The sequence below is a fragment of the Phascolarctos cinereus genome, unplaced genomic scaffold, assembly GCF_003287225.1.
Source record: "Phascolarctos cinereus isolate Bilbo 61053 unplaced genomic scaffold, phaCin_HiC Scaffold_1;HRSCAF=81, whole genome shotgun sequence".
Taxonomy (NCBI): Eukaryota; Metazoa; Chordata; class Mammalia; order Diprotodontia; family Phascolarctidae; genus Phascolarctos; species Phascolarctos cinereus.
In genome coordinates, this window is record NW_027555514.1 from 109,471,360 (window position 1) to 109,543,448 (window position 72,089).

The window sequence follows — 72,089 nt, forward strand, 5'->3', positions numbered from 1 at the left end:
AGCAAAGAATTTGGTATTGAATTATTATTACAAGCCTTGCAATGAATTCAGAATCCAAATGCCCCTTAAAATTAAAAATTGTAACCTGTAAGATAAGAGTAAAGAAAGCTATGCCCCCACAAAACGTAGAGGAGTGACTTACTTGGAAAGAGAAAGCCATGCCCTTTAAGGGTAGAGAGATGTTTACACTCTCGTTTTCTTTCTGTTAAACATTATAGTGGCTTAATGGGGATGTGTCAGCTATACATCTTTGACTATGGGGGGAGAATCGATTAATGCTAACTAAATTCGTAAACGACTCAAGGGAATAGTGTGAGGAGGTTGAGGAGGGTGTCCTAACCAAGGTAGCAGCAGGGTGGAGATGTGCAGTCCAGAAGGGTTGGTATCCAAGGCTAGGGAGAAATTACCTTAATAATTTAATTAAATACAACAAACATTTGTTAATCATTATTAGTTTTTATTTAGCTGGGGATTAAAACTAAAATCAGATCAAAGTTTCTCTGACATATCCGTGAATGGAAGCCATGGTATAACAGGCAGTGACAAGCTGAGATCTGAGGTACAATCCCAAGTCATTCCAGGGAGTACAGACTTGGCAAAGAGGCCACGATAACTTGGGAAGAGGTCTCTAGTGGAATAGCCCAGTGATCCAAAATCCCTGGCCATTAAATAGTATGTGCACTATTTAATACATATTTTTAAAATTTATGATTTAGATGCACGGATAGATGACATACTTCTCATATGCAGATGACATGTACCTGGGAAAGAAAGCAAACATGATGCAATCAAGATCCAAAAAGATCTTGAAAACTAGAGCAATGAGGACAAATCTAATACGATGTAATATGATGGGAAGTATAAAGTCTTATACTTAGGTTAAAAAAAAATAAAAATAAAGGAAGTATGGTTTGACTTGAAGCAATACATTTGAAAAAAAAGGTCTGTGGGGTTTTAGGGGGCTTCAAACTCCAAATGATCCAACAATGTGACAGGACAATCAATGAAAGCATATGTGATTATATGCTGAGTTAAGAGAGATATATTATCCAAGACTAGGGGTGGGGAGGAGGAAGGATGGGGCTCTGGGTTCCATTGTGCTCTGTGTGATTAGACCACATTTAGAGTATTATATTCAGTTCTGAATGCTGCATTTTAAAAAGGAGATAAGGGAGAAGGTGGCCAGAGAAAGGTAACAAAGTTGACAAAGGGCTGAAAGATAACACTAAATCAAATCAGCTGAGGGAAACAGGTATGTTGAGTTTAGAGAAGAAAAAACTTTTTTTTTAAAAAGCATGGACCAGAAGGGACATTGAACTTGTTCAGCATGTTCCCGGAAGGCAGAACTCAGTGCAGTGGGAGGAAGATATAAAGAGATAAATTTGGGCTCGATTTAACAATTAAAAGTACCCAAAAAACGGCATGGGCTTCCTTAGGAGATAGTGGGTTCCCATTTCAGTTGGAGGTCCTTAAGCAAAGACCAAACAACCATGCTGGGGTATGAATTGTGGCTGGGGTTGGCCACATTGGCCTTTGAGGTCTCTTCAACCCTGAAATTCTGCATTTCTGGCACATGTCAAAGCTGAGGTCAACTAGGAAGGTAGCAGGGGTAGTGTAGAGGGAGACAGGGCTGGATAGGCCCAGTCTAGAGGATTTTTACTCTGGTTAATTTTAATTATTAATTAATAATCAATTATTAATTTTTATTAATTAATGATTACACTGATTAATTCAGCAGCTCCTATGAGAACTATCTTTTTTTCTTAAGGGAAAATTTAATTTATGATGGGGAATATGGCCTGAGAATTGATATTGGTGGTCTGTACATAATACCCCTTTTCTGCTGGGTAGGTTAACTCAAAATGAAGCAATGGTAGCTCATTGAGCAGTTAACAAGAGGTTTACTTAGCCATACCACAGAAAAGGTATTCCACAAGGATACTCCAGCACTTATCTTAGGTAGACTGGGGACTCCCCTCATCTCTATACGGACATGCATCTGTCACCACAGCAGGGTGTGATGACTCATAAAGTCTTGGGACATCCACTATGTTTGAAGGGACATAACTTCTCATGGATGGGTCTTTTATGCCCTTATGGGACAGGGGAGCCAAGCCAATATGAGTAGAGGCTACCAGAAAGTTTCAACAACTTGAGCCTTGGACCATGGGCTAATCAAATTAGCTTTATTACCTTTCAGAAAAACACAAAACAAAACAAAAGACAACAACCTAACTTCATCCATGTTATGAGAGGAAACCCTGTTATATAGTGGTCTTATCACACTTGTCCATGTTTTTCCATAGGGGCCCCACATATAAGTTACCTAATATACTGGAGAACTTCCTCTGCTTATCTTAATATTATATGGATACCAGTGCAGCTCTTGGCTATTTACCTGTTTTCCACAATCTCCCTACATGATCAATCCACCTCCCTTTTTGACCATGCACTTTTTTTTTTTAAGGCTACTTCTGATATACAAGTCATCATTGGTCATTTCTCAGTTTCCTTACTCCCACACTGAATCTGTTCATTGACCCTTGGGTCATCTTCAATATCCCTTAACAAAACCCAACTCCATTTCTTTTGCAAGCACATAATAAGAGCAGTTTCCCCATCTATAATTTTATTTCCTAGCAGCTATTGTCTCCTAGGTTGCTCTTTTACAATACATGGTATGTAACTTTGTATTTAATCAAATCTATCCAGTTGTCTGAGTTGTCTTAGTCAATTGGTGGATGGCAATGGAAAAACACTGAACAATTTTTGCTCCCTGGTTTCTCTTTCGATATTCATTTTTAGTTACTAGAAACCTTTGCCATTAATATACTAACTCTATCTGAGAGGCAGTGTGGGGTGGTGGATAGCTTTCTATCCTCCTTATATAAGACCTTGGAGCCTGGAAGCCTTGGATTCAAGCCCTGTTCCACCCTGGGCAAGTCATTGTTGTATTTCAACCAAGAAAACCAAGCCAAAAAAACCCTGAAATGATGTATTGGACTTTGATGGACTTAACTTTGGAAGGAAAAAAATAGGTGGACAACATGTTTTTCAAGGGAAACCAAGAAAACTTACACCAGTTTGACAGTGGTCAATTCACACGTCCCTAAGGTTCCAATGTGTTCTAGGTGACTGTCAAAGGCAATGATAACTTGTAAAGAAAGTGTTGATCTGGATGATAGAAGGAATCTCCTCAATGGTAGTGCCTCATACAGGCCTGGTCCCTATCCCTGGATGACAGAAAAATCTAATTTCCTTGTATTTTTCACTGATTAAATGATTCCTCCTCCAGTCCTACTCTAAAGCCTTACCATGGCATGGAGATTCTCAAAGGCTCGAAAGACTTTTTGCATCTGGGTCTAACAACAGACTCCAGGTGGATCTGTCCTCTGAGAACCAGCCAAGCTAAGTGTCTGTCCTGAGGTCATTCACCTGGGTGGCCACCCAGTAAAGAGCTAACCACAGCTCATGAAAGTGAGCCCCGAAGTCACAAGGGGTGGAGTATTCACCTCTCACAGAACTCAGCTCCATGTAGCTGCAAGGTAACCTGGCAACCTGAGATGTTGTTGATACCCCCTTAATTTAGTGCCTGAAATTTGGATTGTGTATTTACTTATCCTCCGTACATAAGACCACATCTTTCCTGTATGTGACTGAGGCCTGAAATCCAAGTTGAAGTACAAACATATAGGTAAACTAACTATACACAAAGAAGTCCTTCTGCTCAGCAGTTCTGAGGCTGTTTTTCCTTTTTTTTTTTTTTTTGCCACAGGCCTTGTTTTCTATTTCAGACTCAGATGCTGGTGGCTCAGTAGTTAGCATGCTGGAATTGGAATCAAGAAGACTTAGCTTTGAATCCTGCCTCAGACAATTAGCTGTGTGACCCTGGGCAAATCACCTTAACTTCTCTGTTCCTCAGTTTCTTCATCTGTAAAATGGGGATAATACTAATACCTACCCCTTAGGGTTGTTGTGAGGACCTTAAAGTGCTACATAAATGCCAGCTATCATAATTAGTCATAATATCCATTATTTGGGGTAAATGAGCATAAATGTACCTAGAGGCAACACATATGATTAAGAAATCAGTAAGCCAAACATCCAGAGAATCGCTGCTACTTTTCAGAGTATTTTTCTCATAAAGTGGAAAATCACTAGAATGCAGCTTGGGGAGGGACACTTCCTGGAAGGTTAGTGGCAGAACAAGTGCCTGATTTTTCATAATTAGGGGACTGAGTAGAAGGTAACAGAGAAGATAGAGTTGGGGGTGGGGGTGGGGAGGAGGTCACTGAAAAGATTTGCAGGGTTTTCTTTTTCTTTTTTTTTTAATTTATTTTGATTTATCAACAATCACTTCCATAAGCTTTTGAGTTTTAAATTTTTCTCCCTCCCCCAAGATGGCGCACAATCTGATATAGGCTATACGTATACATTCCTATTAAACGTATTTTCACATTAGTCATGTTGTAAGGAAGAATTAAAACCAATAGGGGTATCATCAACCACCAGAAAGAGGAAACAAAACCCAACAGAAGGAAAAAAAGGGCAAACAGTATGCTACGATCTGCATTCAAACTCCATAGTTCTTTCTCTGGATGTAGACAGCATTTTCCATCATGAGGCCTTTGGAGATGTCTTAGATCCTTCTATTGCTGAGAAGGGTTAGGTTTACCAATATTAGTCATAGAACAACACGGCTGTAACTGTGCACAACATTCTCCTGGTCCAGGTTTTTCTGAAGTCTGCCTGTTCATCATTTCTTACAGCACAATAGTATTCCATTACATTCATATGCCACAATTTATTCAGTCATTCCCCAACTGATGGGCATCCTCTCAATTTCCAATTCTTTGCCACCACAAAAAGAGCTGCTACAAATATTTCTGTACATGTGGTTCCTTTTCCCATTTGTATGATCTCTTTGGGATACAGCCCTAGAAGTGCTATTGCTGGGTCACAGTTTCATAGCCCTTTGGGCATAGCTCCAAATTGCTCTCCAAAATAGTGTGATCATTTCACAACTCTACTAACAACGCATTAGTGTTCCAATTTTCCCACATCTTCTCCAACATTTATCATTTTCCTGTTTTGTCATGTTGGCCAGTCTGATAGGTGTGATATGGTACCTCAGAGCTGTTTTGATTTGCATTTCTCTAATCAATGGTGATTTAAAGCATTTTTTTCATATGACTACAGATGGATTTAATTTCTTCATCTGTTACAAAACACTTTTCACATAAATAAAGTCAGATCTAAATAATTGGAAAAACATCAATTGCCCATGGGTAGGCCGAGCTAATATAATAAAGATGACTATTCTACCTAAGCTAATTTATTTATTTGATGCCATACCAAATTACCAAAAAAATTATTTTACAGAGTTAGGAAAAAATAGCAAGATTCATTTGGAATAACAAAAAGGTCCAGAATATCAAGGGAACTAATGAAAAGAAATGCAGGGGAAGGTGGCCTAGCCATTCCAGATCTTAAATTGTATTGTAAAGCAGCAATCATCAAAACTGCTTGGTACTGGCTAAGAAACAGAGTGGTGGATCAGTGCAATAGGTCAGGTATGCAAGACACAGTAAGTAGTCAATGAGTATAATAATCTATTATTTGATAAACCCCAAAACCCCAGCTTCTGGGATAATGACTCACTATTTGTCAAAAACTGCTGGGAAAACTGGAAAAGAGTATGGCAGAAACTAGGCACAGACCAAAATCTCACACTATATACCAAAATAGAGTCAAAATGGGTTCATGATTTAGATATAAAGGCTGATCATGTAAGCAAACTGGGAGAGCAAGGAATAGTTTACCTTTCAGATTAATGGAGAACAGAAGAATTCATGACCAAACAGGGGATAGCAAACATTATGAAATGCAAAATGGATAATTTTGATTACATTAAATTGAAAAGTTTTTGCACAAACAAAGCCAATGCAACCAAGATTAGAAGGAAAGTAGAAAACTGGGAAAGAATTTTTACAACCAGTGTCTCTGATGAGGGCCTCATTTTTAAAATACATAGAGAATTGAGTCAAATTTATAAGAATACAAGTCATTCCCCAATTGAGAAATGGTCAAAGGATATGAACAGGTTTTTCTTAAAAGTTCACTGCTAATACTGACTTGCTTTGGGCTCCTGGGATAAGAATTTATCCTCCCTGTGTTAAACCTTCCCTATCCACCAATTAGGACTAATAATGTTTTCACTTATCTGCCTCCTGGGAACCTGTTGGAAAACTCACATTATAATCTGGCACACTGTGAAGTTGAGCAAGTCACTTCAGTTTTCTGGATGCTCAGTTACTTCATTTGTAAAATTAAAGGACAAGTTGGAATAGACCTACATTTTTGAAGGCCTCTTTTAATTAGAAATGAGAAAGGAAGGGAAGGAAAGAGGGAAGAAAGGAAGCAAAAGAAAGAGGGAGGAAAAGAAGTAAAGAGAGAAGGAAGGAAAGAGGGAGGAATGGAAGGAAAAAGGAGGGAGGGAAGGAAGGAGGCAGAAAAGGAAGGAAGAGGGAGGGGGGAAGGAAGGAGAGAAAGTTAAGAGAGAATAAGTAAAACGGAGAGAGGGAAGGAAAAAGGAAGGGAAGGAAAGGAAGGGAGGAAAGAGGAAGGGGAAGGAAGAAAGAGGAAAGGAAGGAAAGAGGAGGGATGGAAGGAATGAAAGGGAAAAAGGAAGAGGGTTGGGCATTTTTTTTTCCTCTTAGAGCTGAGAAAAAACTGGTGTTTAATGCCTCAAAACAGTAAAGGTCCTTTCTTGGTCCGATATATTACAATAGTTCCCGTGCTAGAAATCTCCTGATGCCGTGATAAATGAGGGCATCCTAAAATCTGTGCTGGAAGGTATATCGGAGGCCATATATACTCCATCTGCGCTTAAACAGAAATCTCTACAAAGTCCTTGGAAAATCATCAATCAGTACCTGTGTGCTGACGCAAGGGCATACGCGTTAGCGGTGTGACTGTGGCCAAGTCACGGCCCCTGGGTATCAGTTTCCTAATCTGTAAAATGGAGACAATGCTATGTGCCCACCCTACAGGGCTAAGTAAGAACTAAATGATGAGGCAATAGAAACTTTTAAAGCCTCATTTTGCAGATGAAGAGCCTGAGGCCCAGGGACTTCTGCCCAAAGTTACGCAGAGAGTTGTGTGAGTCAGGGTCTTAACTCCCTTCCTCTAATCTCGATGAATTTGATAAGGAGGCAGAGTCCAATTACAGTTTATCCCTTATTTAGCGCCCCCTACTAATTTAAAAACAAATACGTGCAGCTATGGGAGGCCCCCAGGGCTTGCACGAGTTACCTCCAGGAGAACTCGGGAGCCCAGAAACCAAAGCCGAGCCAAGGCGAAAGGCAGCAACCACCTCAGCTGCACGCAGATGAATTCTCCGTCTCGACCAATCAGAAGCCGGCTCATCCCCTTCCCTGCAGCAGCCAACCAATCGGCAGCGACCCCCGCTCGCTCCGCTCATCCCATTTAAGTAGCGCCTGGGGGCTCACGGTCGTAGTGTGAGGTTGTGGTGGCCAGTAAGTGAGTTTGTTTTCGAGCCGGTGTTCTGCAAGGCCGGATCATCATGGCTACCTTCCTCGTGCTCAGGAACCAAGCGAAGATGCCCATCGTGGGCCTGGGCACCTGGAAGGTAAATGCATGCTTACGCTGGCAGGACCTGCCCCTTCGGCCGGCTTGGAGGCCGTTGGGTGGGTCCGCCGCCGGCCACGCTCGCCCCCAGCCGCTCGGGCCCTGCGCTCTTGCGGGGGGGGGGAATTCGGGGGATGGGGGGGTCACCTCGCCTCCTCCAGGGGGCCTATTACGTGCTTGCTTTCCAACCCGCGGGCGAAACTGGTTGCTACTGGGGCTTGCACTGGGCCTTTGTAAGTTTTGCATAATTATTCCTGATTCTAGGGAAAACCTGGGAAGCCTGGAGTGGGGGGCCGAGGGGAAGGGGGAGAGGAATAAGCGTTTGATTTATTAAACACCCACTGTGTGCCCCGCACGGTGTTGCAAATCGCTTTGCAAAAAATATCCTATTCGATCTTTGTAACAACCCTTGAGAGGTTGGTGCTGCTTTGAGCCCTGTTGTATAGATGAGGAAACTTGAGGCAGGCACGGGGTTGCAGCAGCTGCAGATGTGACCTCAGGTGTTTAGAACCAATAGCACAGGGTACAGAGGGCCCCCCCCAAAAAAAACCCACCTAGTCGAAAAAAGCGCGCTAGAGCTATTCTCTTCACCCCCGCCGGCTGGGTTTCTGACCTCACTGCGGCCCTTAAATACGGAGCGAAATGTATTGATTTTGTTACTTTCCGCCGGGCTATCCGCCTTCAAGTCTCTAGGACTCTGCCCCCTTTAAACTGCTCATTACGGAGAGAATCTTGAGCTGCCACGAAATGGAAAAGTCCTGGATTGAAATTTAAAGGGAGGGGGGCGTTCCTGTGCTGTTCGGCCTCTCCATCACCCCTGCTCTTCCCGGGTTTGGGAGAGCCTTGGGCTGAGCTGCGGAGTCCGCAGGGAAGGTCCCCTTCCAGTGATTGACGTTTGACCAGAAGTCTGCCTTCTTCCCCAGGATTGCATTCTGGCCCAACCACGAGATGCGAGTCTTCCTCCTGTCCCCCCACTCCTGTTGGATTGCTAGCAAATCAGAGTCGAAGTTTTGGCTGCCTACTGTTTCCCTCCACCGAGTCCTATCTTCAAAAGTTGCCTCATTGGCCTTGACAGATTTCATATTGCCAAGGGCGGTAGTCTGCATATCCCCTAGATGTTTTTTTTATTATCTCTTCTTCTTTTGGGGGGAATAAATAGTATTTTATTTTTTCCAGTTACATGTAAAGATAGTTTTCAACATTCGTTTTTATAAGATTTTGAGTTCCAAATTTTTCTCCCCAGGATGGGCAAGCAGTACGATAGAAGTTATAAATATCTTTTATGCAGAGGCATAAAAGCCCTTTGCCTTCAACTAGGTGTATTGGGGGGAGGGTATGAATAGCATTTATAAAGCAGTTTAAGGTTTGCAAAGTGCTGTACAAGTAAATTCTCTCATTTCATCCTCACAGAAACTCTGAGGTAGATGTATAATTATCAGATATACAGACCTGGTATTACAGATGAGGTAATAAGAGGTAAGATTTGAACTCGGATCTTGCTGACTCCCAAGTCCAGTTCTTAATGCCACACTTTGTTATCAAGTGGTGGCCGACTCTTCATGACCCCGTTTAGGATTTTCTTGGCAAAGACAGATACTGGAGTAGTTTGCTGTTTCTATCTATAGCTCATTTTACAGATGAAGAAAGCAAAGCAAACAGGGATGAAGTGATTCACCCAGGATCGAACAGCTAGCAAAGAAAGTGTCAGAGGTGGTAGTTGAACTCTGGAACCTGAGTCTTCCTGATTCCAAGCCCAGCGCTCTGTGCACTGCACCACCTAATTGCCTCCATTATTTGATTATTACTTAACATTGCTTGTAGTTAGAATAGAACTTTTTTCTCCCCCTGGAAAACTTGTCAGCTAAGTTAATGAAAGGGCTGCTATATCCTTATGAAGTCGTTAAGGAGAGGAACCCTATTTTTATAAACCAGTAGAGGGGATTCGAAACATGATTAGCAAGTAAACAAATCAGTTTGTAAGCCAGGTTAAAACCCTTTTAAAATTATTCTCGGTGTGCTAGATGTGATAGGTTACATTCCCTCATTAATGTTCCCTGTCCTTAAGGGACTTATGGTCTGCTAGACTGGATGTGGCAGGCAAACAGATAAGGATACACAAGATAAGTTGAGGAGGGGGGTGAGAAAGTATTGACTAGTTAGCGGTGGAATTAAGAAATGCCCCCTCTTATAGATGGCACATTAGCTGGGCCTTGAACAAGGAAGAGACTGAGGTCCAGGAGGAAGTGCATTGAAATCATCTGATAGGGACAGCCTCTTCCTCTTGGCTCTCTGACCATTCCTGTCTGCTGGGAGCTATAAGAGAAGACCTTATTTCTATGAACGTTAGGTACCCATTGTATACAGAATACTGCTAGATGTGGGAGTTAGGTTATGGCTTCAGGGGTATTGCTAATAACTACTGGATAATTGATGGTAAGTACATAAGAGAGTTGGAAACAAAGTGTTACATAAATTGGGGTTGAGTGAGGTAGGAGAGGCCTAGAGAGCCGACCTCAAGAGCTGGGAAAACCCAGGTTCAGATCCTCACCTTAGACACGTATTGGCTGTGGGTCCCTGGGCAAGGGGCCTCGAGGTGCTGTGGGCACCTCTTCCAACTATAAATTGCAAAGAGGGTCATTAACCTGCCTTGAGAGTGAGTATTCTTCATGGAGGATTTCCATGACTGGTCCAGTTGCTATTCCTCTTAACTTGATGCATCATTGTATGGAACAGTCTAGTTCTGAGGCCTGCGCACAGCCTTGCATAATGCCATGTGCTCCTGGCTCACTATTGATTTTTGGCCCATAAATGCTTCTAGTTAAGGTATAGTTTTTCTCTACGAGAGCTCATCTTCTGTCTTTGTAACCAAATGATTCAGGTCTGCTAGATTAATTGGGTTAGAATTGAGCTCCCTTTGAGTGTAAGAATTCTGGAAGGGTTATTTTATTTTATTTCATTTTATTTGTTTGCTGAACTGGGTTGGTTAAAAACACCCAGACCTGAAGGTCATATATGGCCTTAGGATATACATAAACTGATTTAAAATGTAAGGACATTTCTTCTCATTTAGTTAAGCCCTGCCCGGATTCTTGTCCTGGAGACTATCAGTTCCCCTTAGGGGATACGTCAGAGCTGGGACATTGGTGGTGGAAGTCAATGAGAATCTTACCTCTCACAGTCCCCTAGTGCTGTGCGTTATTCTAGTCTGACCTCCTTAGGAAAAAATCAGCAATTTGGGACAAAGGAACTTTTTGAAGTTTGATTTTTTTAATTGGGTCTTTTTTTTTTAATATTAGGCAGTTGGGGTTAAGTGACTTGCCCAGGGTCACACAGCTAGTAGTAAGTGTCAAGTGTTTGGTCTGAGGCCGGATTTGAACTGAGGTCCTCCTGACTTCAGGCCCGGTGTTCTATCCGCTGCGCCACCTAGCTGCCACCGTTTGATTTCTCTTTAATGAAGGTGGATAAGATAAAACCCTGCAGTCCTGGTGCAGTTAGCAGATAACAAATCAGACCACTGTGGATTTGATTACTACCCTGAAGAGAAAGTGACCACTCAGAGGCAGAGGGGAGGGTGATGGAAAGAGAGTTCAGGAGGACCTGAGTTCAAATCCGGCCTCAGACCAAACACTTGACACTTACTAGCTGTGTGACCCTGGGCAAGTCATCTAATCCCAATTGCCTAAAATTTAAAAAATAAAAAAAAAATTAGGAGGGGTTTGAGTACTAGTCTGTAGAGCTTTCAAGTGGTGTCAACCTCTGTGAGCTTCGAGGTTTCCTCATTTGAAAAATAGAGATAATAGTAGCTGTAGTTCTCATGTCACAGGGTTGTTGTGAAGCCCAAATGAAACTGTGGAAAAGTGCTTTGCAAACCTCAAAGCGTTACATGTAAGTGCCTATTGTTATAGCAAAGAAACCTGGGCAATATTGAGCATGCCCCAAGTGCAGATGCTACAGAAGACATTTCCCTCACAAGTTCTACAGGGTGACTGGCATAGGCCAATGGGTATATTTCATATCTTCCATGATGCCTTTATAGAGTATCCTAGACTTGGTAGGAATACACATACCCCCCCCATGTATACACATATATTCATATATATATTCATTAGATTCATATATATATTCATTACTACCCCAAGTCTAGGATGCTGTATAAAGGTATCTATCAGTCTGTCTATATACATGCACACACATGTATTTTTTACTATTCTCTTTTGTTAAATACTTTTTACACCAGTAAACACTGGTAAAGTCTCATGAGTAATGATTTTGAATGAATTCAGTCCACAGAGTACCTCTAACATGGGGCTGATTTTGGAGGTCTCAACATTTGGAAAATTACTAATATGTGTATATGCAAGATTCTGTTTATTCAGTCCACAGAAGGTATTGTATTGGCTAATTTAGTATGTTCAGTTGTTTCAGTCATGTCCAACTCTTTCTGAACTCCATTTGGGGTTTTCTTGGCCAAGAAAAGTGGATTTCTAGTGGGTTAAGGGAAACAGGTTATGACCAAGGGTCATACAGCTAGTGAGTATCAAGAGTTAGATTTGAACTCAGGTCTTCCTGAATCCAGGCCTGGTGCTCTAGCCAGTGTACCACCTAGCCATCCTTCATGCTGAGTTAACTAACGAGATGGACTCCTTGTAATAACTTTTCATAAACTTTCCCCCCAGGGCTTCTGAGACCACCTAGACTAGATCATCTCTAAAATCCTTTTCAGCTCAAAAATTCTGTAATTTGTAAAATAGCAGTAACGATGCCTGTACAGCTTTCTCCACAGAGTTTGAGGAGAGCACTTTGTGAACCATAATTTGCAGTATAAAGCTAGAGTTATTACTATATCATCGTGTAATTAAAATACTTCCCTATCACATTGGGAAACTGACAAACTAAAATAAAGCCCATCAAATTCTCTTGAAGAATTGTCACTTATCGTGAGAACCCAGCCCTTCGTTTTAGGGTATTTTCATGAAAACTGTAATTCTGTGAACATTCTGAGTTCAGCACTCTTTAGACTTGGCCTCTTGTCATTGGTAACATATCTCGTGATAAAGGTGGTTGATTTCTGGGGGAGTTGCTAGGATTAGTCATTGTGACCTCGGGCAGGTCCCTTAAAACTTCCTTGGGCTTTGGTTTCCTTATTTGTAAAATGAGGCGGTTGGATTTGATGACTTCTAGGATCTCTTTAACTTTAATCATGGTTTGGATTCTTTTAAATTACTACTCATGGAAGGGGGAGAAGAGAATAAGCATTTATATAAGCTCCTACTATGTGCCAGGCACTTTGCTAATCACTTTTTACAAATATTATGTCATTTGTAGGTGCTGCAAAGTAAGTGCTATTACTATCATCCCTATCTTATAGATTAGGAAACTGAGGCTCAGAGTTTGTGATTTGCCCATGTTCGTATACCCTAGTAAGTGGGATTTGAACTTGTGTCTTCCTGACTCTGGGCAGCTAGGTGGCACAATGGATGGAGCACTGGGCTTGGAATCAGGAAGACTTGGGTTCCCAAGTTCAAATCCCACTTCAGACACTTGCTGTGTGACCCTGGGCAAATCACTTAACCCTGTCTGCCTCAGTTTCCTCATCTGTAAAATGAGCTGGAGAAGGAAATGGCAAACCACTCTCGTATCTTTACCAAGAAAACCCCAAATTGGGGTTACAAAGAGTCAGACGGGCCTGAAACTGCTGAACCAGTAACAACTTCTGCCTCTAGTCTCAGATCCCTAAACGCTGGACCACCAGCTGACTCCACGGAGACTGACTCTTACTGACCCTTACTGACCCGTTTTCCTTCCCTATCCTGCATATTTCTTCCTTTTCCTGACACTTCATCTTCATCATCTCTTAAAGTTTTTTGGGTCCTTGACTCTCCATACAGTAAGTGCTTTCTAATAACCACTGATTTCACTCTGGCATAGGCCTTGAAACTCGTTTGAAAGGACGATACTTTTTTTTCCCAGCCAAAGACAAGGTTTATTTTAATAAACCATATTATTATCCACCATATTAGCCAGACTTTTAAGGAATCTGAGCACCTGTGAGCTCTTGGCTAGATTGTAAGAATTTGAGCAGTGGCTAGATTTTAAGAATCTGAGCCAAGGACAATAGTTTTACTTAACTTACTATAGGAGTAAAAAAATATATATATACACTTTTGTGTTTAAGACATTGTAGAAAACGGCCTTTCATTTTTCTAGATAAAGTGTTCAAGGCTAAGTAGCCAGTGAATGGGAGTTAAAGGGTAAATTCTAATCTGGGCTGAGTTGCTCGTTTGCACAGCAAATATTATGTGTGCTGCTCCCCCCACATTTCTTCTCTTCCCTCCCACCCCCGATAAGCTAAAGGAGAACTCCCAGCTCTTTAGGCAGCCTGTTGAGTTATTTAATGATAACAGAGATGCTCTGATTGAATTTGAAAAACATTTATCATGCATCTGCAGTGAGCAGAACACTTTGCTAGGCACTGGGGTTGGAGAGAAAGTTTATTGGATTCGAAAAGGACACGAAGCTAGGAAGCGTAAGTAATTTGGTTGGATGACAGGCTCCAAAAAAGCTGGAATATTAGGCTAGATATAAAAAGATGAAATTTAATTAATTTATTTTAAACTTAAATACAAAAATATAAATACACCATAAGAAAAGAAAAAGAAGCATTATAAACTTAAATACAAAATAAGAAAAGGAAATAAAGCATTGCCATGTGCACAGCAGAACATAAGAGAATTCAGCAATAAATTGCCATTTCTAGAAAGCCTATATAATAAATACTGAGCATTGTGTTGAAAACTGCCCATCTTTTCTTTGCTTCCTTGTAAGTTTTCTTTTGTTTTCTGCTGTGTACTTTCTACTTTGTTCTTTTCTCCCTCTTCCCTCCCCAAGAAGGTACAATTAAGTGTGGGTATAAATATTTATATAGATATGTATATGCATGTGTATGTATATATGTATACATGTATACATATCTATGTACACATACAAATATACATATGTACACACAAAAATATGTATGCATATATACATACTTAGATATCTATAATCATATACTTATATGTAGACATATACATTCATATGCATCTGTGTGAGACTCTGCTATACTTCTTTGTCCTCTGTCTCTCTGAGGGTAGATAATCTCTTTGTTATTAAGTAAAAAGATGAAATTTAATAAGAAAGTCAGGTTTTAAACTTGGACCCCAAAAATCAACTTCACGAGTGTGAGAAGGTGAAAGGGAAACCAGACAAGCCATTCTTCTGAAAAAGGTCTGGGGATTTTAGTGGACTACAGGTTCAGTATTGGTCACCCATTTGATTAGCAGCCCAAGAGAGACATAGCATCCAGGACATATTGTCCAGGTTAAAGGATTTGTAGATATTTTTATCCTCAAAAAGAGAAGATTTGAGGAAATGAAAGCTATCTTCAAGCATTTGAAAGTTTCTCATGTGATTGGCCCTGGATTGCAAACCTCTAGTGAGAGGAAGTTAAAATGAGGGTAGAATTAACCTGATAGAAGGAAAAATTTCCAATACCCTTCCCTGTGGGGCTTCAGTCAAAGGTGGGGTGACATCCAAGTCAGTAGAATGGATTCCCGTTTGGGTCAGTTTTGTTGGACTAAATGGCTTCTGACATTCTCTGATTACGTAGCCCTTATTCTCCTGAGGTGGTTATTCTCAAGGAGGGGGACCATGGAAAGCTTGCAGAAATTGCATTTGGGTTTTCAAGGGGAGGAATTTCGTTAGTAGATTCTGTTATAGTCACAAAAGTTCCAATACCGGTGCTTGGATAGGTATGTGTCACATGCTGTTGGCTCTAGCCCCTGGTCTTGAGTAAATTGATGGGCCACTGCCAATCCGTTCAATTAAATCCCATAGATATTATGTACCCAGCAAAGCATGGTATTGGATTTGGAGTTAGAGGACCTGGTTGTGAACCCCAGCTCTGCTATGACTGTATGACTTCAGACAAGTCATTAAACCTTTAGTCCTCAGTTCCACACCTATATATCAAATCTTAGATAACCAAGAATGGATTGTATGGCATAGGCAAAATTGACATTGGAGATCAGAGGATAGGAGCATTTAGAAAAGTGCTCATAGAAGAGGCGGAACTAGGATGTAAGCACGTACAGTCATAGTTTTGGGTTTTTTATCTTTTATTTATTTTGGGGGGAGGGAGTCAGGATTAAGTCATTTGCCCAGGGTCACACAACTGGATTTGAATTCATGTCCTCCTGACTCCAGGGTGGGTTCTCTATCCTCTGCATCACCTAGCTGTCCCTACAAGATCATAGTTTTAGAGTTAGGGGCATCTGTTTTCCACCTCTTCTCTTTTACAAATGAAGAAATTGAGACCTGGGAAGGATTGAGTGACTTATCTAAGGCCATATAAGTAGTGACAGCCCAGATTCCAACTTTGGTGGATAGGCTCTTAAAATCTAGCCCTCCCTCTGCGGCACCAAGTGACCTCCTAATGTTTCTGGCCCATTGTGAAGTTTTTCTTTAGATGTGGTCTCTGGATAGAAATAATTGTCATTCCTTAGGATAGGTTTTTAGCTCATATTTTATATTACTTTCCCTTTCAGTCCCCTGCAGGCAAAGTGGCTGAGGCAGTGAAGGCTGCAATCAATATTGGATACCGCCATATCGACTGTGCCCACGTCTACCAGAATGAGAATGAAGTGGGTGAGGCCATCCAAGACAAGATCAAGGAGAATGTTGTGAAACGGGAAGACCTCTTCATTGTCAGCAAGGTATGTAGTTTGACTTCTGGTCAGGCTGAGGGGGTTTGAATTCATGCCCTGTTCTGTAGAGTTTTTTTTTTTACTCCAATTAAATCAAAATTCTTAGCTTGATAGTAGCATTAATTTTAGACAGTAGTTAGTGGGAGGACTTGTCCAGTGTGTAATCAAGGGTAGTGTGCCATATTTGATATGTTAAACATCTGCAGTGGGCAAGGCACTGTGCTGAGTGCTGGAGATACAGAGGCCTAGATGGAAGGGGACATGTGTTGTTTTTTTTTTTCATCAAGAAAGGACTGTTTTGCTTGGGAATGGGGGGTTGAGATGAGTGTGTGTGTGTGTGTGTGTGTGTGTGTGTGTTTGTGTAAAATAATATGAAGAACTGAGCCTTGGAGGAAGCTAGAAATGCTAAGAAGTAGAGATGAAGATGGAATAAGTACATTCTAGACCTACAGGGGACAGCCTGTGTTAAAGAATGACTTGTTCCCACTCATTCGGAGGTGTTCAGGGAGGACTAGCTCCTCTGGTGTGAGGGTTTGCTGAGCCCTTTTCAGGTTTGCTCAGCCACCTTCCGTGTCTGCCTGGTACTCAAGTTTCACCTTTGGCTCCAAGAAGCTTTACCATGTATAGTAGCCACACCCTGTTAAAATTGTCTTAGCGGACAGGCTAAACCAGGTTGAGGGTAACTGATAGGCCTCCAACGCATTGGTGAGTTGGGGGTTGTCTACCACAAGCATTTGAAGACATTTTGGCAGAATGGGCAAACGAGAATGATTTATTTCAACAGCCATGAAGGTTGCTGAAGCAAGTGCTGTGGAGTGCTTAGACCAAGCCTGTACAACATACAGCCTGCTGGCCGCTTGTGCTTTACCAAAGCAGCCTGTGGCCTGGATGTTGTGCAGGCCTGTTTCACGTAATGGATGTTTTTTGAGGGCCACCAAAATCCTTTGGCAGGCAGCAAGTGGGCTTCAGGCCATAATGGGCCCGAGGGAGGTATGTTGTGCAGGCCTGTTTACATCCTCTGTATCTTTCATGGGCTGTAAGAGGTGCATGCAGTGTTGTACAAGCCTGGCTTAGACCTTGGTCAGACGTGGAAGATGCCAAGGTCATCCACTGTATTTTGAGCCATTGCTAGTCATCTTGACTTTTGTCCTGTCACTGGTCTTTGATGACTGTAGAAGACATCGTGAGGCTGATGACTTTGTGCAGCTCTGCCTCACTTAAATCTAATCCACAAGCAGTCAGGACGTCACCCCGTGATGTCAATGGTCCTCTTCGAGGATGGACAACAGGAAACTCGTTTAAGGTATCAGATCTATAGTCTTAAAAACAAATTCAGTGATAGATGTCAGGGGAGGGAGTCCATTTTAGATTATTTAAGAGGTCAACAGTTTCTTTGTCTTGGGACAAGAGAGGCCTTTACCTCGGTAAGTAATTAACCAGTAATGGTTAATTTTTTAGCAGCGCTATTACTCTACTTCCTCACCTTTTCTTCACCTTTACTCAAGCTCTCTCCTAGTCCTGGAATGTCCCTTCCTCCCATCTGTTTGAACTCTCCTGTCCTTTAAAGGTCTAACTCAAACCTTGCGTCTTCCCTGAAGGCTTATCTTGTGCATCTGACAAGAACTTTCTTGTCAGCAGTGACAGCATTCCGTGCCTTGTTGTTTTCTCCTGTGTAGCTGTGGTGCACGTACCATGAGAAAAAGTTGGTTAAGTCAGCCTGCCAAAAAACTCTGAATGACTTGAAGCTGGATTACCTGGATCTCTACCTTATTCATTGGCCTACAGGATTTAAGGTACGGCTGTTCTCTCCAGAAGCCCCTATTTCTAGAGCTGCTTGAAATATACAATGCAATTTCCAAAGGGGAAATAGAGCGAGACCTTCATGAGAATCTGGTGTAGGGCAAGTTGTTTTTAATCTTCGTTTCAAATATTTATTTATTTTAAATTTTCAGCATTCACTTTTATGAGATGTTAAGTTTTAAATTCCCCCCCCCTTCCCCTTCCCCTTCCCCTTCCCCAAGACAGCATGCAATCTGATAAAGGATATACATGTACAATCATATTTAATCTTCATTTAGAGCTAGAAGAATTTGGGGTTTTAAGATTTGGTGACTTGTCCGTGACCACCCAAGGAGAAATTGTCAAAGCTCTTTGAGTTTGGAGGCTTTCTTCATGTGTACTTCCTGGTCCTTTGGAGACCTCTAATTCCTTTGTTTAGTACATGGATCTCTTAATACAGAACATGTATGTGGGTTTTTTGGTCAGCAATGATTAGAAATGAGCTTTCTGAGAAGAATCCACCTCTGAATATTGGGCTTCACTAAATCGAATTGGCTTGTTGGGGCCACTGATTATCTATATATATGGATTTGTTCCCAAACTACCTTAAAAAAGGAGATGTTTTTGGTATGTTCCTTTCAGAAAAAGGAAAGCCTTCTAAGGAAATTTCATTTGTGTCATTGTATCTTGTCTATGAATTTCAATTTATGTTTCTGTGTCTTGTCTATGACAGTCTGGGGACGATCTTTTCCCGTTGGATGACAAGGGCAATATGATTCCCAGTAACACGAGCTTTTTGGATACGTGGACGGTAAGACAATCACTGTCTTAGTTGGACTCTTTGGGGTGTGACTAGGGAATCATTTGAGGTCTTTACTAGAGTCCTATTGTCTCATCGAATCTTTCAGCCATGTGTTTGTGCTTCCATATGAACTCCTATTCGATTTTTTTGGTGGGTTTCCTGTTTTCTTAGCAGAATCTGGCTTGGCTTTTATTCATTCCTTCAATAAACATTAAGCCCCCAAATGCAGAGCATTGTGCTAAGTGACAGGGGAGATACGTTTTTTTAGATGACATGGTCTGTGTCTTCTTGTAGTTTCAAATTTTACAGGGGAGATAAGACAAAACACAGATAAACTGTAGTATTCAACATTGTATAAGTCATGACTTCAAAAGTCAGAAATAAAAGTGCAAGGTCCAAAGGAGAAAGTTCTTGCCAGATGGACAGACAAGGCTTCAGGGAAGAGGTGGCATTTGAGTTGGATTTTAAAGGATAGGAGAGTTCAAATAGATGGGAAGAAGGGACAATCGTAAGACTAGGAAACGGCTTGAGTGAAGAAAAGGTGAGGAAATAGAGTAGTAGAGCTGCTAAGGAATTTTGAACAGAAAAGCAGTATGGTCAGAAGAATGGTTAAGTATGATTCTGGCTGTGGAAGAGGTAGTAGTACCTATTCTAAATATGTATACTATACTAATATAATATACTAATAGGCAGTAGAAAATATATGTGGGCAGATCTGTTAGGAAACTCATACACTTGTGCCAGTAGATAGTAAGGAGGACATGTACTGGGATGGTGAAATGAAGCGGTCAGTCAGTAAATATTACCAGACACCTGCTATGTGCTAGGCACTGTGCTAAGTCTCGGGGATATGTAGAAAGGCAAAACTCAGTCCCTGCTGTCAAGGAACTCGCAGTCTTAGTGGAGCATACAACATGACAACAACAAGGTACAAAGATATTTATTTACAGGGTGCGTCAGAGATAATTAGCAGAAGACACTAGCATTAAGGGCCAATAGAAAGGCTTCCTGTAGAGGGTAGGATTGCAGGGTATGTGGGGGTTGGGAACTGTAAGATGTAAGAAGACTGGGAAGTTAGGAAGGGCCAATAGGAAAGGCTTCTCGTGGAAGGTAGGATGGCGGGATATATGGGGGGGAAGGTACAGAATGTAAGAAGATCAGGAAGGTGGGAGGCTGGTCATGAAGAACCTTGAATGACAAATGGGATTTTACATCTTATCCTGGAGAAACAAAGAGCCACTAGAGGTGATTGAGTTGGGGAGAGGAGATGGTCGGATCTTTGCTTCAGGGACGTCAGTTTGACAGCTGAGTGTGAGGAGAGACTTGAGCCTGGCAGACATACCAGCAGGCTATTGCAATAGTCCAGGCATGAAGCGATCAGGGCCTCCATGAGGGTGGGGGGCAGTGTCAGAGGAGAGAAGTTATGAAGGGGAAATAGACAAGACCCTTGGCAACAAATTGGATATAGGGAGATGAGAGAAAGTGAGGGTCAGGGATGACATGTAGATTGCCAACCTGGGTGCTTGAAAAGATGGTGGTAACCTTAACAGTAATAGGGAAGTTAGGAGGTTTTAGGGGAATAGATAATAATGAATTCAGTTTGGGGCATATTGAGTTTAAGATATCTACAGGAAATCTAGTTCTACATGTCCGCTGGATAGTTGGAGATGCGGTTCTGGAGGTCGGCAAAGAAGTTAGGACTGGATGCCAAAGATATTGCAGAGAAACAATTGATAAAACTTGGTCCCTCTGATGGACTGTTCCCTGTCCTCAATTAAATCCAAAGTATCAAACATGGGGAACTGGGTAAATGGTGATATTGGGAAGGAAGAATGGGACTAGGAGGAAAGGTCACAAGTTCAATTTTTGATATTTTGAATTTTGATGTACTGGTGGGCAGAGCAGTTATTGTGTAGTCAGTGATTGATGGCAGAATCTTAGGGTGAGAGCCAGAGGGGCTTTCAGAGGACATCTAGTAGACTAACACTCTCATTTTACCCATCATCACCATCATCATCGTAGCTAATGTTTATATGGTATGTAGATTTATATCTCATTTGATCCTCAAAACAACCTGGGAGTAGGTGCTGTTTTGTTATCCTCATTTTACAGATGAGGAAACTGAGGCAGTCAGGTTAAATCACCCAGCCAAGAAGTGTCAGGCCAGATTTGACCTAGCCTTTCAGACTCCCAAGTCCAGCCCCTTTCTCAGAAGGGAATTTAGATATTAGAGATACAGCTTTGGAAGTCATTTGCTTAGGAATGGTTACAAAACACTTGAGGATGAGTGGGATTGCAAAGAGGAATAGTAGATGGCCAAAGAGAGACCCTTGGGCAGCACCAACATTGACTTTGGGAAGATGATAAGTTGTCAGTAAAGGAGATTGGGAAAAACAATCAATGAGGTAGAAGGAGAACCAGTTAATACTGGGTGTCTAAGGCCATGGGAGGAAGGAGCATCCAGCAAAAACATAAGCAAGCAAGAGAGGTCAAGAAGGAAGACTAAAAATTGCTTTTTTTTTTATTGTTTTTAGCATTTGGCAATTAGATAGTTGTTAGGGAACTTTAAGAGAGTAATGTCAGTAGAGCAGGAGGGAGAGAAACCAGATTAACAGAAGCTGAGGAGAAAGTAGAGGTATCAGTTATACACAACTTTAATGAATTATGACATAGCCAGAAGACAGAAGGGAAGACTTTTTAGGGTTGGGTAGACATGAGCTTCCTCATGGGAAATTAGGAATGAATGGAGGAGGTAAGTGGGAATTGAGATCTATTCGCTAACCCATTCTTTCTGGAAGCTATTCACACCTCATTTCTTATCAGACCTCTTACTGCATCCTCTCCTCAAGCCTCAGCCAAAGACCTTGCTTCATACTTCACTGAAAAAGAAACAAAACAGGCCATTTGCTAAGTGCCCCTCCTCCTGTCTTAGTCAGATGTCTTCCCCTACTTTCTCTTCCTTCACTCTGCTCTCAAGAAGTGTTTTAGTCATTCACAGACCCTCCTGTTTTCAGGCCATGGAAGAGTTGGTGGATGCAGGCATGGCGAAAGCCATTGGAATCTCCAACTTCAACCATGACCAGATTGAGAGCCTCTTGACCATGCCGGGGCTGAAGTACAAGCCGGCAGTTAACCAGGTAAACTCTAAAGAGAAGATGGTGCCCTTGACCTGTATTTTTGGACCATATGACTCTGATACTATGTAGACATTTAACAGCCAGGAAATAGGTTTCATGGTATCTTGTTTTAGGACTTCACTTCTGGTAAAGAGAAGGGATCTGGGAGATTGGTGTTGTCAGACTCCAAGGACCAAATCTATTTTGGCAAACCTTGGAAAATTAGAGAATCTTAACAGTCTTTTGACCCTATGACAATGATATCTGGGCTGTGGTTCCTATCACAGAGAATTCTCCTTACAAAAGCTTTAATAAACTCAACCCAAATCATCAGTAGGGAGAGAAATACTTGGGATCAGTGGTTGAGGGTGAGATCAGGGTGTGTCCTGGGGCAAGTCATTCACTTGTTCCAACACTTTGTTGATTTACAGATCGAGTGCCATCCATATCTCACCCAGGAGAAGTTGATTGCATATTGCCAGTCCAAGGGCATTGTAGTGACAGCCTACAGTCCCCTTGGTTCTCCAGATCGGCCATGGTAAGGAATTTAAGGAGCTGTGATTTCCTGTCTTCTCACAAGGGGTAGAAGCAAAGAGAGGCAATGTTAATTCTAAGGGAAATGCTTCTGGTGCCTGCACAGCAAGCCCATCCAATTGGAGCCCTTTGTTGGTTTTATTGAGGGGTGAAAGGGCAGGTTCAGGATTTAACCATTGATTATCTCATAGAATAGCAGTATTGTGTAGTAGGAGAAGAGGACCTGCCTCTGAGACAGGAAAACTTGGGTCTGAGGTTCTGCTGTAGATGCATGCCAGCATGGGCAGATCATTGACTGCCCCTGGGAAACTCTCAGAGACTATAAGTCTTAGATGAGTTTTGCTAGTCTCTAAGACTTTTGCATGTGGGGAGTTCTTTACACCAATGAAATAACAGCTCTTAAACTCCACCCCTGAAAAAAGGAAAAAAAACTAAAAAGGACCTTGCAAATTAGGAATTCGAGGCCCATAGAAGTTATAAGTAACTTGACAAAGGTCACCCAGGTAGGTAGCAGACCTAGGATTTTAGTACTATGCCACTTCCAACAAGATTTCTTGTTTTTCTAGGAAAGGCTCAGTGGCATTTGTACAAAAGTCTAAGGCTTCAAATCCCATCTTAACTCACTTGAGTGTACCTTGGGGAGCTTGGAGGAGCACCAAATGGAGCAAATAATATTCACTTGGCTTATACAGGTTCTGAAAGGAATTATTGGAGTTATTACTTTTATTTAAAATGAAAGTGACATGAAATTTAAAAGTAAAAAATGCATTAAAAAGTTAAATTTTAAATTAATTAAAATAAGAGTGCTTTTTCATATTTAACATCGTCTAATTCCTAGGGCCAAGCCAGAGGACCCTTCTCTCTTGAATGACCCCAGGATCCAGGCCATTGCAGCAAAGCACCAGAAAACCACAGCACAGGTACTGGGGGTGGGTGGGTTGCTGTTGCTTACAGGCCTTCACGTTTCTGTTTTTGGTGTCGTTTTTGCTAACACTCGCTGGAGGCTCTGCTTGAAGCTTCCTTTCCACTCTTCTCTCACCATCCTTACCACCTTCCCCCCAAATACAGCAATTTTAAGAAGCTCAGTTCTACTCTACATTTCTAAATGTAAATGGCAGAAGACAATGCTTTTATTCCATGGAATGATTTGTCCTAAGGAGGAAAGGGGCCTGACTCCTCAAGGTACTGGTAGTCCCAGATAGACCAGGGAAGAATGGAGTCTCTCTTTTTCTGTCTGCAGGTTCTGATCAGGTTCCACATCCAGAGAAAAGTGGTTGTGATCCCCAAGTCAATCACCCCATCACGGATTGCTGAGAACTTTCAGGTAAGATACCCTACAGGCCTTGTGTTTCCTCAGGGAACATGAAACATGCAGGCCAGTACCCCTCTGTTTGTCCTTTGAACAGAAGTTTTTAGCTTTTTTTGTGTCATGGACGCCCTTGGCAGCCTGGTGAAGCCATGGATCCTTCTCAGAATAATTAATGTTTTTAAGTACTTAAAATAGTAGGATTATAAAGGATTGTGATTATCCTGTAATTAAAATATAGTTACGATTATACTGAAATATACTTATCAAAATATTATTCAAAGTACATTAAAATTGCTGGGTTATTTCAGTCATGTCCTACTCTTTTATGACCCCATTTGAATTTTCTTGGCGAAGATACTGGAGTAGTTTGCCATTTCTTTCTCCAGCTCATTTTACAGATGAGGAACTGAGGCAAACGGGGTTAAGTGACAAGTCTAGGTCATGTAGCTAATAAGTGTTCAACTGGGTTTTGAACTTGGGAAGATCAGTCTTCCTGACTTCAAGCAAAGCATTGTCCACTATGACACCTAGCTGCCCCTATATATAAAAATACACTTAGCCGAAAGAAGAGAAAAGTTTGCAGACTCCGGGTTAAGAATCTCTGATCTAGACTGTGGTCATTGATGCTTCCACAGTAAATACCCAAGTAAGTAGCTTAGACAAGTGAACCTACCCCCATTTGCGGTTTCAGTGGCTCTGTTGGACTGACGGGGAACTTTATTAGATCACTGTCTTTGTCATCCTCCATTTTTCCCTCCCTGTTGGCTCCTTTGTCTCTGTCTGTAAACATGCCTAGGTCTTCCTCATTCTAAAAATAATTTCTTGACTCTGCAGTGCTCTCAAGCTACCATCCTATCTCTCCCTTCACCACCATCAACTTTCTCCCTGCCGCTATTTACAGCCAAATATCTAAAAATAATAGTGGCTTCTGTTTCTTCACCTGTTCGCTTGGCCCTTCTGAAATCTGTCCCTGTCACCCGAATGATACTACATTTGTTGGCTTCATTTTGTTACTTTTTAATGCAGTCTTTTAGAAAAAATTGGGTAGCTTTTTTTTTAATGACCTCATTTCAAATACATCCTTCTCTCCTACCCAAAGAACTATCCTTTATAACAGAATAAAAAACAAAGGAGGAGGTTAGGAAGTGATTCAGCAAAAATAATCAGCGTATCAATTGAGCATGATGACCAAATGCTGTGCTCTCTGTCCCTCGTGCATTTTCTACGGAAGGTCTGGGGCAGGGAGTGTGGGGTCAGGTCATTCATTACCCATCAGGAAAGGCTTCGTAGAGGAGGTGGCATTTCAGCTGGGTTTTAAAGAATGAGTAGGCATAGAGTAGGAAGGGAGAGCATTCCAAGCATATTGAATGGTACGAGCCAAGTCAGAGGTGGGAGGGCGCATTGAATGTTCAGGGGACAGAGGAATCCAGTTTGTCTGGAGATGTAGGGTGCATGGTGGGGATAAGATGAGGAAATAATAACTCCCTTTTAGACAGCACTAGACAGTGAAGAAAGTACTTTGTTCACCATAATCCTATGAGGTAGCTGAATGGAAAATACAAGTCATTCTGGCAATTCAAAGTTATCCAGGGAAACCCTCCCACCTCTGCATATGCATTTAATCATTGGGAGCCTTGGAAAGTGACACATCTCTGTCACTAGAAGTCTTCAGGCAGGCAGTTAGATAGTCACTGGTCAGCAACGCCTGTTTCAGGTATGAATACTTTGAAGGCTCCGAACTTTGTTGGTTTGGGTTTTCCCTTCACTGACAGAGATTGTAACCTCTGTGGCTTGTGTAACGGTCTTTGGAAGGTGCTGTGGTTTGAGCCTCTCTGAGCTCTCAGCTAGACTAGTTTTCCTGTGGCAGCCTGTAAGGACCCATACTCTGTAGTCATTAAACTCCATAAACACACGAGGTCCTGTCTTGACACAAAGCCAGTCCTTGTAAAAGGGCAAGGCTAATGCAGAATTTGGTCTTCCATCATAACACAGTATCTTAGGGTCCAGATGTCTCATGCAGTTGTCTGGTTTCTGAAAACATCTCCCCTTGGGCTGTCTGGAATGGGCCTGTTTTCAGGGCTTCTCTCAAGGAAGGGGCTTCTCACAGGGCTCCGCTTGCGACGCCTTCAGTGCTTCTAAAAACTAGGTCACAACCCCATAAGGGGTTTAAGACTAGAATATCTGCTTCTCTGGTTCGGGTTACTGGTAGAGGTTCTTAGTTGTTTCTGCTAAGATCTTTTGCAGAACAGATCTCAATATAATTTAGTACAGCCGCTTAAGTTTTGCTTTTCCAGAACTAGCTCATGTGGTGAAAACTAGCTCAAACCTTACGGTTCTAATCCTTTTAACAGCTGAGCTATAAGAAAAACATCCAATTAGGAGCCCATAGTTCATTTGAAACTTCAGAGAATTTAAGTCTTCATGTACCCCTTGCTGTTTTCATCTTTCCCTAAACTCTGTATACCTGGTTGGGGAACCCGCTTTGTTCTGTAAAGTTTGGATTCAGTCAAAGGGCAGCTCTTGAGGACCTGGAGGGCACTTATGGCCTCGAGGCTGCAGGTTCCCTTCCCCCCCCCCCCAAAGACAGTGCCCACAATAGGCTGAAGGAAGATTCTATCTGTGAAGATCTGACTTGTAAAATGATGCCTTCTGGTTAAAGATTTGTTATTTACCAGAGTAGCCAAAAAAAAAAACCAAACCAAACTTGGACTCAGTTTTACAGAACAAATCCTTTTATTAAGGGGTTTGTTCTATGAAGCTTGGATTCAATTAAAGGGCCTCACTTGAAGACCTAGAGGGACTATATTTTGGTTGTCCCCTTTTTGCAGAACTGAGAAGAGGAGCTTCCCTAGCATCTAATGGGCAATATCCCTGTCATTGTAAGATCGAAGGAATTCTTCAAGGTTTAAACACCCTTCCAGCTTCCCCAGAGGAAATGAGTCCTCTAAGGTTTAAGAACTCTTTCCTGGTAAAAACAGCACATCCCCTCAGAGAAAGTAAATTTTCTAAGGTTTTTAAGACTTCCCCCGAAAGGGCATCAATCCCTCTCATCATCAGAAGCTGAGATTCCCCCTCTTGAAGAAGGAAAAATTTCTTCAGGGGTTAAGTCCCCTCTGGGAACTGAGAGCCCACCTTGAGAAAAGGAATTTTTCAAGATTTTAAATTTCTTAGGAGGGTTGCCTCAAAGGAACTTATATAAAAAGGCTTTCTATTGTCAGTTATTTCCAAATTAACACACTGACCACAAAATGGCACCCCAAGACAGGCAGAATTATAACTTTTCTTACCTTTTAGCTTTCTTTCCTTGTGTGAGGCAAGCCTTCTTTTAAGGCACCAGACAATCTACAAATAAATAATAAAAGTAATGAACTTTCCTTAGACCATTTGAAACTCCTATGTCATTTCTCCAACTGTCATTTAGAGTGGCTGACTTCTTAAGGAAGAGGCTGTTTCCATGGTACCCAGATCTTCTTGTACAAATTTACTCTTTAGCTAGCATTAGTGATCTTTTCCCACCATGTTCAACTTTGAAAATTCATGTTCCTGGAAGGCATTATGAAGTCTCACTGTGATCCCCCTTCCAAAGCCGCTTGTAGGGTATTTAAATACCCCTTCTAGTAAATAATACCACTTCATACCTGGAATATATTTCCTCTTTACCTCCATCTCTCAAAATGCCTCGTTTCCTTCAAAATTAGGCTCAGGTACCATCTTATATATTTTTCCCCAGCTTCCATAGCCTTGTATTTTAAAATTTTTTGTTATTTTATTTTTATATTATTTCTCCAATAGAACATAAACTCCTTGAGGGCAGGCATTATTTCATCTTTTTGTCTTTGAATCCTCAGTGCCTTGCAAAGTACCTGACATATGGTAGGCTAGATATTACTGTGTGATTCCAGGTAGCATTTTGTGTCAAGGATTCACTGGAAACACTCTCTCTTTTTCAGGTGTTTGATTTCCAGTTGTCTGACGAGGAGATGTCAACTATACTCAGCTTCAACCAAGACTTCAGAGTCTGTGCCCTGGTCAAGTAGGTTTCTTCTGAATGTAATCTACCTATCTCGGCATCCATAGAACAAAAGAATGTGTACCCTTGGAGGCCCATGATCTCAAAGCTGTAGACCAGAGAAGGTCTGAAATGAGCTCCAAGGCTCTGCAAGAGACAGACATTCTAAGGAAAGGGCCTGGCTTGTAGCCTTCTATGAAGTCCTGCCCCCTCCCCCCCAATGTAGCTGCAACTGTGCTAAGAAATAGAATTGCTTCAGGCCCTGGCCAAAGCTACCTTTCAAACTGCTTGGACTAGAATTAGCACAGGAAATCTTTTGAAGGCCAAATGCTGAATTCATATCTTACCATGGGGCATGTTTTATGTTAGATGATGTTAATGATATTAAGAGAAATTAATGATATTAGGTACCCTCTAGGAGTAGTTCCTGTATCTTCCCCACAAAGCCATCTAGTCCAGTTCCATCATTTTGTAGTTGAGGAAACTAGAGGCCTAACGTGTTAAGTGACTTCCCCAAGGTCAGACAGGCAGTAAACATCAGAGGTGGGCTTTGAACTCTGATTCTACAAGTACTTCTCTTTCTACTGAACCTTGTTATCTCCTGTTAAATGTCCCATTGCAATCTAATTTCAGAACCTTGTGGGAGATAAGAAACCTATTGATCCCAGGTGGTCCTTCAGCTTCTCCTTTTGAGGAAAAGTTAATAGCTCAGTAGATAGTCTAGGTCCTCAGATACTGGCTAGCTGTGTGATCCTGGACAAGTCACTTAACCTCTGTTTGCCTTACTTTCCTCAACTGTAAAAAGAGGATAATAATAGTACCTGCCTTGTTAGGGTTATTGTGAAGATTTAAATGAAATAACATTTGTAAGAAGAACTTATATAAGTTCTGGGTTTTTTTTTAAAACCAGCTCTTCTACCTCTACCTTAAATGGAGATATTTCAGTCTTTAGCTTTGGCCTTTTGGTCTCTATTCTCTCTCCCTTAAATATACCACTTAGTCCCATGGCTTTAATGACCTGCCTTTTCTGCAGCTGACGGTCTTCCAGGTCTCTGATTTAAGCTTCTTCCAAGACTTGGAAAGGAATCATCTTGTCTAAAATGGAACTCTTCCTATTCCCTGATTTGCCTTTTTCTTGGCTGTCACCAGACCTAAAACCTTGGGGTGATCTTTGACTCTTGTATATGTATGTGTGTGTATATGTATATGTTTATATGTGTAGGGGCATATAAAAGTACAAGAGTTAGAGATACGCATGCATGTGTGTGTACATATAAACACATACGTGTTTTCTATTACATGTAATTTTATTAATATGTACACATGTTTTATATATAGAAGTATAAACTGTATACATGCATATATGTATTCATATGTGTATGTTTGTGTTTATATATACCTGTACACGCATGTGTGCATGCACACATATGTATATGAAACTAGGCACTTGTCCTGAGAGTCTTGCTTCCAAAATATCTCTTCTCATTCCTCTGCTACCTGAGGGTTTAATTCCTTTATCCTTTCATACCTAGACTACTTCAGTAACCTCCTAACTCAGGAGTTCTGAAAGTACGTGAACTTTTTTCTTCCCCCCCAGATGTTTTAATAACTGTACTTCAGTGTAATTGGTTTTGTAATTCTACGTATTTCATTTTATGCATTTAAAAAATTATTCAGAAAAGGGATGCATGGCACAAAAAACATTGGGAATCCCTGTAAGTAAGTGGCCTCCATGCTTCCAGCTTCTCTCCATTTCTTCACCCTCCCTTCTCCATCTCCACCCCCCGTCTCTACTAGAAATCTTATCCCAGGGTACCTTGTAAGTCCAGGTAGCTACAGAAAATTTTTCGAATAGAGAAGATAATCTGATCAGTCATTGAGTAAGAGTTTTTTAAGCATCTCTGTGTGCCATACACTCTGATTGATATTAAGCCCTGGCAATGCAGTAGTTTTTTTAGAAAGACTCAAAAGTTTTCTTTTCCCACCTTTTTTTTACCTCTTTTTTTTTTTTTCAGGGAGGCGGGGAGTTCTCCCTACCATGGAATTTTTGCTGCTACCTAAATAAATCCCTCACTGCTCCCCTCCTCCCCTAGAACACATCTTGAGCTTTCCCAGCATCCCCCTGTAACTTCTTGAATGATTCATATTTAAATAGCACTTTATATCTTCATGCCTTGTAATAAGAGCTCCCATTTATATAGCATATTAAGCTCTTCAAAATGCTCTTTGCAGCAGCCCTGAGAGAGAAGTAGTAAAAGCACCCTCATCCACATTGTACAGATAAAGAAACTACTTAAGTGATTTCCCCTCTTCCTCGCCAGCACCCCCACCCCACCAAGATCCTACAGGCAGCATAGTAAAGATGGGAACCCAGGTAGCCTGAATATAAATCCAGTGTGTCTCTGCCTTGAAACTACCCAATTCCTGGGACTCCTTCTAGGCCTGGTTCAGACCTCACGTTTATAGATCTGCCCTGTCTTTCCTGAAGTGATCTGAGCCTTTTCTGAACTCCTACAGCATGTGTCTGTATTGTTTATGTGCCGTTATGTTGTGGCGCTGCTGGTGCTCGTGTTAATCTCCCCCAGGCGACCAGAAGCTCTCTGAGGACAGGGCCTTGTATCCTCTTCTATTTAGCATCCTACAGGGCACAGTACAGCCGTGGCACATCTAGTACGGCCTCAGTAACTGTTGACTGATTTGGCAGAGTATATCATTAGGCTGAACTGCTGCCTTCAAGAGACCAGCCTTTGTAACTCATTCCCTGGACCATCTTTTCAGGACTTAATTATATTTTGTCTATTATAATGTTAAAAAAAAGGTATACTTTCCACCATCTTTCTGTCTTCAGTATGGTCAGTGTCCCTATGACGAAAGCAAATTTGTCTCTTCCCTTGCAGTGCTGCTTCTCACAAAGATTACCCCTTCCATGTGCCATTTTGAAGTTCTGGCCAGCTGCTGCCCAGTGTCCACACGATGGTCTCCTGATGCTTCCAGCTGCGCTGCCTTGTCTTGACAAGAGTATGTTGTTCTTCTTCATTGTATCAGTCAACCCTGGCCTCTGCTCCCAAGAGCTGGGTCAACCACAGAATACCGCCATCCTCCAGCCCAGCTAGGAGGAGTACAGAACGACTACTCCCTCCCCAGATGGGCCCTGCAAATAAGTTTTCTTTCTTTTAGTAACAAGTAGATTTCATCTGTTTGAAGTTATAAACCCTAACTTCTTGCTTTAAATTAAAAAAAATCTTTCACGTTATATATTTAGTCCATTGTTTCTAAAGTGAGCTGCCCAGACTTCTAGAGCCCTGGGCCCCTATCCAGCTGGAACACATATAGGAAACACTTAAATGTTTACAGAGTGACATACCAACTAAAATATAATAACAAATTAAGATATAATAACCATACTCGCCCCATTCCTGAGTTCTGAGGGGGTGCCAGCTAGGAGAGTCTAGTAGGGCAAATCCAGATTCTGAACTTAAGGATTTGTTCTGTGAAGTTTGGATTCAGTCAAAGGGCCATGCTTGAGGACCCAGAGGACCACATGTGGCCTCACGGCCACAGGTTCCCCACCCCTGGTCCAGAAGAAGCATGGGTCTCAGGCACAAGAGGTATGGAACTTGGTTGCCATAGTCCCCTCCCTCGCAAGGTCACCCACAGCACCCTTCCAGGTCTGAACCAACGTGGATGTTTATCTTAGCTGCTTTTATGCTCTGAAGTCTTTTTTTGTGTAGTCTTTCTAGCATATAGCACAGATAGATCCATTTACACTTTTTTGCCTAGTTTTCCCTTGTGAGTGATAACATGTACACTCAAATTTCCTTTGAGACAGCACCCAAATAGTCACCACTGAAAGACGGTGAAAGGGCGGCTGGGATTTGGGTGACTGGTGCCATTAATTATCTGTGTGACTAATATACTCTGTAGGCCTCACTTTCCTCATTTGTAAAATTAGGGGTTGGACTGGGCATCTAAGGGTCCCCTCACGCTTTAAGAATCTGTAAATTCCAACCAGTGTGTCTACCTTGTGAAGGTATGGGGCTGGCACCAGTCTCTTTCAGCTGATCAGTGAATGAGGGTATAGCAGGGTTTTCTCACTAAGCCAGGCCATTCTCCCTACTCAAAAGTTGTCTGTGGTGCTTCCTGAAACATACTGCTAGTGTACCAAGGAAGTGTACCAAGGAAGAGGATAGGGGAAATACAGATGAGAAGAATACAGATGAGGTTGGCAATTCCCTGAGTCATTTGAGGGGCCCGTGGTATCTGAAAAAAAAAACAAGCAACGGCAAACAAAAATATCTTATGGTAGGTGAAATGTACGTGTTCTCTTAGTTAAGTCATTGTCAGCCATTGACGTATTAATTTATCAATCTGCTTCCTAGTTATTCAGCAAGTTAATAAGATCACATGTTGAAAGGAACCATAGAGTTCATTTAGTCCTGGAATTCTAAAATTAATTTTTGACAACTATTTCAGTATAATTGGTTTCCTATCATTTTATACCATTTAAAACGTTTTTCTAAAATGGTGTTTATAGATTTCACCAGACTGTCCCAAGGTCAGTGACACAATCTAGATCTCCTCATTTTACGTGTAATTAGAAACCATGATGAGAAAACCAAGGACTAGAGAGGTCAGGTGACTTGTCCAAGGTTACATAAATGAGCAGACTAAATAGCCACCAGGATCTGAAACAAGATTCTTCTCAGAATCCAGCTCTTTTTCAGTCAGTCATGTTAAGCACCTGCTTGTGTCAAGACACTGCTAAGCCCTGGGAGCACAAAGCCAGTACCTGCCATCAGGGAAGTCGCAGTCTTGATGGGGAAGACGACATTAAAGCAATTCTTTACAGATGTGCTACAAATAGGATAAATTGAAGACAATCAACAGAGGAATGAGTGGCACTAAGGGAGGCTGGGCAATTTGATCCATTGAGTGGAGGATGCACTAGAATGGGGAGAAGCTTAAGGGAGGGAGACCAGCCAAAAGACTTGGAATAGTCCAGGTGTGAGGTAATGAAGGACTGCAACAGGGTGGTGGTAGTGTCGGGGGAGAGAGGGAGGTAGGGATGAGAGATGTAGCAAGAATTAAATCTACAGGGGTTGGCAACATTGAATATGGGGAATAAGAGAGAGTGAAGAGTCCAGGTTGATAACCTAATTTACAAGCCTGGATGACCAGGAGGATGGTAGTACCCTCAGCAGTGAGCAGAGCTAAGTTACTCATAGTTGATTATTGTACAATGTTGCTGTTACTGGGTACAGTGTTTTGGTTCTCTGTTCACTTTGCGTCAGTTCATGTAAGTCTTTCCAGGTTTTGTTTTTTATTTTAAATCCTGATACCTTCAATGGTAATAGGGAGGTTAGGAAGAGAGGAGGGTTTGGGGGTAGGAAGATAATGAGTTCAGTTTTGGACTTGAGTTTAAGATGTCCAATTTTAGATGTAGATGCGAGACTGGAGGGTCAAAGTTAGGGTTGGACAAGTAGATCTGAGAATCATTAGCACAGAGATGATAAATGAGATCACCAAGTGAAATAGCACAGAGGGAGAAGATGGTCTAGAACACAGCCCTGTGGGGGACTCCACCACTAGTGGGTGCACCTGGTTGAAGATCAAAGGAGATGGAGAAGGAACAATTAGACAAGTAGGAGGAGAACCCTAAGCAAGCTGAGTGTCACAAGCACCGAGAGAAAGATTGTCCAAGAGAAGAAGGTGGTGGACATTGTCAAAAGCTATAGAGAGGTCAAGAAGGATGAGGACTGAGAAAAGGCCATTAGCTTTGGCAATGAAGAAATCACTGGTAACTTTGGAGAGAGCAGTTTCACTTAAATGATGAGAATGGAAGCCAGACTTCAGAAGATTAAGAAAAGAGGGGAAAGGAAGTCTAGGCACTGATATAGACAGCCCTCTTCAAGAGCTTAGCCACCGAAGACAAAAGAGGTATGAGACAAAAGCTAGTGGAGATAGATGAATCAAGTGAAGGGTTTGGGTTTTTTTGAGGATGGTACTACATAGGCATGTTTGTAGGAGGTGAGGAGCAGCTAGTAGACAGCTAGTGATCAAAGGTTAAAAAAAATAAGATTATGGAGGGAACAATCTTCTAGAGAAGATGAAATGGAATGGGTTAATTTGTGTGTGTCCAGGTTGGCCACCTCTCCACATGAGACAGAAATGAAGACGGAGATAGTGAAAAGCCTTCTGAATGATGTGATGTGAGAAATGGAGAAAGGGTGGCTCTTGGCCAACAGCCTTATTTGTTTTTTCAATGAAAGACAAAGCAAGAATGTGGGAAGAGGGGGACCTATGGAAAGTTTGAGGAGGGATGACATTTTATTTTCACAATCCCAGAATTGAGAATTCTCTGCACAAATGATCTACCTTTCTACACAGTTCATATTCTTTCTTCTGTATTCAGGTCAAACTGGCCTCCTTACTGCTTCTTTTAGACAAAATCCCAACTCCTACTTCCATGCCCAGAATTTGTTCCCCATTCATTTCTTGGCATGCCTGACTTCCTTCATGACTCAGCTCTTATGTGTTGCCTCTTGAGAACTTACTAGACATGATGGGGTATGGCCCCAAGACTGGCCCCCAAAAAACCCTTTCTTGAACTTTACTTGAACCCTTTTACCTGGTCAAGGAAGTCTAGCACTCTCCTGAGGTTATTCTTTTTCCTATCAACTGGCTTTTTCTTATCACCTATGACCTATCTCCCAATACTTTGTTAACCTAATTAAAGTCTAGCCCTCCATTGTCAATTACTGGCATGATAGCCCCCATTATACTTCCCATCCTTGATTTTATCCAGATCCCATTCAGCCTCCTAGACACTCCCATCAAGATTCTCCCAGGACCCTCCCTCAGTCACCCCAGCTTCAAGATCCTCCCTAAACTTGTCCTCCAGTCACCCCAAACTACTTGGCTACTTCTAGATCCCTGCCATAGTCTTTCTGTATATAAGATCCATCCTAGCTGCCATTTAGGGACTGAGACTTCCTCATGCCCACTTGTCCTTATGAATGTCACAAGTGTTCAGACTCCTTAAGAGTCTGGCCTATATTGCTCATCTTTAATAAACCTTGTCTTTGGCTGAAAGAAGGCTTGGGTTGAATTCTTTGAGGAAGGACCTGAGTGTCATGATTTAGGGGTCTCAACACCCCTACCATCTAAACCTCATGACTGGTCATGTACTTGTTCAGTTGTTTCCTCTTTGTGACCCTGTTGGGGTTTTCATGGCAAAGACCCTGGAGTGGCTTGCCATTTCCTTCTCCAGCTCATTTGACAGATGAGGAAGCTGAGGTAAACAGAGTTAAGTGACTTGCCTAGGGTCACATAGCTAGTAAGTCTCTGAGGTCAGATTTGAACTCAGGTCTTCCTGACTCCAGGCCTGGCACTCTAGCCACTGTGTCATCTAGCCAGCGGGTCATGTACAGGGTATTCCAGAAGTCTTAGCTGAGTTTTAAACTATTAAAGCTTAAAGCGATGACAGTGTCAAAGGAGAGAAGGGGGCATATATGAGAGAGTTTATGGAAGGTAACATCTCTTCAGGTAGTTTTAAATTGTTAAAGCTTAAAACTCCACTAAGACTTTTGAGAGGACCTAAGTGTTTATATTGTCTCTATTTACTTATCTGTGTATGTATTGTACCCACCCAGGAGAATGCCTGGCACCTGTAGAGCGTGACACAGAAAGTCTAAGTTTTAATGAGAGGGAAAAGAGAGGTATATAAAACCACATGCAGTCAAATCAGTCAACAAGATAATTGCTTTTGAGATGCTTAATAAGGGCTTAGGATGGGTTACAGGGCTGAGTACTGGCATACAGAGAAAATCCAAATGGCCCTGCCCTCAAGGAACTTATTGTACTCTAATGGAAGAAAGTAGGTAGCTGGGTATTTGAATAGAAGAGGGAACAAAGAGAAGGATATTGAAAAACAAACACCCACAGATCCATTTTGCCTAGAGCAGCGTCAGCTTCTTCTCAAAGCCTACAAACTTCCTACTCACCAAGAGTTGGTAAAATCAGAAGTTTCAGAACTGAAGGAGACTTTAGATCACTTAAATCCAACACTTTCAGCTGTGGAACCTAAGGCCCAGAGTTTAGATGACCAGCCCCAAATCATACAGCGAGGTAGACAGTGGCCAAGTCAGGTCTAGAATCCAGAATGTCCCCAGCCTTTACCTTGGTTGTTTTTCCTGCCTGACCACACCCATATGGCTTTTAACTTTCTGGGGACCCAAATCTAAATTCACCAGCGGGTGTGGCTGAGTTATTCATGAGGTGCCAAATTGCACATTTGGTGCTTCCTATTTTCACCCACATCTTAATTCTGTAAGCTTTTATTAAGCATCTCCTTCCACTCGGGGACACAAAAGGGTGAAAATCCTCCACTAGCAAAACACAGGCTGGTTGTTTGAAGTTCAGAAGGCATTTCCTCCAAGGAGGAAAAAAATTATAAATGGTGATTATATTCTCATAATGATCCATAAAAGCCCGTTTTGCTCATCACATTCCCGAAAGATTAAATTAATAGTATGATTGCAACTATGGGCAGCTGGGTGGTGCAGTGGATACAGCATACTAGTCCTGAAGTCAGGAAGATGCATCTTCCTGGGTTCAAATCCAGCCTCAGATACTTCCAAGTTGTGCGACCCTCGGAAAGTCATTAACCTTGTTTGCCTTAGTTTCCTCATCTGCCAAATGAGCTGGAGAAGGAAATGGCAAACTGATATGGTTTGAGATTGCTGAGAACCCCAAAATGTCACGGTACATGAGTCTGCCTGGGAAGAATTCAAGCACTCAAGCCTTCTTTTGGTCAAAATGGCAGGTTTGTTGTAATGCCGATAGAAGCAGGTGAGATTCTTAGGGAATCTACAACTTGATGGGGTGAGAAGAGAGAGAGAAGATCTGGATGGGATTAAGGAGTGGTAAATGACCTTTGGCCTAAGAGCCACTGTGAAAGGAGTTAAGTGGTCTGGGCTGGGCTAGGATGGGCGGGATAACTCCAGTGAGAGATCAGTGATCTAGGCTGCTGAAATGTGTGGGAAATTTCAGGGCTGCTTTCAAAGACGTGGTCTTTACCTCTTAGGGGTTTGGGTCCCATCATCCCATCATTCCTCCCTCAGACAAATGGGACCCAAAATCTTTTGGAATAAGGGGTAAAGGTCTCAGCTTCTGAAACTGCTTCCTGCTGGTAAGGGCCACAGAGCTGTCCATGCCTTACTGGGTCCCGTTCAATGGGTCACCATTGAAGCTGGCTGATGGTGGGTCCAGTGGGTTAGAGACCTTTGACTGGGTTGGAGGTTGTTATGCAGCCTGAGTAGTCATGTGGAAGTTGATGGCCTGAAGCCTGAAGAGACAGATCTGGTAAGGAGGTTAAGCAAACAAGGGCCAAACACGCACGAAAGGAATATGATCAGGAGTGGATTAAGTATGGGGGACTAGTAGAGAAAGGGGCCTGGATCTCCAAGAAGATGTATCTTTGCCAAGAAAACCTCAAATGGGGTCATGAAGAGTAGGACCCAGCTCAACAATAACAACTATGGCAACTATACCTAACCACTCCATTCTGTGACAATGGATAGACGGGAGGACATTGTTTTAGATCCTGCTGATGGGGTGCTTAGGTACTTGTGCTTGTACTTGGACCCCAGTTTCTCCCTAGTCTCAGAAACACTGTCTCTGACAATCACTCCCCAGCTCAAGGACACTGTGCCGAGCAGTTACTCAGGCGTGGGCCCCAGCAAGACGCTTATCTCTCTTCCTGGTGCGGTTACACAAAGCTGGGTGAGAGAGTGCTGGGCTGCTCAGGCCCCAGCCCTCAGATCATGTCTCTGAAAGCTTCCCAATTCCTTAGTAAACTCCTGTCTTGTGAGAAAGCTTTCCCTTGTTGCAGAGCATTCTCTAATCAGGACAGAGAGAGAGGGGTGTTTTGTCTGGCCCAAAGAGTTTTGTCCTTGGCTGGCTCAAGGACTCTTCCTCCTGCCACACTCCCAAGATCCATACCTCTGTCATCTCCCTCCCTGTCTGGTATACTCACTATACTTTTCCATCCATAGCTCCTAAAGACACCTGGACTTGTAGATTACCTAATCAGTATCCCTGGCATTCCTTTCCCATGCCCTTTTCCATATAAACCCTAGTTCCATCCTCAGTCTCTTGCAGGTTTCTTAGGTTCCTTAAGAATCCTTGCCTGCTGAAAAGCGTAACAATAAATCTTTGCCACCTTGACCTAAAGAATGCTTGCGTCTGTGAATTCATTCCAGACGACTCTGTCCTGTACTCCAGTCTTTGAGGGGTCTTAACCTCTCAGACCACAACATTGCCTCTCACACTTAATGTCTGTGTAAAAATAGGTCAGTCTCAAAATGGGTTAAACTGAACCTCAGATTCTTCATCTGTAAAATGGAGATTATAATACTTGGAGTAGAGGCAGTATTATGCAATGAAAAAAGTGCTGAATGTTTTCACAGAACTCAGGGGACCCAGGTTCAAATCCTGACTTTCTGACTTACTACTTTAGGCTTACTGACCCTGAGCAAGTCATTTCACCTTTCTAGGCCTCAGTTTCCTCACCTGAAAAATGAAGGAATTGGATTAGATTATCTCTCAGCTCTTTTCCAAATCTAATCTTTCCCAGGATTAAAAAAACAAAAAACAAAAACAAAACTTCCCCAGCTACTTGCCTGGTTCTCTCTTTGTGTTTATGCATTATGTTTCTTTTTTTTTTAGTGCATTAAATTTCTAAAAAAGAAAGTGCCCAATGATGACTGCCCTTCCATTGCCTCACCCCTTAAAGTCTTTTTGGTCTGGTGGCTGCCTCCAACTGTACTTGACCTTTCCAGAGCCCTCCTTGACTGCTGAAGAATTCAACCTTGATGACCATGTCCTCCTTGAAACTTTTTTCTTCTCTCAGTTTCTGTAACAACATGCTGTCCTGCTTATCCACTATCTCTGCCTTTTCTGTCTTGTTCACTGGCTTTACCTCCTCATCCTACTCCCTGAATGTGGCAGACCCCAGGCCTTCTATTGTTCTGCTCTCTGAAGATGTTACCTACTGTCATGACTTCAATTCTCATACATATCTTTGTTGTTTAGCCATTTCAGTCATGTCCAACTCCTCATGACCCCATTTGGGGTTTTCTTGGCAAAGATACTAGAGTGGTTTGCCATTTCCTTCTCCAGCTCATTTGACAGATGAGGAAACTGAGGCAAACAGGGTTAAGTGACTTGCCCAGGGTCACACAGCTAGGAAGTGTCTGAGACTGGATTTTAATTCAGGATGATGAGTCTTCTTGACTCCAAGCCCAGTGGTCTATCCATGGTGCCACCTAGCTGCCCCGTATATATCTTATTGACTCTCAAAGACCCCTCTCCTGAGCTCTAGGCCCAAAATCTCTTGATTGCTTGGTGGACATTTCCACTCACATCAGAGGATCATAGCTCTAGAGCTGAAAGCAACTTCTAAGATTTGAACTCAGGTCCTCCTGACTTCCTTTATCTAACACCTTCTACAGTTGAGGGAACTGAGGACCAGGACACATAAGTGGTTTGTTCAGAGTCAGAGGTTATTAAGTGACGAGGGCATGATTAGAACCAAGAGCCTTCCTATGAGTCCAAATTCAGCATTCTTTCTGCTACATTACATATACCTCTCCTGCAATCTCAGACTGAGTATTGTCCAAAATCAAACTCATTATCTTTCCTCAAAAATCAGATCCTCTTCAAGACTTTAAGGAAGAAAATGTGTGTCTATAAACAGTACTATAATTAATTCTCTTAGTTATCAGGATGGAAGCCAGAGAGCCATTCCTGACTCATTTCCCCTTCCTATCTGGGTGTCTACCAACTCCTATCAATTTTCCCTTTGAAATTTCTCCTGTCTTCATTAACTTTTTTTTTTGGCTTTTTGGTGAGGCAGTGACTTGCCCAGGGTCACACAGCTAGTTGGTGTCAAGTGTCTGAGGCTGGATTTGAACTCAGGTCCTCCTGACTTCAAGGCCAGAGCACCACCTAGCTGCCCCCATTCTTAACTTTTATTCTCACAGCCTACTTTGCTTCAAATCTTTACACCTAAAGATAGTGAAATGACCTGCTGATAGATATCTCTGCTGCCAGGCTTTCGCTTTGTTCTGTCAAGATCCCCATGCCAAGACCACCCTTCTCTTTTTACTGTTAGGAGACATTTTGTTTTGCAGAGCTAAGGCCCAGCAAGCAGGCTATGTCCTGAGCTTGGCATAATAGTGCTTCGTGGCTCACCCTCTGGATGATCTCAGCCACAGCAAAATCCCGGAATTCTTTCACACCAGCACCAAATGGTCCCTGATCTCGGACAAGCACCTACAGGAACCCTGTTCCAGTCATGACACCCTGCTATGAATGAAACTCGTCTCGTTGTTGCCATTACCTCTTGTTGTCAGGGCTACAGCTCCCTGCGCAGCCGTTGGTATATGGATCAAGGCTTGACCTCACTAAAGCGGGTCTCCCCCACAGGAGGCCCCGGCACATGCGTCTAGTTTCCTTCCTCCAATGTGAGAGATATAATAAAAATGTTTGTTCCCATAAATTTGGAGCGAACAGCTAGAAAAGTAACTAAGTAAAACAGGATACAGCGGGTCTTATCTTGTTTCGCTGATAGAAGTTAGTAAGACAAAGGTTAAGCTTTATTTAGAGTATGCATGCTTACTAGGCTTATAAATATTAGCTTCTCCACCTCGAGTAGGGGCTAAGATGCCATTTTCTGTACATGGGGTGTATGAAGAAGGAGGAAGGACATGTCAAGGAATAGATGTGTCATAGGCGTACCGGAAAGTTGTACATTCTGGAGTACTCAGCCAATGAGGAAATAGAGGAGGGACTTTGTGGCCAGGATTAGAGACAGTGAATGCCTGCTTTGGTACAGTGTGTCTTAGTCCATAGGACACCCGTGATTGCAACTGCATAATAAACTGGGTTTTTAACTTTATCACTCCCCAGTCCAAATGAATTATTTCTCACAAATGGCATAAAGAAAGCTTTTTGCTTGTGACTACTGTTAGCTCTTTTGTTTTATTTTGTTTTTATTTTATTTTATTTTATTTCATAGAGTTAACTGTGGTTGTGATAACCCATGTGAGATCTTTGATATTTTTGGAGTTAACAGCAGCTGCATAACTTCTGTGACTTTTTGGTCATTTGTTTTCAGAGTTGGCAATTCAGTCGTTTTTCATCACTTCCAACTCTTTGTGATGTCCTCTGGGGCTTTCTTGGCAGAGATACTGGAGTAGTTTGCCATCTTCTTCTCCAGCTCTTATTACAGATGAGGACATGGAAACAAACAGGGTTAAGGGATTTGCCCAAGGTTGTGACTAGTAAGCTAGTAAGTGTCTGAGGTCAAATTTGAACTCAGGAAGATCAAGGGCAAGGGCTATGAAAGCGTGATTTAGTCTTGGGGAGGGATGTAGAACATGGGGAAAGGGGCACTTACTTCACTTCTCTTCCTGTTAAGGTTTCTGAAAATTTAACAGTAACAATAATAATGATAACAATAAACAGCCACAATGTTTTAGATTTGTAAACTGTTTTATACCTATTTCCCCCTTTTATCCTCACTATGGTCCCGTGAGATAGAAGCTAGTGTTATTCAATCATGATTAGCCAATGTGAAGGAGTCAATATCCTTACCCTACTTTCTCAACTTTATTTTTGACTATTCCTCTACCACAATTCTTTTTTTTTTCAGCCAAAAACAAGGTTTATTGAAGATTCGCCGTATTAGCTAGACTTTTAAGGAATCTGAGCGTCTGTGAGCTGTTGGCTAGATTGTGAAAATCTGAGCAGTGGCTAGATTGTAAGAATCAGAGCCCCTCTACCGGAATTCTTGACTTGAATCAAACCAGTATAACTATAAGAAGCAACATGGCACTACAAAATGAATGCTGGGCCTGAAGTCAGGGGCCCTGGGTTTGAATCCCAGTTGCGACATTTACTGCCTCTATAGTCATAGTCTCACTAGGCCTCAGTTTCCTCATCTGTAAATTCATGATAATGATACCAATAGTACCTACCTCATAATATTGGTGTAAGAAACAAATGAGATTATGTATGTAAAGTGCTTTGCAAATCTAAAGCATGATGAAAATGTCAGCTATTATTAGCATTGGTGAAGAGTTTATGGTTTGACGTGGAAAAGACTCACTTAAGCTGAGAAAGCCTACCCCAAAGCCTGTGATTGCAGTCACTGCCTCTGCCTTTCATCTCCTGTGAGGATTATTGTCTAATCCCTCATTTAGCTCACTTACAGAGAAGGTACTGATCTGTGGAGCTGCCAGGAAAACTGAGAATAAAACTTTGGAGAAGAAGTTGCTAGGCTGAACCAGAGTCAGGATTCTGAAAGATTTCAACATGCTATAATGATGAACTAAATCTAATTGAATAGGGTTACAAAGAAAAGTCTTATATCTGGATCTAAAAACTCACCCCACAAGTGCAAGATTTGGGAGGTATTCAGGTGAAGAAAGACCCTGATGTTTCAGGAGTCTGAAATATGAATCGACAATGGGACAAGGAAAACAAAAAAGCTTTTATGGTCTTGGGCGTTATTAATAATCACTAGCATTTATATAGGACTTAAAGGTTTGATCCTTACAACAATCCTGGGAGGTAAATGCTATTATTATCCCTATTTTAAAGAAGAAAAAACTGAGTCTGGAAGACATGATATAATTTGCCCAGGGTAACACAGCTAGTAAGACTTTGAGGTAGGATTTGAACCCAGGTGTTCCTGAACATTATGTCAATATAATATCCTTTGCCTTGGTCCAGCTATGGCTAGGGTATTGTATTTAGTTCTTTTTTTTTTATGCAATTGGGATTAAGTGACTTGCACAGGATCACACAGCTAGTAAGTGTCAAGTGTTTGGTCTGAGGCCAGATTTGAACTCAGGTCCTCCTGACCTCAGGGCTAGTGCTCTATCCACTGTGCCATCTAGCTGCCCCTGTATTTAGTTCTTGATGCCATACTTCTCAAACGCACTTTGGCACACCGGGGAGCCAAATTAGAGGAAGACAATCAGCATGGTAAGAGGATGGAAAATATCATTCCAGACTCTGAGGGAGGCCCTAGCCTCTCCAGACTTTCAGCGCTTTTCTTTGTTAATAATAATGTTAAGACCCTTCTCAGCAATCCAAGGATCTAAGACATTCCAAAGGCCTCGTGATGGAAAATGCTATCCACATCCAAAGAAAGAACTATGGAGTTTGAATGCAGATCGAAGCATACTGTTTGCTATTTTCTTTCTTCTGTTGTGTTTTGTTTCCTCTTTCTGTAGGTTCCTCCTATTGGGTCTAATTCTTCCTTACAACATCACTATTGTGAGAATATGTTCAATAGGAATGTATATGGATAGCCTATATCAGATTGCACACCATCTTGGGGAGGGAGGGGGAGAAAAATTTAAAACTCAAAAGCTTATGGAAGTGATTGTTGATAATTCAAAATAAATTAATTTAAAAAATAATAATAATGTTAAGAAAAAATAAACATGATAGTATTAAGACTGAAGGTTTGTCATGTAAAAGAACAATTAGTCTTTTTTTCTGCTTAGGTCCAAGTAAGACTAAATAAGCCTCTGCTGCTTCTACTTTCTGGATAGCTAAGTGTAAGGGGGAAAGTCCTAAGGGTTCAAGATAGCCCCAAATGGAATGGGCTGCCGTGGGAGGTGGTGAGTTCCTCATTTCTGATCTGCAAGCGAAAGGTGGAGGACCACTTTTCGGGGATGCTGTAGAACAGTTACTGCTTCAGGTACACGTTACATTAGACTTCCTTCGAGGTCCCTTCTGACTCTGTTGAGATTCTGTAATCATGTTGTGGAAGGCTCCCCAGACAGGACTTCTGGAAGGAAAAGAGTCTCTAAAGCCAAGATGATCGGAGACTAGACTTTTATTTTGGCTTGAGAAACAGTAGCTTCTGTTTACAGAGTTCTTTGTTTATAAAAGCTTCTCACAAAAATGATCTCATTCGATTCTTATGTAATTCCCGGGGCCTCCCAAAACACAGGCCCCCAAAAGCTACCTCAGGTTCAAAGGACTTTGTGAGTATGAGTCAACATCCACCAGAATAATAGCTTGTGAAATGCTACTGAAGAGTTTGCTTTTACTGTTTTGTTGTTGTTCAGTCATTTCAGTTGTGTTCAACTCTTTGTGACCCCGTTTGGGTCGTGGGCAAAGATACTGGAGTGGTTTGCCATTTCCTTCTCCAGCTCATTTTTACAGATGAGGAAACAGGGGCAAACAGGGTTAAGTGACTTGCCCAGGGCCACACAGCTAGTAAGTGTCTGAAGCCAGATTTGAGCTCAGGCAGACGAGTCTTCCTGACTTCCTAGCTACTGTGCCACTTGGTTGCCTTGCTTTTACTAAGCCAACTGGAAAAGACACAGTAGTTTAAAGCGAAAGATACTGAATCAAGTTGCATATCAAAACAAGGGAAAAGAAGACATATCTCCTCATACTCACATCTGCTGCTTCAGTAGTGTTAGAAATAGAGCCCCTTAGACCCCTCAGCAGGGTTGGGAAGTTAGCCCAGGCGAGGTGCCGCAGCCCATTGCTTTCCCAGTTGGAATGCCGAGTGGAGTCTCGCTCTCAATAATGAAACTAAGTCCAGAGTGAAAGAAGAATCATTTATTATGATTCTTGTAAGAATCAGGAGCACCCTTCTGGGGCTATGTCTCAAAGAGATCATACAAATGGGAAAAGGACTCACATGTACAAAAATATTCATAGCAGCTCTTTTTGTGGTAACAAAGAATTGAAAATTGAAAGGATGCCCATCAGTAGGGGAATGGCTGAGCAAGTTGTGGTATATAAATGTAATGAAATACTATTGTGATATGAGAAATGATAAACAGGCTGACTTCAGAAAAACCTGGAAAGACTTGTGTGGTCTGATGCTGAGTGAAGTGAGCAGAACCAGGAGAACGTTGTACACAATAACAGCCACGTTGTGTGATGACTAATATTGATAAACTTAACCCTTCCCAGCAATACAAGGATCTAAGACATCTCCAGAGGCCTTGTGATGGAAAATTCTATCCACATCCAAAGAAAGAAATATGGAAGTTGAATTGCTATTTTTTTTCCTTTTCTGTTGAGTTTTGTTTCCTCTTTCTGATGGTTCCTCTATTGAATTTTTACTTACAACATCACTAATGTGAAAATATGTTTAATAGGAATGTATATGTATAGCCTTTATCAGATTGTGCGCCGTCTTGGGGAGGGTGGTGGGGAAGAAGGGGGAGAAGAATTTTAAACTCAGAAGCACATGGAAGTGATTGTTGATAAATCAAAATAAATTAATGAAATTTTAAAAATGTAAATGAGAATTGTTAAACAAAACAAATAAAAATATAACATAGATGATGTTTTAAAAAAAAAAAGGAATCAGGTATGCCCCTTGGTAGGAGAGGCACACCGTCCAGAAGTGAGAGCCGGCTTTTATACTGTTAGTATGATCCTGTTCCTCCCATCAGAGCTAGGATTGGTCCTAGCCCTGCTGGGTTACAGTCTTCATTACACGCCCATCTCATGTTACCTTGACATGTTACCTTATCCGGATCATGTGTCCCACGTTCAAAAATGGTGGCATTATCCGCCTTCGGGTGTGTCAGTTAATATTCAATCAGCTCATCAAGCAAGCACAGTGGAGAAAAGCCTTTGCCCCATCCTTGACCCCAACAGGTTGCAGCTCGTTTAGCCTCCAGGGCTCTTTCTTAAGGAACTGGTTGTTTTGCTGAATGTCTGGGGCACTTTCTGATTGGTTGAGGGAGTATCCACAAGATCGTGGAAGTCCTCAGAATCCCTTTGTTCTGCTGTGGAAGCCTAACTCCTAATCCTTCCTCTAATTCCTTTGCCCCAATATTCTCCGTTCAAGAAGCAGCAAGGCACTGATTCTGCACAGCTACATGAAGGAAAGGAGAAGAGCAGAAGGAACCAGGTGAGCTGTTAGTGTAGGAAGCTACATCATGCCTGAAGGAAAGAGGATGAAGCTCCTCTGGGGTCAGGCTTGTCTCTCCCAAGGGCCGCTCCCCAAGGACACAGGCCGGTCAACTATATTTTCCCCAGCCCAAATAGGGTGAGGTAATGTAGCCCAACCTTCAGGGTCTGTTCATCAGGAAGGAGAGAAGGTCCAGAAATAGTGATTTTTTTGAATGAGAAAAAGTCCAAAATACCAAAAATCTCAAGAAAAAAAAAGCCTCAGTAAAATCCCAGCACATAAGAAGATAAATGAATAAGTCTGCTCTTTTCCTCCCCACACTTTCCTGGGACTACCCTTACACTGACTAAGCTAGCATGAAGTTCCTCCATCCAACCATTTCTCAGCTAGTACAAATCTCACTTCAGGAAACTGAATATGGGTGTTTGGCAGCTTTCCTTTTTTTTTTTTTTAATGCCATCTGCTTTGGGGCTTTACCTGTGATGATGGAAACAAGATAGGGAAGAATAAATAACTTAGTTGCAATAAAGTTTAGGCAAAAAATTAATATTGCTGTTTATAACATGCTTTAACTTCAGGAGAGCATCCCTTCCACAGAAGGAAGAATAGCTAAAACCTCAAAAAGAATACAGAATTCTCTTAGCAAATATTATAATATGAAGGACAGTGAACCAATAATGCCCAATAAAAATAGAATCCTGTGTACTTTCTAAAGATTATGGAACAAAAACAAGATACTAGAGAATGTTTCAAAGTGGAAATAAAACTCACAGGAATGAATATTGGGCAGACATTAGAGCTCTGAATGCAGAATTTTAAAACGTGATGAACAGAATAAGAAATCTGACTCCATGATGAAGAATCTTTCTAAATAAATGAGAGATTGTCAGATTTATAGCATAAAATACTGAAGTGGAAGAAAACTTGGTAGAATAGAAACGAAAGATAATATAAAACACACATACGCACACACACACACATGAAATCTGTATAAGTCAAAACAACAGACCTTGAAAACAAGATGCACAGAGATAACATAAGCATCATAGATCTTTCAGAGCAATGTGACAAATCAAAAAACGAGTCCTCTCATTAAGGAAAGATGTAAGAAAATTGTCCAGATCTTCTGAATGCAGCTAACAAAACATCAATCAAGTGAATGTATAGATTACTCCCAAGGAAAAGGACAATTTCATGGTTCAGTATCCAAGAAATGTAGTAGTTAAATACAGTAGATCCTCAACCTTCTTAGGGTAGCATTTCTAGAAAATGGCAGGAAAGTATAAAATGTGAATGTTGATACATTGAGCCTATGGGAATTGGGACATTAGGTTCCTGCTTCCCACCAAAAATTGTAATCTTCCACCAGAGATTGCTGAAAATATACTTTTCTGCATGTAATTCTTCATAACAAAACATTAATTCTAATAATATGTACTTTTCCTAACATAGTAACCATGAAATAACCCATGAAATGCCGTACAAAATAAATGAAATTGGCACGAAAAACATTTTTTTCTCACTGGTAATTCCCTAGAATTCTGTGACTTTTCATGCTAATGTTTTGGTTAAAACTTATTTTAGACAATATTCGTTTTTCATAACACATTAAGCCATAAATTCTATACAACAAATAATTTTTTAAAAACAAACATTTTTTAACCTGAATCTCACCGTCCACTGTGTCAGATAGTGGTGTGAAGGCATTGCATACTGTATACTCTACTGTTAGAAATTTTTGTACCTTGGCCAATCTCTGAGAACCAAGGAAGTGGTTATTGGAACCTTAGCAGCTGCTGTCAAAGGATGCTGAGACTGGTGGATCTCAACATCATCTCTGACACTCTGTCCTTTACAGCTGCACGCAGATGGCATTAGAGATTGTGAAGGACCTTTGGGGGCTGTTTGAGACCCCTAAGGGCCTCCCCTGGTGGACAGCAGATGCAAGACATTCCTGCACCAAGTTTTATCTAACACCTTTATTTTCTCACTAAGCCGTGATACTGACTTTGCATACTTGGGATTAAAGCCTGAAGGACTTGCACCAAGCTTTGGGGGTACAATTGCAACACAAAATGAATTTTAAAGGCAAACAATGAAAATATACAATGAATGCAGAGGGAGCTCTTTATTCTACAATGGTAGGATGACCCAGTGAAGCGCCTAGTAGGATACCAGGTGCTCCACAAACTTGTGCACATCATGCCTCTCATTTTTTTCTCTACTGTGCATAGCTAAAGATGTGCACGGCTGCCAACGCAACGGTGAAAATGAGGTTCTCAATAAAATCACCTGAATGGAATGTTGAAGATTGTCTATATAACAATTTCAATGACACACAACAAACTTTACAAGTTACCAGGAGAAAAATCTTAAAATTTGAAGGAAAAAACATTCAAATAACATCAAATTAGTCTGCTGTCATGGGGAATGACAATCATCAATCAATAAACATTGATTAAGTGCCTACTATGTACCACGCACTGTGCTAAGAGGTAAAAGGAGCTTACAATCTAATGGAGGCAACATGGAAATAAATATATACAAAGCAAGCTACATACAGAAGAAACAGGAAATAATTAACAGAAGGAAAGGTACTAGAATTAAGAGGGTTGTGAAAAGCTTTCTTGTAGAAGGTGGGATTTTTTTTGTTGGGACTTAAAGAAAGCCAGGGTAGTCAGCGGCTGGAGTGCAGGAAGGAGAATATTCTAGGTATTTGGGACAGAATGCCTGGGGTAAAGAAACAGAGTATCTTGGTTGTAGAACAGCCAGAAAGCCAGTGTCACTGGATTGAACAGTATGTGTTGAGAAGTAAGGTACAAGAAGATTGGAAAGGCAGGAAGGGTGAGGTTATGAAGGGCTTTGAATGCCAAACAGAGGAAGCCACTGAAGTTTATTGAGTAGGGGGATTGCATGATCAGACCTGAGCTGTAGGAAAATCACATTAGTAGCTGGAGTAGATTGGAGTGGAGAGAGACTTGATGCAGGCAGACCCACTAGCAGGCAATGCAGTCAGTAATCAAGGCATGAAGTGATGAGAACCTGCACTAGAGTGGTGGCAGTGTCAGGGGAGAGAAGGGGATGTACACAAGAGATGGTGCAAAGGTGAAATCAACAGGCTTTGGCAATTAGATTTGGCAGTAGATGACTCCTAGGTTGTGAATCTGAGTGACTGGGAAGATGGTGTTGCTCTCAAAAGTAATAAGGAAGGTTAGGAGCTGAGATTTAAGGATAAAGATAATGAGTTCTGTTCTGGACATATTGAGTTTAAGATGTCTATTGGACATCCAGTTCAAGATGTCTGACAGGCAGTTGGAGATATGAAATTGGAGGTCAGCAGAGAGATTGGGGCAGGACCCGTAAATTTAAGAATCATCAGCAGAGAAATGGTAATAAATCTATGGGAGCTTTTGAGATCACCAAGTGAAGTAGTGTAGAGGAAACTGTCCCTTAGTACCTTGAGGAGCACTCCCAAGGTGTGATCTGGAAGAAGATACAGTAAAAAAGACAGAGAATGGGGTGTTTACATAGGTAGGAGAAAAACTAGGAGGAAGCGATATCTCAAAAAACCTAGTAAGAACCGATTATCAACAGTGTCAAAGTAAACTTTGTCAACAGAGTGAACAACAGTGTCAAAGGCTGTAGAGAGGTCGAGAATGAGGAATGAGAAAAGGCTTTGGTAACTAAGAGAGCCTTAGTAACTTTTTGAGAGAACTATTTCAGTGGAATAATAAGTTTGGAAGCTGTATTCTAAAGGGTTAAGAAGAGAAAAGGGAGACACCTATTGTAGATGGTCTTTTTGAAAATTTTAGCTACTAAAAGCAGAAGAGATTCAGGACAAAAGTGAAGGTGGAGGGATCAAGGAGGGCTTTTTTTCAGAATAGGGGAGACAAGGGCATGTTTGTAGGTAGTAGGAAATGAGCCAGTAGAGAGGAAGAGATTGAAAATAAATGAAAGAGTGGGAATGACAGAGGGGAAAATCTGTTGGAGAGAATGGAATGGGAATGCTTGAACAAGTAGAGGGTAAGGAATAAAGGTAAGGAATAAAGATACTTCATATGAGACATGGGTGAAGAAGGACAGAATAGAAGAAGGCATCTGAGATGAGGAAGAGGGAGAAGGAGGAGTTCACAGCAGATGGCCTCAATTATTTCTGTAAAATATGGGGCAAGGTTCTCAACTGAGAGAGGGGGGGGAGAGAACTGAGGGGTTGAGAGATTTGGAGGTCATGGGTTAGATGAAGAGCAAAGTAAAGGAAGGCAGAGGGAAAGGTGAAAGGCCAGTAGATGTCAGATAAGAGGATTTCAGAATTCTTGAACACAGACGTTGTTCGCTCGGGGGTGACAGTAAGATTAAGGGTATGACCATCTTTGTGCATGGCTGGGATTAGGTGGAAGAGTAGCTCGTGGAAAGTGTGTAGGTTGAGAAATTGAGTGGTTAGGGTATTTGAGGGAGAATGGACATGTGTTGAAGTCCAGTAGTATGAAGGCAGGAGTTGAGGTGGAGATAAAAATTGTAAGCCAAGTAAGTAATCAAACTCACTGAGGAAGGAAGGGGAGTGACCTGTGGGTATGTAAACAATAGCTACCAGAAAAGGAAACAGAATAATACATCCTGACAGTGAAAGGAGGCTGGGGGAGGAATTCAAGTGGAAAACAAGCTTCTCTGCAAACCCGAGTTTAATGACTGGTTTTTTAAGAAGTGGACATTCAACAAAAAGAGAAAAGCCAAACAATCAAATATTCAGTTTGCAAATACTTCCCTCCACCATGGATATTGATCTCTTCCTACATATACCATCACCGTGGGGACCCTGAAGCTAGAATAGCATGACTTTTCATATCTTATATTTCCTACTAATATACATTATATTAGAGCACCGGCACCTAGAAAAATGACTCAAGCATCTCAGCTCCATGCAGCACCAGTTTAAATTTTTCCCCATCCTGATGTCTCTGAAGGTAGGCTAAAAATCTCCAGGTAGAAGTAGCATCTTGAATACATGGGTTTCATGTTACCTTTCTTTGTCCTAGTGATCTTCCCTATGACTTGGTATTCTGCTGCTGTTGCCCTAAGTAAAACAAAAACAAAAACAAAGCCACAAATGTGCTGGTATAAGAAGCTTCATTGAATGTAAACATGGAATAGAGTGAGACTGCCAAAATCAAGGTACCTCTGGCTGCAGCCTTAATTAATATTCCAGGCCATAAACGAGCCCTGCTCAGAGATTTACAAAGAAACCACGTGTGAAACTAATAGAGGTTGATGTGGGTAGTTCATATTCTCAGTTAACAGGCTTTCCATTTGTCTGAATTATTTATCAATGATGACTGGTGCATAAGTTCATTCATATGTCTAGGTTAAAGATTCTATTTTGCTTGTCCATCTTTTTATATTTGTTTGCTTATTTTTTCCTTTTATAGAGTCATATTGGGTACTCTCTTCCTCTATTTCCACTTTCTTCATTTCACATTATTTTATATATCTTTCCATATTTCTTTATCTATGCCATTGATAATTTATTCATTCATTCTCTAATTGTCAGACTCTCAAGGTTTTTGAAATTGCAAACAGTGCTGCTATGAATGTCTTTGAACAAATAGCTCTTTTTTCCTTTTTTGATAAGCCTCTCCAGGATTGTTTCCAATACTACAATGATTGGGTCAAAGGGCATGATTGTGACCCATAGGAATTTCCGTGTATTCTAAACCCTTCACTGATTTCCTATCGTCTACAAACGAAATCCCCATGCCTTAACCTGACATTTAATGCCTGACATAAACTGGCTCTTCCTTATGTTTCTAACTATATCTCACTTGATTCCTTCATATATGTACTACTGTTAGCACAGTCAAAAGGTAAATTAGCTGAACCCCAATGTCATGAAGAAGGCATGACTGCTGTGCTGGGGCAGGGCTCTGGAATTTCAACCACTGAGACTGCTGCATCCTATGCATTTAAGTGATGGGAGAGAAACTGAAATTGATGTTGTTATTGTCACATTATTAGAGCCTATAATCTTGCTTGAAAAGAAGGCATCTCAAGTCACACTCTCAGACAGTTTTTGCTGACCTTGTGGCAGATTCCTCACAACCACACTCTCTTAGGTGTTTCTTCTCCAATCCCAATTCAGAACTGCTTAATCAGTGTAGAAACAGACACGCAAGATTTGATGGAAGGAGAAATGTGAAGGCTATGTCTCCCTCCTTCCTGAGCCTTCCCCTAAGGTAAGGATTCTTAATCTTTTTTTGTGACATGGACCCCCTTTGTTAGTCTGTTGAAGCTTATGGACCTCTTCTACAGAATAACATTTTTAAATGAATAAGATAAAATACATAGTGCTACAAAGGAAATCAATTATATAGATAGTTATAAAATAATTTTTAAAATCTCACTGATTCCAGGTTGAGTCCCTGACCTAAGGAGTGACCTCTAGACATGGCACAGTGTGGACAACCATCAGGGTTCAAAGTCTAGTTCTGCAGCTTACAAACCTGTATAACTTTGGACAAATCACCCAACCTCTCTGGACCTGTTTCCTCATATGTAAAATGAGGAGGCTAAATTAGATGCTCTTTCAAGATACATCTCAGCTTGAAACTCAATGAAATTATAAACTTTTGCAGTTCCCATATTTTCGCAGGGTTACCATATGGGGATCCCACCCAAATCCTTGTCTCACTCCCATAGCAATAGCTCACTTGCACAATGCAGAATTTTAATTGTTAGCATCAAGATTAAGGGATGTGGATTAGATTCCGATACAATGACATCACAGTGCCATGGTGGTCTGGGAATTCCTCAGGGACTTTCCCTTTTGTGACTATACTGTATGATCAATCATAGGCAATTTGCTTTACTTTTCTGACCCTCAGTTTCTGCATCGTTGGAAAGGGAATAATATGCTTACATTAAATGTAATTACATTACATTTCCCACTAGCATTTTTGTGAGGACCCATGATGCAGAAGACTAAAGAACCAAAAAAGTGCCTTAGTCAATTACTTGCCAGGCAGAAAGAAATGGTGGCCAAGGGCAATACCAGTTTAGAATAGGAACTCATTTGTAAGCTCTTATAAAAAGTATGGTAGGAGATTACGAGTAGAAAACCTTATAAAAGAGATGCAGTGGAGAGTAAAAATTAAATAGATGGTGATATACACAACTATATATAGTCATACTGAGAGTATTTGAGGATGAGGCTTGGGGGAGGATAACAAAAAGACAAAAGATGGAGGGAAAACAAAGAGATGGTTAGATATAGTAAGTTGGGTGAATTTGTACTCCTTCCCTAATTTAGACAATGTAATACAAAGGTAGACTTCCAAAGCTGAGTAGATTAATTTACTTAGGGAGGGAGGCATGGTCTCTGGAAAGTGCTCATCCAGGTGGAAAGAGGATGGGGCAAGGACAGTGAAGATCATAGGATGTCCAGAATGGAGATGTGTTCAGGCATAGGTTGGATTAGATGGTCTCTGAGGCACTGCCTGCCAACTCCGAGAATTTAGGATTCTCTGAACAATGATTTTTTAAAAAAATAATGAAATTGTGATGACACACATAATTTCTTCAAGGAAGAAAGAAAAGTGGAACTATGTATTTTTAAAAAGACCAATAAACATTTACAGGGAGTTTATTGACTACTTCAGATAAAAAAAAAGGCATAGAGAAGTTGGAAGCAAAAGCTGATAACAGAATGAATTCATTAGAGTGGTATGGTAGTGTAAGAATAGTATAAGGACAACAAAAACTCAGAAAAAGCTTACAGTTGGTGAAAAAACACAAAGAGTAACAGAAAGGCTTTTAAAAGCTTGTTGGATTCAAGAGGAAGATTGAAAAAAGAGACAGGATTATTTTTTGATGTGGAGAACAACAATACTAGATTGAAGAAAGAGGGCAAAACTACTCAACTCTTATTTTGCTTCTGTTTTTTCTCTCAAGAAAAGTGATCTTCAGGCTGAAGTAAAGGAAGGGAAGGGAATAAGCAGTTATTAAGCACCTACTATGGGCCAGGCATTGTATTACACTGCTTTACAAATTTCTTATTTGATCCCAGAATGGTTGACAGGGAAGTGAAACCCACAAAAGGTAAAAAAGGTGATAAGAGTTCAGTGAATTTAGTGAGTTCAAGTCAATGTGTCTACCCAAATGAAACCTCATGATAACAAATGAAATGGCAGACATGGTTTTTGACTTCATGATCTTTTAAAAATTGTGGAGAATGGTACCACAAAATGGGAGATTTGAAGTTAGCCATATTTTCCCCAAAATGGCAGCTAGTGGAGCCTGCAAACCATAAGTCAATGCACTTACCGTCAACTCCTGGCAAATTTCCATAGCATATTAATTGGATGAGTAATAACCATCTGGAATCTTCACCAATCTCTCCCTGGGCATCCCTACCATACACATCTCAAACTCAACATGGCTAGAACAGAAATCCTTATCTTGTGCACTAAGATCACTCCTCCTCCTAACCTCCTGATTGCACCACCATCTTTCCAGTTACCCAGCTTTGCAACCTCAGCATTATCCTTGATTCTTCACTCTCCTTTACCTCCTATATTCAATCAGTTGCCAAGTCGTGTCAATTCTACCCCCACTATAGCTCTTGCATCTGTCCCTTTCTCTCTACTCACACGATGCTAGTAAAGACCCTCATCACCTCTCATTTGGACAACTGAAATAACCTCTGAATTGTTCTTGCTGCCTCCAACCTCTCTCCTTCTCTAGTCCATTCTCCACACAACTGATAAATTGATATTAGGAAAGCATAATTCTGCTGATTAATCGTGTCACTCCCCTGCTCAATAAACTTCAATGGCTCTTTTCTGTCTCTAGAAAAGAATACAAATCTATCTGTTTGATGCATATAGATCTTCACAATCTGGATCCAACTTACCTTTGCAGACTAATTACACATTATTTCTTTTCATATATTGCTCTTGGGACTTCTGGCTCCCCTCAGGATTCAGCTCAAGGGGCCCCTCCTTTAAGAGAACTTTCCTGATTCCTCCAGTTACTAGTTTTCCTTGCTCCAGAAACTATTTTGTATTCATTTTGCAAATATTTTCTTTTCTTTTTTTAAATTGTCTGTATATATGCCTTTTTTCCTCCTCAGTAAAACACAGGCTCCTTGAGGCAGAGAATTTTTCTTTTTTGTCTTTTCATTCTTGGGTACCTAGTAAATGCTTATTGAAAGAAACAATACATAAATGAATGAATGAATGAATGAATGAATGAATGAATGAGAAACCATGTTGATTAAGAACCAGCACAGCTTCATTAAGAAAAGGTCATACTAAACTAACCTCATTTATTTTTTTCTGACATTTCCTTTTTTACAATAGCCTACAATACAGTGTCTTTCACAAAGTATGCAGTTAATAAGGAAAGGGATAAGGAAAGGCAACCGGACCTGTGATTTCATTGATATAGGAAATTCCCAGATGAGGAAATTCCCTCTACTGATGCAGTATGGTGCCTTTGCTGTAACTTAGAATCTTAGAGTTGCTGCTCAACGACCGGAGAGATGAATTGAATTGCCACACAGAATGTGTCAAAGCCTTTCAGAGTAGGACTTGAATCCAGGTCTTCCTGGCTCCAAGTTAAGCTCTCCATCTGTTATCTGCTGTGCTAGGCTGCCTCATAATAAATGTACTTAACCAAAACTCTTAAACTTGCTGAAGTGAATTTTTTTTTAACTGAATATGTTCAGTTTACAAATAGTATCTCATTTTATCCTCACCACGGCCATGGGAGTTACGGTGACAGGTTCTATTTGGACTGATCTGACAGAAAGAGAGGTTGACCAAATTCTTACAAAATTGATCTGTCAGGGACAACTACAAAGAACTGATGGACTCTGAATGCAGATTGGAGCATAGTTTTTTTCACTTTATTCTTTCTTGTGTTTTTTTAAAAATCTGTTTCTTTTTTCACAACTGTGACTAATATGAAAATATTTCTTACATGATGGTACATGTATAAATTGTATCAAACTGCTTACCATTTTCAGAAGTGGGGAGGGGAGGGAAGGAGGGAGAGAGAAAAATTTAGAACTCAAAATCTTGTAAAAATTAATACTAAAAATCTTCTTGACACGTAACTGGGGAAAAAAATAAAATACTATTAAAACAAGCAAACAAAAACTGACCTACCAAGTCGGCTTGTTCTTGGCCAGGTATTGACATAGTAACTTGAATAAACTGGCAGAATTTAATCCAGATGCTTATAGTCTGATGCAGCTCCCTGGGGCAGCCTCCTGGCCTACCAGTTGGCAGCCTCCTTTCAGGTCTTAAGGACAGTGGTGGCTGGAGCCGGGGTAAAGGGAAAATGATAGGAAGTGGATTCTTTGGGAGGGTGATGGCAAAATGAGATATCCTGTAATCCTCAAAAGAACCAAGGAAACTTGGGTTCTAGTCCTGGGTCAGTCATGAACTAGCTATGTGACCTTGGACAAGTCTTGCTTTCATCAGCTGTAAGATGAAGGGTTTAGATAAGATACAGAGCCAAAACTATCCATTTATGCTCTGGAGTAAGTGATACAAAATGGGAAGGTGTTTGGGAATGGTGGTATTTGGGGTCAGCAGTTCCAGATAGGATGTGATAGGAAGTAGATTACCTGGAAAGATTCTAGTTTTCTCATGCTCTCACATGATTCAGATGACATACTCCCTTGTGGGATATCCGAGGACAATGTGAGGCTCCTGTTGGATGAGTGCGGGGAGTAAGAAGGGGGAGATTAGGGAAGGAACTCCCATGGAGTTCTGCTTTCAGAAGAGATGAAGGGAGCTCCCGCACCTACTTATTTTAACTCAATATTCTTGCTAACTATAGGTTAAGTTTATTTGTTTCTAATCCTTATCCTGCTAAAGGATTGTCAGTGCTCTCAAGAAGCCTCAAATTCTAGTGCCTTAGGGCAAAGCCTTCTTTGCCTCACCCTAGTTACAGCTCTGACTAGATGATTTTTAAGATCGCTTGAATTCTGACCATCTGTGACTCAAAAATGGGTTGGTGTTGGAGTTATATTTTGGGTTAATGTTGGGTTTTAGAGTATTCTTGGGCATGGGGCAGAATCAAAGCCTAGACTAAGGAGGGCATGAATCTCCTTGGGGGGAGTTGTCAGAAGCCTGTTGGAACTCTGCCAGGAAGCCTTTTAATTGTTTTCAATTCACTGAAGCTCCTTTTGTAAGATGGATGCCACAGTAGCAGGCAAAAGAAAAAAAAAGTGTGTAAGAGAACACCTATTTAGACAACAAAAATGATAAATAACTTTCACCTTTAAAAAAGGCAATGCACTGGATTTCTTGTTCAGCTGTCTAGGCTGTACTTAACTAGGCTCCATGCAGCTACTTTTCCTTTTTATACAAAAAAAATACATGCATTTAATGTCTCATGTTCTTGTCCAGTGCCCTTTGTGACCCATGATGCAGCAGGGAGGATTGCTAGGCTGCAGAATGTATCTTTAACCCTTCTGCTTGGAAACTTAAAAAGATTCAAAGGATCCCTGACTTCATCAGTTTAGGGATTCACCCCCCCCCCCCAACTCCAATACCTGGGGGAGATTGTAGCCTCCGTATGTCTCTGGATAAGGTTTTAGACAAGGCTAGTACAGTAAATACTGTGTGGAAGGCCTGAGAAATCTAAAAGGCCACAGAAAAAAGACTGTCACTTTTTATTGTTGTTATTTGTGTGATAGTCTCTGTCTCTCCCTCCCTCTCTCTCTCCCTCTCTCCCTCTCTCCCTCTCTCTCTCCCTCTCTCCCTCTCTCCCTCTCTCTCTCTCTCTCTCTCTCTCTCTCTCTCTCTCTCTCTCTCTCTCTCTCTCCCCCCCTCTCTCTCTCCCTTTCTCCTCTTCCTTCTCTCTCATTCTCTCTTTTTCTTTATTTCTCTATCTTTCTGTCTCTGTCTTTGTCTCTATTTCTATCTCTCTCCTTGTCTCTGCCTCTGTCTTTCTGTCTCTGTCTTTCCCTCTCCTTTCCTTTTCTCTCCTCTCTCTGTCTCTGTCTCTCTCCCTCTCCTTTCATTTTCTCTCCTCCCTCAGTCTGTCTCTCTGTCTCTGTCTCTCCTCTACCCAATCTGAAACCTAGATCTTCAAGCAAAGGTTTCCAGAATCCATACCCCCTGAAATTGATCCACTTATATTTGGAGCTCTCTTTGGGTTCAACCTCAGTGTGCAAATCAACCCCTTTAATTCAAGTCAAATAATTTAACAATATTTGTGTCCTCATTGCTTTAGCACAGTGCCAGGTACATAGTAAACACTTAATAAATGCTTTTTCATTCATTCTATCTACAATAATGATTGGCACAGTGACTACACAAAGAGGCAGAGCTTTGTCAATGGCATCTTTTTTTATCCCACAAAATAAGGAAATTAATTCTGGGAATTAACTGTTTAAATTTTTTTTATTTCAGAATCAGATACACTTATAAAAATGTATCTATCAGAACGTCAATGATGCTAAAGTACCTAGGGCCTGCCCTACGACGACCTTAATCAGACCGTGATTTCCAGAGTCAAAAAAATTAATTATACCCAGTGGCTAACCTTCTGGGGATGAGCTTCTCTACATTTAGCTAGACTTGTCCTCAGATGGCAGTTGTCAGTGGGGCTGCACTTGAACCCTTTCCCACATGGTAGACCTTCTTGGCATAGCTGTAGAGAGCTCTGGGTTACCTCAGTGACATTCGGAGGCATTGGAGTAGCCAGAATTTTAGTCTGTGCAAAGCTAACTGGTCCCTAGGGGACTTGAACCTGTGACCTGGGCCTCATTAACACTGTTCTCTGGCAACACAGAGCATGGATCCAGTGGGAGTACACTAAATATTTGCTTTTGATGAGGGTGGATGAAAAATATACTTGGTATTTTTAATAGTCAAAACTCTCAAACCTCAGGGCTGTGATTCACATTTTGACCACTTGGTGGAGCTATTATTCCACTTACAATTTGCAGTCAAGATTTTGATTCTTTTCCTCTCTCTCTCTCTCTCTCTCTCTCTCTCTCTCTCTCTCTCTCTCTCTCTCTCTCTCTCTCTCTCTCTCTTTTTCTCTCCTCTCACTCTCTCTCTGTCTCTCTCTCTTTCTCTCCCTCTCCTTTCCTTTTTTTCTTTTGAGCTTTTTTTTTTTTTGGAGGAGTGGGGAATACATTTCTTGGTCAAGAGAAGAAGATATTTGGTTCTGGTTCTCAGCTACACAACTTAGATGGGCATATCCTACTCTACTGGAAAGAGGCCCAAAATGGGGGTCAGGATACCTGAGGCGTAGTCCTAACTCTGCTTTAACTAGCTGTGCAACCTACAGCAAGTTTTCTCACCTTTTCTGGAACCCCTTTTTCTCCATTTGTAAAATGATCAGATTTGATTAGGTGATCCCTAATTTTTCTTCTTGCTCTAAAATCTAATGAGCCTATAAATCAAAGGGAAGTAAAGCACAAGGCAGGGCCAGCTGGGGAGATTTCATAGTTAGGCAAAATATCTGCTGATCTTTTCTAATTAAATTTTTCAAGGGTTTTTCATATGGGATGAATCAATGGGTCCCCCTCTGGTGATCAAGCAGCCCCAAAAGAACCTCGTTTGAGCTTGGCACAGTGTCTGGCACATAAGTGCCTAATGAATATTTGTTGACTGACTGACTGTTTATACTCAGAGCTAAATGCCTGAGCTATATACCCTTATATGTACTAACTTCAGAGATGCGTTGAATGGGAAGAAAGAAGCAGGTAGCAAGAAAAGGCCCTGGAGACAGCTGATGAAGGCACAGATATGGAGGACATAAGGCAGGCATAGAAGAAACAGATGCCTCTCTGATGTCTTCACTTATCTCCTCTGACCTCTAGGGCTTTCAGCAAGTGGAGAGGGGCTGGAATTCCACATCAGTGTGAAGAGAAATACTGAGGAAAGTGGGAGTATAGTTAAAAGGTTTGGGTGGCAAGGATAGATTCAAGCATTTGATGATGGTAGCACCTTGGGGAAGGGATCATTATAAAGGGATACAGCATGGGGGGAGAGGGATATAGAACTATAAGAGACTTAGGAGATAGTATATTCAATTATTTAATTTTACAGCATTGGAAAACTGAGGCCCAGAGATGAAAAGTGACTTTCCTGTTGTTGTTTAGTTGTTTCAATTATGTCTGACTCTTCGTGACCCCATTTGGGGTTTTCTTGGTAAAGATACTGGAGTAGTTTGCTATTTCCTTCTTAGATCATTTTACAGATGAGGAAACTGAGGCAAACAGGGTTACGTGACTTGCCCAGGGTCACATAGCTAGTAAGTGTCTGAGGACAGATTTGAACTCAGTTCCTCCTGACTCCAGGACCAGCCCTCTATCCGCTATACCACCTAGCTGCCCCTGTGACTTCCCTAATATTAAACAACAAGTTGTTGAATCTGGGTTCTCAAGCTTTCAAAGGAGCTCTTTGAGGTGGAACTGTGAAAGGAGAGCACAAGTTAGGGCTGAATAGGTTTACAAAGATTCATTGGCTGAGGGGATAGGGACAAAGGGATCATTTTTTATCTTATTTTCCATGAGTATGATGCTTTTTTACATTCAGCATAATAGGAATGAAACCATTTTGGCTTCATTGCCTTTGAAAAAGTGTGAGCATGCTGGTAAATGTTTAACAACCAGCTCTCTGCAAAAAATATGCAGAACACACTTTTAAATTTACTCTGCATTATTAACATTTTCTCCATGAGTTTGTTAAGTCTAGACAACCAATAAAACAATAAATCAAGCCCTAATTTATAGCATTTGCCAATTTCTGAGATATCAAGGCTCACACTGAAAATTTGACAACTACCACTGAGTTGGTACCCTGGCAGTGCCTTTGGTTTGTCAATACTAGAGATACTGATACTCCTCCCCACTCCCCCGCCCCACACCCCATACACATAGAAACTTCCCTTATTACAAAGAAAAAAGGGAGAAACAAAGCCAACATAGTAATTGCTGTGTTCAATGGCATACATACTGTTCAGCATCTACAATTCTCCATCTGTCCACTGAGACCAAGGAGCTGAGTTTCGTTCTCTGTGTTCTGGAACCATTTTTGGTCATTGTCTTCATTCAGTGGTCTTTAGTAAGTTCAGTCATCGCGTTAGGTCAAATGTCTTTTAACGCTTTTAACGTTAGTTTCAGCCACATCATAATCATTGTATAGTTATCCCTTTCATATGGGAAGGGATGGTATTTAGGGGCACAGTTCCCCTTGATCTGGAAAATCTGCGTACAATTTTTTGACCCTCCCTTTGTACCAGAGAGGTCTGAATTATTATGATATTAAAAGATAAAATATGTTGATATTATATAATATTATGCATATTTTATGCATTTCTGAGTCTCTAAACCTTTTCTATGTCATTTGCTGGCCTTCACATGTCATCTGTGGCTTCTCCCAAACTCCCCCCAAATCTCCATTTAATTTCTTATGCATTCTGGTGATACATTGAAACCAAGATGGGAAAAGTCATGATGTGGAAGGGATAACTGTATTCCTAACTGACTTTCAAAGGGTAAACAACGTTGTAGTTAAAATCTTAAGAGTTCAGAGGGATCTCAGAGACCATGTAGTCTAACTCACCCCTGCACAGGAATCTGGTCTCCAACTTAGCCAAAAAGTATTACTTTAGCCTCTTCTTGAAGACCTCCAATGGCAGGGCTAGGAGGCTGGGAGTGGGTGGGAACACCACCTTCCAAGACATCTCATTCTTCTTCTTGATAGCTCCAGAATGTCGGGCAACTTTTTCCTGATGCCAAGACTAAATCAGTCCTTTTGAAACTTCTGTCCTCTGCTCCTAATTGTCTACCTCTGCAGCAAAATGGAAGAAATTGAATCCCTCTTCCATATGACAGATCTTCAAATATCTGAAAGTAGATATCCTGTTATTCCCCCTCCTTATTCTCTAAGCTAAACATACCCAAAGCCTCAAATTCATCCTCATATGACATAGACTCAAGGTCCCATCCCATTCTGGTCGACTTCCTTTAACCTCTCTCTAGTCTCTCCTAAAATGTGCCTCCTCCAGAGTATTTCAAATTTTAACCTGACCAGGGGAGAGTAAAGAGGTACCATGGCCTTTTAATTTTTTTTTATTAAATTTAAAAAACTTTTCAGTTCCAAATTCTTTCCTTCCTTGCAGCCCCTCCACCACCCGTTGAAAAAAAGCAAGAAATATGATACTCATTGTACATATGAAGTCTTGCAAAACTTGCTTTGGAATCAGCCATGTTCCAATGGAAAAAGGGAAGAAAAACAAGGGGGAAAATTTGCTTCTCCCTGCACTCTGAGTTCATTAGTTTTCTATCTAGAGATACATACCATTTTACATCATGAGTCTTTTAGAGTTGCAGCAGATATCTGTATTGATCAGGTATTAAGTTTTTCGTGGTTGATTATCTTTGTAATATTGCTGTCACTGTGTAGATTATTCTCTTAGTTCTGCCCGTTTTACTTTACATCAGTTGCTACAGGTCTTCCCAGGTTTTTCTGAAGCCATCCCCTTCATCATTTTTTTTGTAAATAGTATTTTATTTTTTTCAATTGCATGTAGAGTTTTCAACATTCATTTTTAATAAGATTTTGAATTCCATTTTTTTTCTACCTCTTTCCTCTCTCCCTTCCCCAAGATGACAAGCAATCTGACATAGGTTATCATGTGCAATCATGTTAAACATAGTTCCACATTAGTCATGTAGTGAAAGAAGAAACAGAATAAAAGGGAAAAAAAACTTAGAAAGTGAAAATGGTATTCTTTGATCTGCATTCAGACTTCATCAACTCTTTCTGTGGATATGGATAGCATTTTCCATCATGAGTTTTTTGGAATCTCTTCATCATTTCTTACAGCACAACCGTTTTCTGTCACACACATATATATACCATAACTTGTTTAGCCATTCCACAATTGGTGTGTATCCCCTCAGTTTCCAATTCTTTGCCAACACAAAAAGAGCAGCTATAGATATTTTGTAAATATGGGTTCTTTTCCTTTTTCTTTGATCTCTTTAGGGTATAAACCTAGTATAGTGGTATTGCTGAGTCAAAGAATATGCTTGCAGTTTTATAGCCCTTTGGACATAGTTACAAATTGTTCTCCCGAGTGCTTGAACTAATTCACAACTCCACCAATAGTGCATTAGTGCACTTATTTTCCCTTGTCCTCTCCAGAATTTGTTATTTTCCTTTTCTGTAATGTTAGCCAAGCTGATGGGTATAAGATGGTATCTCAGAGTTGTTTTAATTTTCATTCCTGAGTATTAGTGATTTAGAGCCAGGACCTTTTTATTCCTGAAAGTTATATATGATAGAATCTTAAATAAGGTAGATATGATAGGGATCTGGAGAGAACTGAATAGGAATAGAATGGAATGCACCTTTTTCTCAACAGTACATAGTACCCTGACCATATATTAGGGCATAAAAACTTTATAGTTAAATGCAGAAATATTAAATGCATCCTTTTCAGATCACAATGCAATAAAAATTATATTCAATAAGGAACCATGGAAACACAGATTAAAAACTTATTAGAGACTAAACAACCTAATCTTTTTTTTAAAAGGCAATTGGGGTTAAGTGACTTGCCCAGGGTCACACAGCTAGTAAGTATCAAAAGTGTTTGGTCTGAGGCCGGATTTGAACTCAGGTCCTCCTGACTTCAGGACTGGTGCTCTATCCACTGTGCCACCTAGCTGTCCCTTAAACAATGTAATCTTAAAGAATGAATGTGTTAAAGAACAAATCATAGAAATAATCAATAATTTCATTAAAGAGAATGACAGTAATGAGATAATATATGAAAACCTATGGAATGTAGCAAAAGCATTAATCAAAGGAAAAATTATATCTCTAAATACTTATGTCAGTAAAATAGAGAAAGAACAGACCAATGAACTAGGTATGTAATTTGAAAACCTAGAAGAAGAACAAATTAAAAATTTCCAATTAAACACTAAATTAGAAATCGTGAAAATTAAAGATGAGATTAATAAAATTGAGTGTAGGAAAACCATTGAATTAATAAATAAAACTAGGAGCTGGTTTTATAAAAAAAGCAATAAAATAGGTCAGCTATTGGTTAATATGATTTTAAAAAGAGAGAGAGAGGAAAACCACATCACTAGTATTCAAAATAAAAAAGGTGAATATACCACTAATGAAGTTGAAATTAAAGCAATTATAAGGAATTATTTTGCCCAATTATATGCCAATAAATTTAACAATTTAAATGAAATGGAATGATTGTGATGGAATACTACTGTGCTACAAGAAATGATGAGTTGGTTGACTTTAGAAAAACATGGAAAGATTGGCATGAAGTAATGAAGAGTGAAATAAGCAGAACCAAGAGAATCTTGTACAATGTAATGACAATATTGTTCTAAGAAGTCCTAAGTCATTTTGAGTATTACAAATACTCAATTAAACTACAAAGGACCTATGAAGGAAGATGCTATTCACAGCCAGAGAAAGAATGGATAAATAGAAGTATGTATAGTATGATTTTACGAATCTACACATATTTGTGTCTGATGGTAACTTTTTCTAAGTTGGGGTAGAGAGGGAGGGAAGAAAAATAAGTACACAGCAGAGAACAGAAGAAAACTTAGAAGGAAGCACAGAAAACCAGGGAAGCTTTGAAAATGATGTGCAGTATTTATTACAAAGTTGTTTTTTTAAAGTGAACAGTATGAAATGGAAATTCATAGTTTTATTTTGAATCCTCTTTTTATGTAGTGCTGTGTACATGGAAATGTTGTCTTTTTTGGTCTTTTTGTATTTAAGTTCAAAATGAATTAAAAAAATTGAAAACAGAAAAAATCATGTAAAAAATAAAGTTATGTGTGCCTCCAATAATGTAATCCAAGATCACATCACCTTTTTTTGTCTGACATATTACACTGTTGACTGATATTGGGCTTTAAGTCCACTAAAACCATTGGATCTTTTTCAGACAAACTGCTGTTTAGTCATAGCTGGCCCATCTTGCACTTGTAAAGTGAATTTTTTGAGCCCAAGTGTATTAGTCAGTCAAGAAGCATTTTTTAAGTGCTTATCATATGCCAGGCACTGTGTTAAGTGCTGGGAATTCAAAGAAAGGCAAAAAAAAAAAAAGGAAAAGTCCCTGCCCTCAAGGAGCTCACATTCTAATGTCATTGTAAATAGCTAGACACACACAAAATATATACAGTGTAGATGGAAGGTAATGTGAGAGAAAAAGACAGTGGTAGCTGGGGGACTGGGAAAGATCCTATGCAGACAGTGAGAGTGGAACTGAGTTTTGAAAGACACCAGGGAAACTAAGAGGTTGAGGTGAAGAAGCAATGCTTTCCAGGCACAGAGAAACGTCCATGCAAAGGTGCTGAGATGAGCGATGGCTGTATTTGAGGAATTGCAAGCAAATGAGAGTAGCTACATCTTAAAGTGCACAGAGGAGAGTTAAGTGTAAGAAGACTAGACAAGTAGGAAGGGACCAAGTTATGAAGAGTTTTAAATGTCAAATAGGATTCTATGTTTGATCCAGGAAGTAATGGGGAGTCACTGGAGCTCACTGAGAAGGGGGCTAACGTAGTTAGACCTACACTTTAGAAAAAATATTTTGACAGCTAAGTGGAAGATGAATTGGAATAAGGAGAGACTTGGAGTAGAGCAGTTAGGCTGCATAGTGGATAGAACACAGAGTTTGGAATCAGGAAGATTCATCTTCATGAGTTCAAATCCAGCCTCAGACACTTACTAGCTGTGTGACTTAACAGGGTTAAGTGACTTGCCCAGAGTCACACAGCTAGTAAGTGTCTGAGGCTGGATTTGAACTCATGAAGATGAATCTTGCTGATTCCAAATAGGAATGGACAACAAACCCTGTTTGCCTCAGCTCCTTATCTGTAAAAATGAACTAGAGAAGGAAATGGCAAACCACTCCAGTATCTTTGCCAAAAAAACCTCAAATGAGGTCACAGAAAGTTGGACCTGAGTGAACAACAACAGCAAAAGAGACTGGGGAAGGGAGACCAAAGAAGGCTATTGTAATAGTCCAGGGGATAGGGGTGGTGGCTGTGTGAGTGGATGTCATCTGTGGCTTCTCCCAAACTCCCCCCAAATCTCCATTTAATTTCTTATGCATTCTGGTGATACATTGAAACCAAGATGGGAAAAGTCATGATGTGGAAGGGATAACTATATTCCTAACTGACTTTCAAAGGGTAAACAACGTTGTAGTTAAAATCTTAAGAGTTCAGAGGGATCTCAGAGACCATGTAGTCTAACTCACCCCTGCACAGGAATCTGGTCTCCAACTTAGCCAAAAAGTATTACTTTAGCCTCTTCTTGAAGACCTCCAATGGCAGGGCTAGGAGGCTGGGAGTGGGTGGGAACACCACCTTCCAAGACATCTCATTCTTCTTCTTGATAGCTCCAGAATGTCGGGCAACTTTTTCCTGATGCCAAGACTAAATCAGTCCTTTTGAAACTTCTGTCCTCTGCTCCTAATTGTCCACCTCTGCAGCAAAATGGAAGAAATTGAATCCCTCTTCCATATGACAGATCTTCAAATATCTGAAAGTAGATTTCCTGTTATTCCCCCTCCTTATTCTCTAAGCTAAACATACCCAAAGCCTCAAATTCATCCTCATATGACATAGACTCAAGGTCCCATCCCATTCTGGTCGACTTCCTTTAACCTCTCTCTAGTCTCTCCTAAAATGTGCCTCCTCCAGAGTATTTCAAATTTTAGCCTGACCAGGGGAGAGTAAAGAGGTACCATGGCCTTTTAATTTTTTTTTTTTATTAAATCCTAATCTTTTTTTTAAAAGGCAATTGGGGTTAAGTGACTTGCCCAGGGTCACACAGCTAGTAAGTATCAAAAGTGTTTGGTCTGAGGCCGGATTTGAACTCAGGTCCTCCTGACTTCAGGACTGGTGCTCTATCCACTGTGCCACCTAGCTGCCCCTTAAACAATGTAATCTTAAAGAATGAATGTGTTAAAGAACAAATCATAGAAATAATCAATAATTTCATTAAAGAGAATGACAGTAATGAGATAATATATGAAAACCTATGGAATGTAGCAAAAGCATTAATCAAAGGAAAAATTATATCTCTAAATACTTATGTCAGTAAGTATTATATAAGTATTCTATCCACTGCATAGTGGATAGAACACAGAGTTTGGAATCAGGAAGATTCATCTTCATGAGTTCAAATCCAGCCTCAGACACTTACTAGCTGTGTGACTCTGGGCAAGTCACTTAACCCTGTTTGCCTCAGCTCCTTATCTGTAAAAATGAACTAGAGAAGGAAATGGCAAACCACTCCAGTATCTTTGCCAAAAAAACCTCAAATGAGGTCACAGAAAGTTGGACCTGAGTGAACAACAACAGCAAAAGAGACTGGGGAAGGGAGACCAAAGAAGGCTATTGTAATAGTCCAGGGGATAGGGGTGGTGGCTGTGTGAGTGGATAGAAGAAGATATATATTAGAGATCCAGGGAAAGTAGAAACAATAAGATTTGACAATGAACTGAATATGTGGGATGAGTGAGAGTGACTGAGAAGTTGAGTGAGTTTGAGATTTTAAGCCTGGGTAACCAGAAGGATGAGGGTGCCCTTTACAGTAATAGGGACATTCAGAAGACAGGAGTGTTTGAGGGGGTGGGAGGATGAAGATAATGAGTTCTATTTTGGATATGTGTTGAGATGCCTGCAAGACATACATTCTGAGTTGTTCAAATGGCAGTTAATGGTGCATGACTATAGCTCAGGAGAGAGCCTGGGGCTGGATATATGAATCTGGGAATCAATCATCAGCATAGAGATGATAAGTGGACCCATGGGAATTGATGAGATTACTAAGTAAGACAGTATAAAGGGGAAAAAGATGTGGGCTCAGTACAAAATCATGGGGGATACCTAGAGGATAAAGTGCCTGCAAAGGAGACTGAGGAATGGTTAGTCAGATAGGAGAAGAACCAGGACAGAAATGTATCACAAAAACCTAGAGAGGATAGAGTAAAGGGGCATATTTGTAAATAGAAGGGAAGAAGGCAGTAGAGAGGGAAAGACTGAAGAAAAGAAAGTAGGGATGATAGTGAGGGTAATCTGGGAAAAATGAGATAAAGAAAAACAGGGGAGAATGAGATCAAGGGTACAAGAGTTTGCCTTGGCAAAGAGAAATACATTCATCAGAGACCAGAATAAAGGAGGAGGTAGCGGGGGAAGATATCTGGACCCCATGAGATGAGGAGGAGGGGAAAGGGTGGGCTCTCAGAAAATGGACATTTTTTTTTGATGAAGTGTGATGCAAAATATTTAGTTAAAAGAGTAGAGCATGGAAGTGGAGTTCTACGGGAGGCTTGAAGAAAGACGTGAAGGCTTGGAACAGTTTCAAAAATTAAGACTTCACTTCAAGAGTTCCCATAAAGAACAGCCCACCACTTCCCAAGGTAGCTCAATCATTTGCCCAAGGTCACATAACAAGGTAATGACAGAGCCTAGACTAGAACTTAGGTGCCTTTGAACTCACTTCAGACAGTTTACATCTATGTCATGTTCCTCTATAATCAGGGATGTGCTAGAGCCAGCTCAAGCCAGTTTGGAAGAAAAGATTGCTAAATTTTTAGTGTGATTATTTACATCTTGGAAATCAAATAGATTTTTATATTTGATCCTGGAGGAAGTGGGGAATCTCTAGAACTCACTGAGAAGGGGGTAACATAGTTAAGCCTATATTTTAGAAAAAAACACTTTGGCAGATGAGTGGAAGATGAATTGGAAAAGGGAAAGACTTGGGCTAGGAAGACTAAAGAAGGCTATTGCAATAGTCCAGGTGACAGGTGAAAAGAGATGGCTTAGGGTGGTGGCTATGTGAGTGGAGAGAAGTGTTAGAGATCCTGGGAAGGTAGTAACAATAAGCTTTGACAATGACCTGCTACAAGTCAGGACTTGATTTATTGTTCTGATGATTTCCTAGACCTAATAATGTGATAGGAAAATGTTATTAATGAAGATTAAAATTAAAAGTATAATATGCATACATTTTTTCCCAGAGAGCCAATCATTATTTACTAGTATGCTGCTGCCTATGAAGAACACATAAGTCATTTGCTCCTCTTTCCCCCTGACTTAACAATAGCCCCAGTGCTCAGTAAGACAAAGGCTAATGAAAAAAAAAAGCTGAAGAATGAAAAAAATCAGCCACTCAGGTAGTTGTTTTCCCTATATGATGCTAACCAACCAGCTTGACTCATACATCTAACCTTCTCCTTATCCTCATTGAATTGATTATTTTGATATCATTTACAAACAACCTGGAAGGATTTTGATGTTCAAGTTGTCCATGGCTACACAATGTCAAATATGCAGATGTTACCAAACATCTGGATGCTTCTAAATATCCAAATGTTTTAGAGTCATGTGGACTCAATTTAGATGTCTTAGGAATGGATTGGTCACCTACAACCGTATAAATCTTAGTTTATCCAGACTAACTCAATTTTATTTTTGTCTTAGTAAGAGGAGAGAGGAATGGACACTAAGATTCAATTTAATTTAATCTAACAAATATTTATTGAGCATCTAATGAGTGCAAGACAATATGGTAGGCACTTAGGAGCAAGCATGGATGTAATACAGTTCCTTCCATCCAAGAGTTTACAGTCAGTAAAGGATGTAAAGCATATACATACATGACAGAAAGGGATAAGTGCCTTGGGAGTAGGAGGGAGGGAGGGAGGGAGGGAGAGAGACAGAGAGAGGGAGAGAGACAGAGAGAGAGAGAGAGAGACAGAGAGAGACAGAGAGAGACAGAGAGAGACAGAGAGAGACAGAAAGACAGAGAACTTTTGGTTTTGACTATTGCAATAGTTCGGGTAATAAAGCAAGTGGTGAAGGTTCCATGGAGAAGGAAACCTTTGATCTGGACTTTGGAGGATAAGTGTAATTTTGACAAGTAGAAATGGAGGAAAGATTATTCTAGATAAAGTAAGCATCGAGTAAGAAAATTAAAAGAGTGCAAGGTCTGGTCAGGGAAAGAGTGGTACAGGTTGATTGCAGCTTAGATTACAAAATGGGGAATAGTAAGAGATAATGTTGTAAAGGAAGGATGGCCTCATTCTTTTCTGGGGCTGGAGGTAAGAGACAGGTAGGTAACTATTGAGAGGGGAGGGGATGAACCTGACTTAGGGTACTTGAAAGGAAAAGTGACAGTTTGCTGATGATATCATAATGGCATCCATGGACAACTAGGGTGGAAAGGGAGGGGAGAAATAAGCATTTATATGGTGCCCACCATGTGCCAGGCACTGCTCTAAGCACTTAAAAAAAAAAACACCATCTGCAAGGTAGGTACTATTATTGTTCACATTTTACAGTTGAAGACACTGAGGCAAACAGAGGTTAAGTAACTTGCCCAGGGTCACATAGCTAGAAAGTAACTGAGGCCAGATTTGAATTCAGCTCTTCCTGACTCTGGCCACCAGCTGCCTCTGATTCCCTATACCCAAATTCTGAGTTGGGGGCAGGAGGTTGGGATCAAAGAATCTGCTAGAAAATTAATACCTTATCCTATATAGGCAAAAGGGAGCTGTGGATGATTTTAGAGTAATGGTGTTAAATAGTCAGAACTGTGTAGAAAAGAGATTAATTTGGCAATGTTGCATAGGATGGATTGAAGAAAGGAAAGACTGGAAGCAGGGAGACCAATTTAGGAGGCTACTGCAAGAATCCAGATAATGAGGTAAGGAGACAATGATGGCCTGAACTAGTGTGGCAGTAGTAGGACTAGAAAGGAAGGGATAGATGTGTGAGAAATACAGCATTGTTAGTGATCCACCATGGAAGACATCTTTACCTTTATCTATTGTAGAAGATGGATAACATTGACAATGATTAATGGTTGTCACCATTAAGCAGCAGAATTTATTGAAATACAGCAACAAGTGTGTGAACAATGAATGGGAAAAGATGTGATTATGCATGACAAAAGGAATGGTCACCCACCTCCACCTCTGCCATGCACATCACCCAGGCCCCTAAATGGGGCCGTACAGTACCACTAGCAACAATTCAATCTCTGTCCCACTCACCCCTGACATCAGCCAAAAGGCATGACTATACATGGAGACCACTGCTATCCCATGGGATGCCTGGAAGAGAGGAAATCATAGATAAAATATGGGGACATAACAACCCAGATATACTATGCCCCCACTATTTTCCTCATTCAGCATTGAGTTTTCCCTTCTAATAAAATGGAGCCCTCTATGCCCCTATTATGAAGAAAAACAGCTAAGCAAAACAACTAATGTGGTGATCATGTCTGACAGGTATATGCAACATTGTGCCCCAAAGTCCCCCAACTCTCTACCTAGAGGAGAAAGAGATATTTAATTAACTGGTCTCTGGGACCAACATTGGTATTAACATTTCTATATATTGCCTTTTGGATGTTTCAGGTCAAGAACATTAAATTACTCCTATGAATTACTGTCCCTACTCTAAATTTCTTGGTCTGCCACCTTACTTCTTACCTATTCCTTCCCCATTATACAACTTAAACTACACATTCTACTGGTTCATTCATTAGATTGGGGTATGGGGGCAGCTTATAGAAAGCATGAAATAAGAGATCAGAGTTAAAAACAAGCCATAAAAATAGAGCAACAGATGCCATAAACTATCCTTGACCTTGCTAGCCCAGGCTGATCAAAAATTAATCAAAAATTGATTAATTAATTTTTCAGGGCTTTGTTCCATTGCTAGGAGTTTAATAAGGTGAATAGAAAAAGAAAGGAATGGACAGAGGGAACTAAAGAGGGAGGATGGAAAAGTAGGAAAGGGGAAGGGTATGACATTACAATTAAGAGATACTTCCCTGAAGACTAAACAACTAAAGAAAAGTGGCAAAATTGCTTGTACCCTTTGACCCAGCAGTACTGTTATTGAACATATACCTGAAGTAGGTAAAAAGCAGAAGAAATGGTCATGTACAGTATATCAAAATATTCACAGCAGTACTACTTGTTTCAGGGGGAAAAATTGGCAACAAAGAAGGTGCCCATTGATTGAGAAAATGCTAAACAAACTGGTATAGGAATGTAATGGAAAATTATTATATCATATAAAGCAATGCATATGAGGAATTCATAGAAACTTGAAAGATTTGTTGGAACTAATGAAGG

General features: G+C 40.9%; 1 protein-coding gene across 1 annotated transcript; it reads left to right on the top strand.

The window, feature by feature from the left end:
- The first annotated feature begins 7,493 nt into the window (after positions 1-7,493).
- Positions 7,494-31,196, top strand: AKR1B1 (aldo-keto reductase family 1 member B). The gene is made up of 10 exons (XM_021002324.2): positions 7,494-7,651; positions 16,236-16,403; positions 18,071-18,187; positions 18,907-18,984; positions 21,990-22,112; positions 22,523-22,629; positions 23,464-23,545; positions 23,866-23,949; positions 27,885-27,967; positions 30,841-31,196. Exons 1-10 carry the CDS (start codon positions 7,586-7,588, stop codon positions 30,881-30,883), a joined length of 951 nt encoding a protein of 316 aa, XP_020857983.1. The 5' UTR covers positions 7,494-7,585; the 3' UTR covers positions 30,884-31,196.
- The last annotated feature ends 40,893 nt before the right edge of the window (positions 31,197-72,089 follow it).

Coding starts and splice junctions, on each gene's coding strand:
- AKR1B1 (XM_021002324.2), top strand. CDS start 7,586: ATGGCTACCTTCCTCGTGCTCAGGAACCAAGCGAAGATGCCCATCGTG. Junction 7,652..16,235: donor TGGGCCTGGGCACCTGGAAG/GTAAATGCATGC, acceptor TTTCCCTTTCAG/TCCCCTGCAGGCAAAGTGGC. Junction 27,968..30,840: donor AGAGTCTGTGCCCTGGTCAA/GTAGGTTTCTTC, acceptor CTTCCCTTGCAG/TGCTGCTTCTCACAAAGATT.